The sequence below is a fragment of the Ictidomys tridecemlineatus genome, chromosome 2 (genome assembly GCF_052094955.1).
Source record: "Ictidomys tridecemlineatus isolate mIctTri1 chromosome 2, mIctTri1.hap1, whole genome shotgun sequence".
In the NCBI taxonomy this organism is placed as follows: Eukaryota; Metazoa; Chordata; class Mammalia; order Rodentia; family Sciuridae; genus Ictidomys; species Ictidomys tridecemlineatus.
The window spans coordinates 219979907-220051995 of record NC_135478.1 but is presented as its reverse complement, the minus strand read 5'-3'; the positions used below and the strand labels follow the sequence as shown (position 1 = coordinate 220051995).

At 39.1% G+C, this 72089-nt stretch overlaps 1 long non-coding RNA gene and 1 pseudogene across 1 annotated transcript; one reads left to right on the top strand and one right to left on the bottom strand.

Moving 5' to 3' along the window:
• Window positions 1–22510: 22510 nt before the first annotated feature.
• LOC120891808 (uncharacterized) lies at window positions 22511–68255 on the bottom strand. The gene is made up of 4 exons (XR_013435468.1): window positions 67121–68255; window positions 26256–26367; window positions 22974–23088; window positions 22511–22732 (listed from the first exon to the last, which is right to left on the bottom strand). It is a non-coding gene; the product is annotated as an uncharacterized LOC120891808 (long non-coding RNA).
• Window positions 33353–35692, top strand: LOC101962681 (aspartate aminotransferase, mitochondrial pseudogene; annotated as a pseudogene).
• Window positions 68256–72089: the final 3834 nt, after the last annotated feature.

Here is a 72089-nt window from a genome sequence, read left to right as displayed (position 1 = left end):
AAGATTTGTTCCCAGGATGTAGGCTCCCTATTTACCTCTCTTATTGTTTCACTTGCTGAGAAAGTTTGAGTAAGTCCCATTTGTTGATTCTTGTTTTTAACTCTTGTGCTATGGGTGTCCTATTAAGGAATTTGGAGCCCGACCCCACAATATGTAGATTAGAGCCCACTTTTTCTTCTATCAGACGCAGAGTCTCTGTTTTGATATCAAGCTCCTTGATCCATTTTGAGTTAACTTTTGTGCATGGCAAGAGAAAGGGATTCAGATTCATTTTGTTGCATATGGATTTCCAGTTTTCCCAGCACCATTTGTTGAAGATGCTATCCTTCCTCCATTGCATGCTTTTAGCCCCTTTGTCAAATATAAGATAGTTGTAGTTTTGTGGATTGGTTACTGTGTCCTCTATTCTGTACCATTGGTCCACCCGCCTGTTTTGGTACCAATACAATGCATTGAACTTATAGAGAACTTTTGGTAATATCGCCATTTTGATGATGTTAGTTCTGCCTATCCATGAGTGGGGTGTATTTTTCCATCTTCTAAGGTCTTCTTCTATACCTTTCTTTAGGATTCTGTAATTTTCATTATATAAATCTTTCACCTCTTTTGTTAGGTGGATTCCCAAGTATTTTATTTTTTGGGGGGATATTATGAATGGAGTAGTTGTCCTCATTTCCGTTTCAGAGGATTTGTCGCTGATATACAGGAATGCCTTTGATTTATGCGTGTTGATTTTATATCCTGCCACTTTGCTGAATTCATTTATTAGCTCTAATAGCTTCTTTGTAGACCCTTTTGGGTCTTCTAGGTATAGGATCATATCATCTGCAAATAGTGATAATTTAAGTTCTTCTTTTCCTATTTTTATGCCTTTAATTTCTTTCGTCTGTCTAATTGCTCTGGCCAGTGTTTCAAGGACTATGTTGAACAGAAGTTGTGAGAGAGGGCATCCCTGTCTTGTACCAGATCTTAGAGGGAATGCCTTCAATTTTTCTCCATTCAGAATGATGCTGGCCTGTGGCTTATCATAGATTGCTTTTACAATGTTGAGGTATGTTCCGGTTATCCCTAATTTTTCTAGAGTTTTGAACATAAAGGGATGCTGAACTTTGTCGAATGCTTTTTCTGCATCTATCGAGATGATCATATGGTTCTTATTTTTAAGTCTATTGATGTGGTGAATAACATTTATTGATTTCCGTATATTGAACCAGCCTTGCATCCCAGGGATGAATCCTACTTGATCATGGTGTATAATTTTTTTGATATGTATTTGAATCCGATTCGCCAGAATTTTATTGAGGATTTTTGCGTCAAGGTTCATTAGAGATATTGGTCTGTAGTTTTCTTTCTTTGAAGTGTCTTTGTCTGGTTTCGGAATCAGGGTGATGTTGGCCTCGTAGAATGAATTTGGAAGTTCTCCCTCTTTTTCTATTTCCTGAAATAGCTTGAAAAGTATTGGTGTTAGTTCCTCTTTAAAGGTTTTGTAAAACTATGCTGTATACCCATCCGGTCCTGGGCTTTTCTTAGTTGGTAATCTTTTGATGGTTTCTTCTATTTCCTCTATTGTTATTGGTCTGTTTAGGTTGTCTATATCCTCCTGACTCAATCTGGGCAGATCATAAGACTTAAGGAATTTATCTATGCCTTCACTATCTTCTATTTTATTGGAGTATAAGGATTCAAAATAATTTCTGATTATCTTCTGTATTTCTGAAGTGTCTGTTGTGATATTGCCTTTTTCATCCCATATGTTAGTAATTTGAGTTCTCTCTCTTCTTCTCTTTGTTAGCATGGCTAAGTGTCTGTCAATTTTATTTATTTTTTCAAAGAACCAACTTTTAGTTTTGTTAATTTTTTCAATTGTTTCTTTTGTTTCAATTTCATTAATTTCAGCTCTGATTTTAATTATTTCTTGCCTTCTACTTCTTTTGCTATTGTTTTGCTCTTCTTTTTCTAGGATTTTGAGATGAAGTATGAGATCATTTATTTGTTGGTTTTTCCTTTTTTTGAGGAATGAACTCCAAGCAATGAATTTTCCTCTTAGAACTGCTTTCAATGTGTCCCATAGATTCCGATATGTTGTGTCTGTGTTTTCATTTAACTCTAGGAAGTTTTTAATTTCCTCCTTGATGTCTTCTAAAACCCATTGATCATTCAGCAACCTATTGTTCATTCTCCAAGTGATGCTTGATTTTTCCTTCCTTCTTTTATCATTGATTTTCAGTTTTATTCCATTATGATCAGATAAGATGCATGGTATTATCTCTACCTTTTTATATTGTCTAAGAGTTGCCCTGTGACATAATATATGGTCTATTTTTGAGAAGGTTCCATGTGCTGCTGAGAAAAAGGTGTAACTACTTGATGTTGGGTGGTATAGTCTATATATGTCAATTAAGTCTAGGTTGTTAATTGTGTTATTGAGTTCTATAGTTTCCTTATTTAATTTTTGTTTGTAAGATCTGTCCAGTGGTGAGAGAGGTGTGTTGAAGTCTCCCATGATTATTGTATGGTGATCTATTAGACTCTTGAACTTGAGAAGAGTTTGCTTGATGAACACAGCTGCACCATAATTTGGGGCATATATATTTATGATTGTTATGTCTTGTTGGTGTATGGTTCCCTTGAGCAGTATGAAGTGTCCTTCTTTATCCCTTTTGATTAACTTTGGCTTGAAATCTATTTTATTAGATATGAGTATGGACACTCCTGCTTGTTTCTGCAGTCCATATGAGTGGTATGATTTTTCCCAACCTTTCACCTTCAGTCTATGAATATCTTTTCCTATCAGATGTGTCTCCTGTAGGCAGCATATTGTTGGGTCTTGTTTTGTGATCCATTCTACTAGCCTGTGTCTCTTAATTGGTGAGTTTAAGCCATTAACATTTAGGGTTATTATTGAGATATGGTTTGTTCTTCTAGCCATATTTGTTTATTGATGTTACTAAACCTGATTTGTTATCCTCTTTGACTACTTTCCCCCCTTTCCTGTCCTACCTCCCATTGTTGGTTTTCAATGTTATTGTCCATTTCCTCTTCCTGTAATGTTTTGCCAAGGATTTTTTGAAGAGATGGTTTTCTAGTTGCGAATTCTTTTAACTTTTGTTTATCGTGGAAGGTTTTAATTTCATCTTCTATCCTGAAGCTTAATTTCGCCGGGTACACGATTCTTGGTTGGAACCCATTTTCTTTCAGTGTTTGAAATATGTTATTCCAGGATCTTCTAGCTTTCAGAGTCTGTGTTGAGAGATCAGCTGTTATCCTGATTGGTTTGCCCCTAAATGTAATCTGCTTTCTTTCTCTTGCAGCTTTTAAAATTCTCTCCTTATTCTGTATGTTGGACATCTTCATTATAATGTGTCTAGGTGTAGATCTCTTATGATTTTGCACATTCGGCATCCTGTAGGCTTCTAGGATTTGTGATTCTGTCTCATTCTTCAAGTCTGGGAAGTTTTCTCATATTATTTCACTGAATAGACTGTTTATTCCTTTGGTATGGAGCTCTGTGCCTTCCTGTATCCCAATGACTCTTAAATTTGGTCTTTTGATATTGTCCCATAATTCTTGGATGTTCTGCTCATGGTTTCTTAGCAGACTTGTTGAGCTGTCTATGTTCTTTTCCAGTTGAAATACTTTGTCTTCATTGTCTGATGTTCTCTCTTCTAAGTGATCTACTCTGCTGGTAGTATTCTCAATTGAGTTTTTAAGTTGGTTTATTGTTTCCTGCATTTCTAGGATTTCTATTTTTTTGTTTTTTATTACCTCTATCTCCCTGTGAAATTGATCTTTTACTTCCTGGATTTGTTTGTCAATGTGATCTTTCATTGTCTGATTTTGCTGTCTCATGTCTCCCTTGAGACTCCAGGTCATCTGAAGCATATATATCCTGAACTCTTTATCTGACATTCCATCTGTTGTAGCTATTACCTCTTCTAAAGTTGAGTTGACCTGCATTGCTTGTGGTCCTTTCTTTCCTTGTCTTTACATGCTGCTCATGTTTCTTTCTACTTGGTGAAACTGTTGTGTTTATGAGATTTTCCCCCTAATTATTTATATTGCTCTTGTATAGTTGAAAAATCTCCCTTGCAGGGCGGGTAGTGGCTGTGCTCCTCCTCTAGTTGGGGTGATCTCACTACCGTGCTGGCGGGCCGCTAGGCCTGCTCTGCCGGTTGTTTGCAGGTCTGCCCACCCTGCGGGTGCAGGTGGCGGCTCTGCTCTGCCCCCCCTCCAATTGTGGCGATATGACTATCACCCCCTCGGGTCGTTGGGCCTGATCCGGATGCGGGCGGCTGCTCTGCTCTGCCCCTACTCCAATTGGAGTGGCGTGTCTACCATGCTGGCAGGCCTCTAGGCCTGTTCCGCTGGTGGGTCTCAGGTCTGCCTGACTCTGGCAGTAGGGGGAGTTGGGGGTCGAGAATCCTTTGGTCCTTGCAGTCTACACCCGAGGAGAGATTTTGAAGTTTCCCGGTTGTTCGCCAGGTGGGCGGGGCTATTAGCAGAGCCCGGAGGGCATGGCCATGTGCTGGGCCATGCGGGGACCCTTCTAGCTGAGTCGGGCCACCGGGAGCGACCTGAAGAGCGGGGCAGCTGTGTCTGCGTGGTTAAGATCCGGGCGGGTGGTTTGGCTGTTCACCATGTGAGAGCAGGGCCTCCCAGGAGAGCCGGTATGGCAGGGGCGTCTGCCGGTTTGGGCTGCCACTCTGCTCCGGGCCGCCACCGCTTTCAGAAGCTGCTGGTGGCTGCGGGATTGGACCTCTGCGCCCGCCGGGGGGGGGGCCACCTGTAGAGCCAGGTAGCTGCGAACCGGGTAGGTGAGGCGGCTGCTCCCAGAGCGAGCACTAGGCCTCTCAGGGGAGCCCAGATGGCGGAGGCCAACTGCCGGTTCGAGCGGGGCGGGCCAAGTCGCTCCGGATGTCTGCCGCTTGCAAAAGCGGCTGCTGGCTGCAGGACTTGACTTTTGCACCCCCCATGGGGCCTCCTGTCAAGCCGGGTAGCTGTGGCCGTGTGGTTAGGGACCGGGTGGGTGAGGCGGCTGCTCCCAGAGCGAGCACTCGGCCTCCCAGGGGAGCCCGGATGGCGGAGGCCGAATTCCGGTTCGGGTGGGGCGGGCCAAGTAGCTCCGGGTGTCTGCCGCTTGCAAAAGCGGCTGCTGATTGCAGGACTTGACTTCTGCACCCGCCGCGGGGCTACCTGTAGAGCCGGGTAGCTGTGGCCGCGTGGTTAGGAACCGGGCGGGTGAGGCGGCTGCTCCCAGATCGAGCACTAGGCCTCCCAGGGGAGCCCAGATGGCGGAGGCCGACTTCTGGTTCGGGCGGGGCGGACCAAGTCGCTCCGGGTGTCCGTCGCTTGCAAAAGCGGCTGCTGGTTGCAGGACTTGACTTCTGCACCCGCTGCGGGGCCTCCTGTCTAGCCAGGTAGCTGTGGCCACGTGGTTAGGGACCAGGTGGGTAAGGCGGCTGCTCCCAGAGCGAGCACTCGGCCTCCCAGGGGAGCCCGGATGGCGGAGGCCGAATTCTGGTTCGGGTGGGGCGGGCCAAGTCGCTCCGGGTATCCGCTGCTTGCAAAAGCGGCTGCTGATTGCAGGACTTGACTTCTGCACCCGCCGCGAGGCTACCTGTAGAGCCGAGTAGCTGTGGCCGCGTGGTTAGGAACCGGGCAGGTGAGGCGGCTGCTCCCAGAGCGAGAGCTAAGCCTCCCGGGGGAGCCGCTTGCCGGAGCGGCTGATGGCCGCGGGACTAGACCTCTGTGCCCGCGTGGCCGTCCAAGATCCACTTCTCTGGGACAAACTGTCACTTCCAATAAACCTACCAGTTCACGGCAGCTCTCCTCTTAAGGGAATTATGCTAGAAGTTCCTCCGTAGGTAGGCTGCTGCTGTTCCGATGGGTCTTTCTTATCCCGTTAAAGTGGAGATGTTGGAATCGCTGCTTCCTCGCCGGCCGCCATGTTGGATCTCTGCTCTTCCTTTTCTAGGGTTTATTTATTTGTTGTTTTTTTTCTTTTTTTGAGGAATGAACTCCAGGCAATGAATTTCCCTCTTAAAACTGCTTTCATTGTGTCCCATAGATGCTGATATGTTGTGTCTGTATTTTCATTTATCTCTAAGAATTTTTTGATTTCCTCCTTTATGTCTTCTGTAACCCATTGATCCTTCAGGAACATAGTGTTCATTTTCCAAGTGATGTAGGATTTTTCCTTCCTTCTTTTATCATTGATTTCCAGTTTCATTCCATTATGATCAGATAAGATGCACGGTATTATCTCGACACCTTTATATTTACTAAGGATTGCCCTATGGCATAATATATGGTCTATTTTTGAGAAGGATCCGTGTGCTGCTGAGAAACAAGTATATCCACTTGTTGATGGTTGATATATTCTATATATGTCAGTTAAGTCTAGGTTATTGATTGTGTTATTGAGTTCTATAGTTTCTTTATTCAACTTTTATTTGGAGGATCTGTCCAATGGTGAGAGAGGTGTGTTGAAGTTACCGATAATTATTGTGTTGTGGTATATTTGATTCTTGAACATGAGGAGAGTTTGTTTTATGAACATCGCAGCACCATTATTTGGTGCATAAATATTAATAATTGTTATGTTTTGTTGGTGAATGGTTCCTTTTAACAGTATATAATGTCCTTCTTTATCCCTTTTGATTAACTTAGTCTTGAATCCGATTTTATTCGATATAAGGATAGCCACCCCTGCTTGCTTCCAAGGATCGTGTTCGTGATATGATTTTTCCCAACCTTTCACCTTCAGCCTGTGTATGTCTTTTCCAATCAGATGTGTCTCCTGAAGGCGGCATATTGTTGGATCTGTTTTTTCTTAATCCAGGTTACAAGCCTATGTTGCTTTATTGGTGAGTTTAAGCCATTAATGTTTAGGGTTACTATTGATATATGGTCTGTACTTCCAGTCATGTTTGATTATTTATCTTTTTTTTTTAAATTTGGTTCTGTTCTTCCATGATTAGCTTTTTTTTTTTCTCTCCCACTCTTGCTTTACTGAGGTACTTCCCACTGTTGGTTTTGGTTGTTGTTTTTCATTTCTTCCTTGTGTAGTGTTTTGCTCAAGATGCTTTGCAATGCTGGTTTTCTGGCTGCGAATTCGTTTAAGTTTTGTTTATCATGAAAGATTTTTATATCATTGTCATACCTGAAGCTTAATTTTGCTGGATACAAAATTCTTGGTTGGCATCCATTGTGTTTCAGTGTTTGAAATACGTTGTTCCAGGATCTTCTCTCCTTCAGCATCTGTGATAAAAAATCAGCCATTAACATTATTGGTTTACCCCTGAATGTAATCTGCCTCCTTTCTCTTGTAGCTTTTAATATTTTCTCTTTGTTCTGTATATTGGATATCTTCATAACAATGTGTCTTGGCATTGGTCTACTGTGATTTTGTATGCTCGGTATCCTGTATGCATCTAGAATTTTTACATCTGTTTCCTTTTTTATATCTGGAAAGTTTTCTAAAATTATTTCATTCAACAGATTGCTCATTCCCTTGGTTTGGACCTCTATACCTTCCTTTATCCCGATGACTCTTAAGTTTGTTTTTTTATGTTATCCCATATCTCTTGGATATTTTTCTCGTGGTTTCTTACCAGCCTTTCTGAGTTGGCTAGACTCTTTTCAAGATTATATATTTTGTCTTCATTATCTGAAGTTCTGACTTCTACTTGCTCCTCTCTGCTAGTGATACTCTCATTTGAGTTTTTAATTTGGTTTATAGTTTCCTTCATTTCTAGGATTATTATTTGATTTTTTAAAATAATCTCTATCTCCTGCTAAAGTTGCTTATTTGCTTCTTTTATCTGTTTATGTAATTCATTTTCAATGTGTTCTTTCATTGTTTGAATTTGCTGTCTCATGTCCTCTTTAAGATTCCATTCCATCTGTATAAAGTATTCCTTGAGTTCTTTATTTGACCATTTTTCTGATGCCTCTAGGTTCTCCTGTAGATTTAGGCTGTCCCGCATTGTTTGTACTCCTTTTCTTCCTTGGTTTTTCATGCTGCTCATGTTACTTCTGGTTCTGTTTGACTGCTGATTTACTGTTTACTCCTACAAATTTATTTTGGTTTTGTGTATCTCGGAGTCTCTCCTTTGTGATGGGAGACTATGACTAGAGATGATGAATTATATTGCACTTTAAAGCAGATTCATTCATTTCATAAACATGTACAGATTCTGATGGCATATAGCGATCTGCAGTTTGGTCTTGGGACTTATGTTTAGGTTAAGTGATGTGAAGGTATAGAGGTTGGTATATCTTGGCAACCTTGGAAGATTGCTCTACTGATGAGGGATATTAACCGGAGAGTGCTCCAGAGTATTTGGGGGTAGCTAGGGAATTGGTAGCACTATATAATGCCTTGGAACATTTACCTATACATATTTAGTAAATTACACATAAACAGTGTTGTAATGCTTGGGAGGAAAGGTATTAGAAGAGGAGGGAAGAAATCGCTAAAGAGAATGAGAGTAAACAGGTAGAATTAAAGAAAAGGGAAATAAGGAAATTGAAAAGAAATGAAAAGACAAAAAGTAAAAGTAAAAAAATAATAAAAAATAAAAATAAAGAAATAAAATTTAAAAAAATTAAAAAAATAAAAATAAAAAAAATTTTAAAATGCCGTCTTAGAGTTCGATTAACTTCTCTTCCAGTAGGTGGAGCTGTGCCCACCAGGCCAAGCTTCTCCTCTCAATACGCAGGAACCAATCCCTGTACGGCGGCTCCTCCTCCCCCACTTGGTGGCTCTCCAATCCTGGGCTCCGAGGGCCTTTCCTGGTATCCAGTCACTTCCCTGCTTTTCCTCCAGCCAGGCCCCACTCACGGGTGATGTTCACCACAAAACTGGCTACACCTGGTCTGCTGCTCCCAGGAACCGTATTTTCTTGAACAACTGGGCACACTCTCTCTGTTTTCCATTCTCCCAGACCCCAAGGTTGTGGAGCGGGGGGCTGGGAACTGTCAGCTTATTCTGCCTGCCCTTTGGTAGCCATGCCAGCAGGAGCTGGCACAAGAGATATTGGTTGTCAGTGCTGGTGGGGCGGTAGCTGGGGGTCATGTGCCGCTCCTGACTCCTTGGTTTGACAATCGCACTCACAGGAGAGCTGAGGGGGCCCTTGAGATTTTCCCACTGTGTGGAGAAGAGGTGTCTGGGGGGTCACACACCTGTAGATGCTGGTTTCAATGAAGCTATCCCCTGGTGATGTCAGTTCTCTGCCCTGGTGGTGTCCCCCAATTTCTTTTTTAAATTTTTTTTTCTATTGTACATAACACTGCCGCAGTCTGGCTGGGCAAAGTAGCCAGGGGGTTACAAGCAACTTGTGAAAGTTGAAACAGTGGGAGCCGCTTTATTGTAGGATAGCAGAGGTCTATATACATAACTGAATACAAGCTTGAATCAATTTAGCATCATCCAGTTACAGCAATCAGTCATTAAGGAATCCTTATCATAATAATTATACACAGCTTAACTTAATTAACATCATCTAGATACAGCAGTCAGTCATTAAGGAATCCTCATCATCTCAATGGCTCACTAGTGTTACTTCTCAAACCACTCCTCCTGGCAAAGTGCCAGGCGCCATCTTGACTTGGCTTGTGGCCCTCAACATAACACAATAGCATTTATTTATTTATTTATTCATTTGGTGCTAAGGGTCAAACCCAGTGTCTCACATATGCAAAGCAAGAGATCTACTGCTGAGCCACAACCCCAGACCCCCTTTTACCCATTTCTAAATCTTAATTAATCCACTGTGATCTAAGTCTTGATTAACTCATATAATTAAGCACAACATTCATTGGGTGACTATTATGTTTCAGGAACATTTAAGGCCTTCAATTTTATTCTAAAAGAATGACAAACTATTGACCTACTAACAATGACTGGGAAAGTTCATGAAATTTTGAACAGCTAGGAGAAAATTCAATATACTGCCTCGATATTGTTTTTAGAAAGCAGACACAAATTCTCAATGGGGACAAGGAGGAGTCAAAGTGCCAGAGTTACTGAGGTTGGTTAAGTGTGAGGCACTGCTAGAGCTGAAGCAAGCTCTGCAGAGCAGCTTGGGATGGCCCAAATAAGAGCATCTGCTGTACCAAGAAAGCTTCCTCTGTGGAAACGTCATAGCTGTGCATTTTCTCATTGTAGTTATTTAAAACAAGGACAACGTTTCTGATAATGGAAGCAAAGATATAGTTACCTGCATAACAGTGAAGACCAAAAGCAAAGCAAGACTGGGTAATGGTTTAGTCAGCTTTTCAATGTTGTGATCAAAATACCAGACAAGCACAACTGAGAGGAGTTGTAAGGAGTCATAGAGAAAGGCTTACTTTGGGTCATGGTTTCAGAGGTCTCAGTCCATGGTTGGTCAACTGCACTGAAATAACATCAAGGCAAAAGAGCATGGCAGAGGAAAGCTGCTCAGCTCCTGGACACCAGAAACCAGAGAGAAAGAGGCAGGGACCAGGGACAAGACATGGTCCTAGCCATGACCCTGTGACCTGCCTTCCCCAGCCATATTCCACCTGTCTACAGTAACCACTAATAATCCATTCAAACTATTAATCATTGAATGGGTTAATCTACTAATGAAGCCAGAGCCCTCGTAATCCAATATTTTCACCTTTAAGCATTGCTGCATTGTCTAACATGTGAGCTTTGGGGAGGACATTTCAGATCCAGACCATAACAAATAGTTCATGTAAACACACTGATAATCCTATCACAAATAAGGAAAGCATTGCTTCAGGGGTTATTTTCTCTGTATGAGAACAGAAGTTAGAGTAATAATGGTATAGAAAAATGTTTGGATCAAATCATATGATCTGACTTCTTGTTAGTGTGGTATTCTGCTACTGATTTGAGATAAAAAGAATAATGGTTCTCTCAGATATCCATGCCATAATCATGAATCTGTTGTTTTACAAAGAAAAGGGGACTTTTCAGATGTGATTAAGGTTATGGAACTTTATGTGGGAAATCTATTACACATTATTAAACATAGAAACTTTAATTAGAGTGAGTTCATGTGGGGGAGAGAGAAAGAAAGAGAGATGGAGATGACACCATAAAAAAGATTTAATACCCCCAATTCAAGTTCTTTTGGCAATTATCATGTCTTCAGGTTCCAGAACATAGAGAGGGCTATATGACAGAGTACTACGAATTTTCCTAAAATCTGAATGAAGATGGACCTAGAATGTCTAGAAAGAAATGCAGCCCTGCTGATGCCTTGATTGTAGTCCATTGAAACCATGTTGGACTTCTGATCTGAATAACAATAAGACAATAAATTTTTGTTGTTTTAAGCCATGACATTTTTGAGAATTTGTGATGGCCACAACAGAAAAAAAAGACACACTCTAAATCCAGAAATTTACTGATAAACTCAATTTTCTTAGTAAATATATCAATGTAGGCTTGAAAAATGTATCTAGTGACAGATAGCATTGACCCAATGATGTATTACCTTTTGAACCACTGTCTAACTATTCCTTCATTAATATACTGACTTGTTTGTTCATTCAGACTGACATTCACTTAAAATTGGGTATCCTCAAACAGTGGATTCACTGTCGGCAGCCACACCCAAGCCCTCCACATTCCAGAAAAGAAGAATTAAAGAAAAGCTGACCAGAGAGGGGTTCTGATACTGGGAACAGTAGAGGGTACACATTGAGTGAAAGGATCAACAGCTGGATATTCACCCAGTCTAGGACTATTAAGAGAAAAAACCCACTAAGTAGTCCCTTGCATAAAAGGAGAAGTGATAATCATCCCAACAGATGGGGTAAACATACAAATGGCATGAAAAATAAAGAGAACAAACCACCTCAAACAGCCCACAACACTTCAACAACTGATCACATTGACATCGCAGTGCAGGAAACATCAAAGAATTTATAAAGTTGATAGATCAAATGTTTAATGGTCTAGAAGAAGATGTGAAGAATGATCTTAGAAAATGCAGCAAGTTAAAGATGGTTTTAATAAAGAATGATTCTGAAAAAGAACCAAAATGGAAATCCTAGAAATGAAAGACTTAATAAATCAAATTAAAAATTCAGTGAGAAGTATCGCCAATAGATTAGACCTTTTGAAGAAAAATTCTCAGTTCTTGAAGACAAAGTATATAATATTGAAAATAAAATAAACAGTAAAGAAGAGATGTAAAGAGACTATTATCAGAATATTGAAGAAATCTGGGATAAAATAAAGAGACAAAACTTAAGAATCATTGGCATAGATGAAGACTTTGCAACAGAAAGTAAAGGAATGCCCAAACTTTTCAATGATATCAGAAAAATTTCCAAATCTTGGGAATGAGCTGGAAATCAGTACATGAAGCATAGAGAAATCCAAATAGGCAAGATCAAAAAATATCCTCTTAATACACATTACAATTAAAATGTGTGATATACAGAATAAAGATAAAAAATTAAAAGTAGTAAGAGAAAAATGGCACATGACATTTAGAGATAAGGCATTTCAGATTTCAACTGATTTCTTAATTCAGACCCTAAAAAACAAGAAAGCTTGAAATAATATATACCAATCCCTGAAATAAAACAATTTACCAATTTACTACATATGACAAAACTATCCTTCAGAAATGAAGATGAAATAAAAACCTTTCATGATAAGTAGAGAGGAATAGAATTCACAACCAGCATGCCTGTACTATTAAACATTCACTGAAATATTACATGCAGAAGAAATAAAAATAAAAATGAAAACTCACATGCAGACGAATCACACTATAAGAAGATCCAATTAAAGAAGAATTAAATCTGAATTAAGCATTAGAAAAAAGTCAAAGTGTGAGGAAATAAAAATCATCTGTCTATATGGTCTGAACTCTTCAATCAAATGACAGAGACTGGGGCAGGGGTTTCATCAGTGGTAGAGTGATTGCCTAGCATGCAGAAGGCACTGGGTTCTATTCTCAGTACCACATACAAATAAATAAATAAAGGTCCATCAACAACTAAAAAAATTGACAAAAAAGAAAGATATTGGCAAATTGAACTTAAAAATAAGACTAACCATTTGTTGCTTACAAGAGATTAACCTTATAAGCAAAGATATCCAAGGATTAAATGATGGGAATGGTATATCGTGCAAATACAAACTGAAAGCAAGCAGATATTCTCCTATCAGATAAAGTAGACTTCAAGCAAAAATTAATAGGAGAGACAAAAAAGGTCACTTCATGCTAGTTAGGTAAATCATCCAACATTAAGATTTATTGATTATAAATACTTATGCTCCAAAAAAGTGTGCACGTATCTAGAAAAAAAAAAAGACATTTCATATAAAGAACCAACTAGACTAAAATACAATAATACTGGGTAATTTCAACACACTTTTTTTTGCCATGGTTCATCCAGACATAAACTAAATGAAGACTCTTCAGAACTAAAAAGTACTATCTGACAGATAGTGTGGACCTAACAGACATCGATAGAGTATTCATCCATTGGCAACTGAATTCACTTTTTTCTCAGCAGTACATGGAAGTTTCTCTAAAGTAGAAAATAATTTAGGGCTCAAAAAAATCTTAGCAAATACAAAAGGAGAGAGAGAGAGAGAGAGAGAGAGAGAGAGAGAGAGAGAGAGAGAGAGAGAGAGAGAAAGAAAGAGAGAGATTCCTTGCATCCTCTCTAATTGTAATAGAAGGAAATTAGAAATCAGACAAGATAAAAGTCAGAAACCATTTGAACACCTGGAAATTAAATAATACAGTTAGATTGAAGAATGGATTACAGAGAAAATCAGGGGGAGAAATAAAAGACAGATTTTAAAAACAAATGAGATTAAAAATACAACATATCAAAAGCTCTGGTATACTATGAATGCTGTTCAAAACGAAAAGTTTTTAGCATTGAGTTCCTATGTTAAAAAACATAAAGATACATGTATTGTTTTACTTAAAGTATCAACAGGATTGGATTAAGAGATGCCAAAGATTGAGAGGCCTCTGGGTGTGTCAATGAGTGTGATGCTAGGAATTACTGGCATGTGGGATAATGAGTCCAATTGAAGATCCTCTCACAGCATGCACAGCACCATCCAATAGGTTGGAGATTTGGAGAGAATAATAAAAGTTGAAAGAACAAGGAAGCTGCAGTAGTTGCAAGCTTGATTCTTCTTGCATGGGTTCTTGAAAGCTGCTGCAATTGCTTGATGGCAGGCACACTACAATTGTCAATTAAAATCCACTTTCAAAGTGAACTCTGTCAGTGATTCTCCAGATAGTTTCCAGACTGGGTTCCCGATGTTGATCCATGTTGTTGATCCATGTTGTTCTGAAGCTTTAGCATCTTGGATTGCATAGCTACTGGTTCCCCTAGTTCTCCAGCTTGCAGATAATGATTGTGGACTGTCCAGCTTCTGGTGGTGTAAGCTGATCTACTAAGCTTCCTTTTTATAATCATCTCTCCTATTGGTTTTGTACCTCTAGAAAACCCTGAATAATAAAATACCAAATAAATATTACTATTATACTTCAAGGTCCCGGAATAAGAACAAACTAATAACCAAGTCAGCAGAAGACAGAAAAAAATTAAGATCAGAACTGAAATTAATAAAATTGAGAATAAAAAATTCAACAGATAAATGAAACAAAGAGTTAGTTCTTTGAAAAAATAAACAAGATTGACAAACCTTTAGCTAAACTAACCAAAAAATAGAGAAGACCCAAATCAACAAAATTAGACATGAAAAAGGAGATATAACTACAGATGCTTCTAAAACACAAAAGATTATTAGCAACTATTTTGAAAATTTATACTTCAATAAACTAGAAGATCTTAAAGACACTGAGAAATCCCTAGTGACATGTGACTTACTCAAAGTGAACTATGCGGATATAAAATATTTAAACCAACTGATGTGAAGCAATAACTTTGAAGCAGCTGTTAAAAGTCTTCCAACAAAGGAAAACCAAGACACAGATGTACTATCCGCTGAGTTTTACCAGACCTTTAAAGAAGTACTAATGCCAACCTTCCTCAAATTATTCCATAAAATAGAAAAGAAGGGAACATTGAATTCATTCTATGAGGCCAGTATAACTCTGATAACAAAACCAAAGCCATATGTCTCCCTCCAAAAAGAAATTTTCAAGCCAGTATCCCTGATGAATGTGGATGTAAAATTCCTTAATAAAATATTAGCAAGCTGTACAAAAACTATAAAATGGGATTCATCCCAGGGATGCAAGTTTTGTTCAACGTATGCAAATCAATGGATATTCACACATAAATCACAAGAATTGCATGATTATCTCAAAAGATGCAAAAGCAACATTTGACAAAGTCTAGCATCCATTCATGTTTAAAATGCTTGAGAAACTAGGGATAAGAGGAACTTACCTCAACATTGTAAAAACTTCATATGACAAACCCAAGGTTAGTATCATATCAAAGGAATGAAAACCAAAAACATTTTTTTTTCCAAAATAAGGAACAAGACAAAGGCATCCACTCTCAACGTTCCTATTCAAAATAATATTTGACATTCTAAACAGTGCAATCTGCCAAGAGAAGAAAATTAAAGAGGTACACAAAGAAGAAGTCAAATTATCTGTTTGCTGATGACAAGATCATATAGAGAACACTCAAAAAATTCCACCATATGGCTTCTAGAGTTGAAAAACAAATATAGCATAGTAACAGGATACAAGATCAACATACACAAATCAATACTTTTCCTCTACACCATTAATGGAACTTCTGAGAAAGAAATTAAGGAGATTATTACATTCACAATAACTTTATAAAATAAAATAAAATACTTTGGAATAAATGTAACCAAGACAGTAAACAACTTCTATAATGAAAACTAGAGAACACTTAAGAAAGAAATTGAAGAAGATCTGAGAAGATAAAAAGAGCTCCCACATTCATGGCTAAGCAGATTTAATATTATCAAAATGGCCATACTACCAAAAACATTGTACAGATTCAACGCAGTTCCCAATAAAATACCAATGACACTCTTTACAGAATTAGGAAAAATATTTTGGAAAAATAAGGGACCCCAAATAGCCAAAGCAATCTTGAACAAGAAGGGTAACACTAGAGTCATCACAAAACTACAACACAAATTATACTACAGAGAGACAGTTACCAAAACAGAATGGTATTTGCCCTAAAATAGACATGAAGACAAATAGAATATAATAGAAGACACAGAGACACATCAACATAGGTACAGTTATCTGATAGTTGACAAAGGTGACAAAAACATATACTGGAGAAAAGATAGTTCTTTTAATAAAAAGTTCTGGGAAAACTGGGTATCCATGTGTAGACAAATGAAACTAGATCCTTACCTCTCAGCCTGCATAAGTCCTTTGAAAGTGGATCAAAGACCTAGCAATTAGACCCAAATTTTGCAACTCCTAGAAGGAAACATGGGCTCTCTACAAAGAAATCATGCCAACTGGCACAGGCACCAACCTCTTTAATTAGACTCCTAAGATTTAAGCAATAAAACTGAGAATCAGTAAGGAGGCTGATATCAAATTAAAAATCATCTTCACAACAAAGGAAACAAGAATGTGGAGAGAGAGAGCCTATGGAGTGGAGAATATCTTTGCCACCTGCTCCTCAGACAAAGAATTAATAGCCAGAATATATTAAAAAACTAAAAAAAGCTTAATACCCCCTCAAATAATCCAATCAATAAATGGGCAAAAAAGACACTTCTCAAAAGAAGAAATACAAATGACCAAACAATGGGTATAAGTAAATGCTCAATATCTCTTCCAATCAGGGAAATGCAAATCAAACTACATTGAAATTTTGTGTCACTCCAGTCAGAATGACAATTTTTAAGAATACAAAGGATTGTAAGGTTTCCTGCTATGGAAATGTACAAGACAGCAAATTTCCTCTGGTGAGCAAACTCCCAGGGGAGAATAGGCGTTTTGTTTTCCACAGTTAGAATATTCTGCAGTTTCTCCCAGGAACTAGTAAGATACCTAACACATGTGCAATGCCTAGCTGCTATGGTAGTGTCCTTCATGAGGAGGCTCAGTATTAGCATCTTATCAGCCTTGACCTTGATCTCAGGCACATAGCTACTGGGAATAAAGAAATTTACTGGCTGGATAACTACAATATTTCACCAAGCTCCTGTGCTCCTGGACCTGCCTGCCTAACAGTAACTTCAAACAGTGGACTTTCTTGAGAGCTACACAAAGCTCCTAAGATTGCATATTGTAACTGCAGAATAAGCAACTTTAGTGATACAATAAACAATAATGTAGTTATGGCACTAATGACCTAATTTACCTATTGGTATAGATAAACAGGGCCGCTTAGATGGGTTGGCATTTTCTGCCTCTGCATCTTGTCCCTCTGTTTCCTTTTATTTCTTTACAAAGAATAATAAGTAATGACAAGGATGTATGTGTGTGAGTGGGGGGAGGACAATTAGTAGCATCACTCTGGAAAGCAGCATGGAGATTCCTCAAAAAACTAGGAATGGATCCGTCACGGGATTCAGCTATCCCAGTCCTCAGATTATATCCAGAACAAAAATCAGCATGCTTTAGTGACACATGCAAACCAATGTTTATAGCAGCACAATTCACTATAGCCAAATTATGGAACCAGACCAGGTGCCCACCTACATATGAATGGATACACATATGGTATATATACACTATAGAGTTTTTAAGACATTTTATTTTATTAGTTCCTTTTAGCTATACATTAAAGTAGAATCCATTTTGATATAATTATAGAAGAGTGAAATATATCTTATTCTAATTAGGACCCCATTCTTGAAGATGTACATGATGGTGGGATTCACTGTGGTATTTTCATATGTGTACATAAGAATATTATATTGTTTCATTTCATTCTCATTACTTTTCCTATTCCCACTCCCTTACCTTTATTCTCCTTTGACTCATCTACTGAATTTCTATTCACTGCCTCCCTTTATTTGAATTAGCCTTCACATATCTCAATGTTTGGCTTTTTAAAAATTTTTTTATTTATTTATTTTTGCATTACAATTCTTAATATATATTTATTACGTTTGGCTTTTTGCAATTAACTTATTTCACTTAGCATGATAGTGTCTGAGTCCATCCATTTACTGGCAAATGGACATAAAGTTATTCTTCATGGCTGTGTAATAATCCATTATGTATATATACACCACTTTTTCTTTATCCATTAATCCAATCAGGGTCACCTAGGCTGGCTCCACAGCTTAGCTATTGTGAATTGTGCTGCTTAAAACTTTGATGTCCCTGCATCACTGCAGTATAATTATTTTTAATCCTATGGATACATACCAAGGAATTGGATAGCTGGGTCAAATATGGTTTCAATCCTTAGTTTTTTGAGTAATCTATATACCACTTTCCAGAGTGGTTGCATCAGTTTGCAGTCACACCAACAATGAATAAGAATATCTTTTCCCCCCATTCTCACCAACATTTATTGTTACTTGTATTTTTTATAATTGCCATTTGGACTGGAATGAGATGAACCCAGGGTAGTTTTAATTTTCATTTCTCTAACTGCTAGAGATGTCAAAATTTTTTTCACTTATATATTCTTTTGAGAAGTGTCTGTTAAGTTCTTTTGCCCATTTATTGATTGGGTTATTTAACTCTTTTGCTGTTAAGCTTTATTGAGTTCTTTGTATATCCTGGATATTAATACTCTATCTAAGGTGAAGGTGGCAAAGATTTTCTCCCATTCTGTAGGCTGTTTCTTCATTCTTATTGTTTACCTTGCTGTGAAGAAACTTTTTCTTTTGATTCCATCCCATTTATTGATTCTTGATTTTCTTTATTGTGCTTTACGAGTCTTATTAAAAATGTTGGTTCCTAAGCCAACATGTTGGAGTGTTGGGCTTACATTTTCTTCTAGCAGGTACAGAGTTTCTGATCTAATTCCTAGGTCTTTGATTCATTTTGAGATGAGTTTTGTGCAAGGTATTAAACTTCATATAATAAATAGGGGTTAAATTGGAAGAAATGGAGTTTTATTCAGCCATAAAAAAGAAATAAAATATTTCAATTTCTGGTAAATGGATGGAACTCAAAAGTAACATGCTAAATAAAATAAACCAGACTCAGGAAGTCAAGGGTTTTCTCTTATATATGGAAACTAGAAGAAAACAAGAGGGAAAAAGTGTGTATGGGGGTAATCCCATGAAAATAGAAGAGAGATCAGTGGATTAGAGGAAGGGGTTAGAGAGGGAAGAAGGAGGGAGTGGGACAAGGAGGAATGGTGAAATAAAATGAACCAAACGATCCTATGTACATATATGAATATATCATAGGGTATTTCACCTTTATGTATATCTATGAGGCATTAATTAAAGACCCCTAGTGTAGAGAAATGAAAACAGGGGAAAGGAGGAGGAAAGGTAAAGAGATGTACTGAAGACTGAATTTGAGCAAATTTTATTTCATATATGTATGATTATGTAAAATGAACTCCAATATTATGTATAACTTTAAGGCACTAATAACAAAATCAGTATGATCTAAATATAATGCAGAGTTGCCTGAACCATGTGACTTTGCTCAAAAGCATGCATTCTTTGGCCATATTTAGGATCCTGAATATAGAATTAATTAGTCCAATTAATTCATGATATATGGTAATCACTGCTTGCAGAACAAGCAATAAGACTAGAGAAATGGCTACATCTTCAAGATTATATATATTTACAGAAAAACTAAAGAGTCAGAAATCTGTCATTATTTTCAAAGATGATTAATGGAAATTATATTAACATGTAGGACTGGCTGAAAGGGTCAACCACCAAATTATTTTAAAATGACTCACATTAAGAATTTACCTTTGTTCCCTATGAATGAAGAGCCTCAGAATATTGCAATTGTTGAAAAACATATGAATGGATTAGCATTATTTTCCAATACCTCCATAGTATTATGGTTAATGTTGGTCTGGATATAGCCTAATATCTTATGTATGTAGATTTTGTGATCTGCTTGGAAAATGACAGGACATAGACACTGAACAAGCAAATATATATATATATATATATATAAACAATACACACACACACACACACACACACACACACACACTTTTTTCACCTGGATCATTATTTGGAATATATCTGGTATTCAGAGACTTTTCCTGAATAGAATGTTGACTTAGGAACAGGTGAATTGTGTTGTTAAGGTCAAAGAGGAAAACTCTGACATTGACCCAGATACATGAAGCATGAAATCTTCTAGGGATCTTCCTACTTTTAGTCATGAGCTTGGGTGTCACTTACATGCCACATGAAGGACTTTAAAACGCCTGTCTAAGCAAAACTCTGTTTAGCTTCATCTGAACATTTACATTTCACAGGAACCTTAAAATTCCTTACAGCCTTTTTCTTTGAGCTGCTTAGGCTTTAGGCTGCTTACAACCTCTCTGACTTTCTGAAGACCAACCACCAAGGTTTTACTCTCTACCTCACCCAACAGACTTTTGCCAGCTCAACCTAATGGCCTTAGGGAGAGGGGTTAGCAAGCTAACTCAATAAAAAATATTAAGTTCCAAGACAGTCAGTGTTCTAGAAGCTGTAGAAGGTACAATAGCAACAAGTATAGTTTTCACAGTTCACAAAACTACAATTTTCTTTTAAAATAACTCAGTTTGTTTCCTAGCTCCAAAAACTCATCCTACTTAATACATATATCATAGGAAGTTAACTGCTAATAAATTCAGTCCTATATAAGAAATTTTCAATTGTTTAGGTTTAAAATCCAGTTCCTTTGGAGTGGCAGCCTGGGTCTTTTCTCTATTTTAAAGAAGTCTTGCTATCAGGACAGGAGCGGTGTTCAGCCTGTGATTATCCTCTCCTGGCATCTGTTGCCAGGTAAGTGGCTCGTTTCTTCTTTACTGGAAAATGTGTCACCCACCTGAATGGTAACAATGTAATAGAATGTTTGAGGTCCCCAGGCCTTATGAGACTGTCCTTGCACAGAAAAATAAAATGGAGAGAAGATTGGGGTGGGGAAGAATAAAAGAGTGAGTTAAGTTTTCTGTATGTGAACTCTGTGCTATTCCTTGAACTTGGACCAATGATCAGTCCACAAGTGAAAGGCCATGTGTGTCTGAGGAAGGAGAAATCATGGCAACTCCCATAATTTTTTGGTGTGTGTTTGTTTTGTTTGTTTGATTTTGCCTTATTCCCTGGTTTAGGCTCCAGGTATTCAATTTGGAGAGGAAAAAACATGTGTTCCCTGGTCTAATTGTGAGTGAGCTCCTCAAGGGGTGACTTGCACTGAGTACAGTGCCATCAATTGCTGAATCCCCATATTTGTGAAGACAGGGGGAGATAGACTTGTGCTTGTGATAGTACTGTAGACAAAACAGTCCAGTGTGTCTAGGGTGGCCTCAGGCAGCTTCTGGAAGGAGCTGCCAAGTTGTAATGGAAAGTCTTTTTCTGGAATGCTCAGAGATCAGAGAAGAAAACTTCCCTATTCTGACTCTACAAAACTTTTCTGTTTCCCTTTGTGGTTATGCATCCTCATGCGTCTGCAGTCATGTGAAAAAATCGAGAAGTTTTCTAGGTTCTTTCCTGACTCTTGACTCCCAACTCCCAGTGAAAGGATCAGGATTCCACTTGGTTGGGTCAAGATTCTTCCCTTATTTTTGCCTGGCAGACCATGATGAGGCTACCTTTCCATATACATCTACTTTCATTCTTTTAGAACTCCTGTCTTGGATTCTGATACCTGTTTGGGAGCCCTGGCCTGGAGGATGAGGTCCCACATTCTTGCTCAGACACATTCAGTCTCTACTCATTCTTCCTCAGCACAATCCACTCTATCCCTCTTGCTCCCACTCAATTCTGCCTGATTTCAAAGTGCTACCTGCCCAGAACATACCACCATTTTATACTTTGGGGTCTTGGTGACTTGCTGTTCCGTCTGCCAGAGTGCCCTCTGCCCACTGTGTGCCCCAGAACTTGCTCACATTCCTCTTCTTCTCTCAGGAAGCACTTGGTGGCCCTCTCTGATGAAGCCGCTTGGGACTTCCTTTGTTCTGTTCCAGCCTCCTGTATTATGTCTCAGCTCCTCAGGCGGGCCGCACAGGAACCCAGTGTCCCTGAGTGTCATAGTTCTTTGTCACTGGATGAAAAGAACCCTGGCTTCATAGCATACAGCATAAGTCCCATCCCCTGGATCTCAGGGCAGATCTAGAGGCCATGGGGTGAGGAAGACCAAGAAGCAGGGAGACCTGGCTACCCATCATGACTCTGTGTCTCATTGGTTCTGATTTGGGGTTACTACCTTTCTTCTCTGTGAGAATGGCTCTTTTCTTCTCTATTTTTTTTCCTTCTTTATTTTAATGGATATGGGGTGGTAAGAGCAATAAATTTCCTTAATAAAGTTTCTTTGAATGATTAAGGTTCTAGAAATTTTGGGTATTCTGGGATTTTCAGGATAGATTTTGGAGGAAAGACACAACAAAACATGGAGAAGCTTGAACAGTTTATTTTACAGACCTCAATAGGAACCCCAGCCAATTTTACTTGGAGAAAACCACATGGGTGCTGATGGACACAGAAGCGGTTTCCATTAATGTATGAACAGGGTACGCACAATATATTGTTGGTTTCCTTCGTTGGGAACCACTGAAATATCATCACAGATATCTTTCTCATTAATTACGTCAATCAATATTGCAATTTTTGCAGTGTCTGGAAGAGATGAGGACAAAGATCATATTCCCTAAATCATTTGCAATTGATTTCCATTCTTAGTTTTTCTCATGTAGTGTTTCCCTTTTAAAGCCTGGGCTTTGTCCTCATAGACTCCTCCTGAGGTCTTCCTTTCCAGTCACCCCTCCGTTCCTCCCCCAGAGCTTGTGCTGAACATTTGTTTCTGGTCTTCCTCACTGGTGGGTGGATAACTCCTTCATTGGACAAAGCTTGTACTTACTTCTACTGTGAAAGTCCCAGAAGAAGGTAAATGGATTATCTTCACACAGACAGCCAGTGAATTTTTGGTTGAAGTGACCCTTCATTCGGACATTGCTTCTGAGTTGAGCTCTAACCTGGTGGGGAAAGAGGACTCAATGTTAGTCTAGGGAACAGGCCGGGGATGGAAAGACGAGAAGAAGAAAGTGGAGATGGGCTAGAGACATGCAGGAGCCCACTTATGTGGTGTCCATTCATGGGTCAGTCAGTGTTCTCCAGTTTTCTCTCCTCAAGTCTTCAATCTCCTGCCTGAGAAGTGTGGGTGTGAGACTCAGGAGGGAAGAGGAAGATGCTATGACTCCCAAGGCAAGGAGAGCTCATCCCAGGGCTGCCATTCATCAGAGAGCAGCTTGCTTAGATTAATAGCTGGAGCTTAGGGAATTGACCTGCATGAAGTTTTGATCTGTGACCCAGTGAGACAGTATCCTGGCTGCTCAGGTATACATGTCAAGGTCAGACCTTGTTGTCATCTCGTGACAGGGCCCTGCTGATCCTGCGACCTGGGATGACAGAAGTTAGACCTTTCCCTTTGATGGTCAGGTAGAAACAGCCATGGAATCCCAAGCCTGGCTTTTAGATAAGCAAGTAGAACCATGATGGTTCTTTTTTTCCTCTTTCAGCTTGAGATTGCTTTAGTATCTGCAATTATTGCTTCTGTCCATTTCAGTTGTCTAGTTAGCATTTGTATCCCAAGACCCATCCACCCAGAGGGATCTGTGGATGAAGTATACTATGTCTGTGAACTCAGATGGAAAAAAATTGTATCTTTACTTCTCCAAGATTTAACTAAACTTTAGCATTCCTCAATGCTATACGTTGCCTCAATAGTATATGCAACTTTTTTACCAGGAGCAACAAAATATCAGTTCAAAGATTCAAATACCTTGAACATGACCTGTACTCATCACCACCCTGAACAAAAGGTGGCAATTAAAATGGCTGCATCAGTATGACTGAAACAGCCTACACATCCCCGAAGCTTGGTCAGGTACCTGGCAACTCCACCTGGAATAACCCTTCACATTCTTCCCATTGGAATGCTGCTCAGAACCCCTGAGGTGGGTATCTTGATGTTTAGAGAAGACTATACTTGTATTGCTTAGTTTTTTAAAAATCACATTTGCAATAAAATATTGTCATGAATGGAAATTTTATCACTGTATAATTGCAGCAGAAGTATCAGAATCCAGTGGAATAGCATGAATGAATGACATGTGTCAAAGACCAGCACAGTTTCACTATACTAAACTTCTTTATTCAAGCTGAGCAACAACAACCATCATAGACAATGTCTTCATAAAATGAAATGTATCTTAATATTCTAAATATTTGAAATGTATCTAAATATTCTGAATGGAGAAATCCAGCTAATGTATCATGTAAACACATATGTCACTGTATCAGAACTTTTATTGTGGTCATTCAATATGATAACTATCCTATGTAATCCAATGCACTTTATGTATTTAAAAGCAATTTTCTGATAACTATTTCATATATTTTATAAGACCAGTAAAATGGTCCATAATACAAAAATGCTTAAGTCTTTTGGTTAACCACAAGTGTTCTTTATCCTTAAAGCCTTATATGATCTTTATCTTCAAATACAAAATTATAGGAACAATCTATTCTACTTTGATTTGAAAATAGACAAATGTGAGCCTAAGATCCCAATTTATCAAAAATTTAGTTGTAGAATTATTATAATTGATAGAAAATTAGGGGGTGTAAATTTCAAATTTATATAAACAAATTATATTTTCCTAAAAGTATAAATTATAATATAAAGATGTTTTTGTAGTTATATTCTTTTGTTGATTGAAATCTACAAATAAAATTGGTTGACTAAAACTAATATAATTTCCTTTGACCTGAGATATTTCCTGTCTGCACAATTACTCATTCTAAGGAGTTTCTTATTCTTTTTATTTGCACTTGGGTGGGTTTTTAAAGTCACTCTCTCTTATTGTACTAACAAGATACTTAAAAACATAATTTTATTGATCATAACATTACATGTCATTTTATTGATTTAAACACTTTATTACACCTATCACTTCTTTAGGGGTAGAAACAGACTTTCATTATCTATCACCACCAGAAATTATCATTATCACAAAAATTTTATGCATGTATTTTCTACACATTTTCCTCATTCTCATTTTCAGTTATGCTTAAACAAATAACAAAATTAAAAACTATCACTCAGACTCCCTTTCACTCAATTTAGAATAAATGGCTCAGATTTTTGGACTTCAAATAGAAAAATTTGACTAAATAGCTAGAATGTTCTGCACTTTCTGATCAAGACTCTTTTACAAGAATAAAGATATTCCCAGAATATATTTACATGAATAGCTAACCTCATGCTAGCAATTTTTGGTCCCTTAGATCTCACTCAAACCAGGAAACTCATGTTGTAGGGAAATACAGAGTGATATAGTGCTCTAACTCCTGGTTGCTCAAAGTACTGTCCTTGGAATACAGCTTCTGCATGCTCTGGAGTTCCTTAGAAATCTAGAAGTTCCGGCTTCTCTCTACACCTTGGAATCAGGATCTGTCCTTTGACAGGATGGCCAGGTGAGTTTTAGGCTCATCATGATTCGAGAATTCTGTTCTACTGCAGTCTAATCTACAAATTAGACTTCTCTCCAAGAAATGCTGAACTGGGAAAAAGAGGACAATCTGTGGAGTGGAGGGTGGGGCCAGAACAAGAGCCAACTTTTGGTGACTTGAAGCAAAAGAGCAGAGGAAGGGGGAGCGAAAGGCAGACTTGGCTCAGGGCTCACTGGAGATGAGGCACCATGCTCTGCAAGTCCTTCTGTTCCATGCCTCAACCTACTGCATGGGGTTGCAATCAGTCCTACCAAGAACCCTCTGTCCAGGCTTCCATCCCAGACCAGGAATGCTCAGGGCCTTGGAGGAACTGTGACCGGTTCTCTAACAGCTCTTAGACTTTGTTTTCCTTTTACTATCCCTCTTTCTCACTTCTTTTTTCTTTTTCTTTCTCCCTCCTTACCCTCCTTTCTCATCTTTCCTAAACCTCTTGGGATCAGAGTTTCCTTATCTCCAAAATAAGAATGATCATCTGCCCCATGCTCGGACAATTGTTCTGAGTCTAATAGCAAAACTTATGAGGAGGTTAAGTATATCGTGCAACACAAAAGAGAGAGAGAGCAATTCAATTTTGTTTCTAATAAGAAGTAAGATTTGTCTGGAGGTCCCTCCTCAAGCCTGTACTTACCACCATGCATTCTCTCAGTTCTGTTCGAAGTTCAAGTTTCACATTGACTTCTTCATTTGGCCTTGCTCTCTGTGGCATATCCAAATGAAATTGCAACACCTTCCGTCTAGGTCTGAGAAGAGGAAAAAAAAAAAAAAAGCACAGAACTCAGTGACTAGTTCATGAGACTGGCAGGGGGACTGGAACCACCAGAGAGTTGGGGGTAGATGGTGAGATTGGATGGACTGTTTAGCATTAGAGCCCCAGGAATTTTTGCCTGTGGGTGGCTTTGGATATTGTGTATGGACTTAGTTTCATTTTAAGAAGCAACTGAATTCTACTTAAAATAGATCATTTTCCATTTTATTTCCATTGACAAAAAAGAACAAGTTTACAAAAAGGAAAAAAAATGAAGATTCAAGTACAATACCACATGTCATTTACTAATAACATCCTACAGGTTCTGCTGCTTATCTGCTGTGGGATGGGAGAGGGGAGTCACCCATAGGAGAAGACAGCATAGTCACAGAATCACATCACTCCAGCAAACATCTCCATGCACTGGCTTTTTATGACTGTCCTGAAAGATCCTCCTTCTTTGTTCTGGATAGGGTCCAGCAATTAGAATTTACTTAGTTCTTTGGGACTTCCCAGGAAGTTTTAAAAATCTATAGGAAGGGATGTAAAGATTTCCTGATTAGGAAAGAAGCCCTCCCTAAGGTTTCTCTGTGGAAGGAAGGGCTTGGCTCACGGGTTTTCCAGAGCTTTGTTGAGTCCCAGTTGCAGGCATAGGACCAGGAGCAGGGCTGCAGGGCCAGCCCTGAGTGGCAGCTGGAGAGAGCTCATGCTGAAGGAGGCAGAAAGTGACTTCCCAGAGGAGTGGTGATCCTGGTGTCCAGCATACTTCTTATATGTAAATCAAGGAAGAGGAGGAGCTGCCAGGTAGGTCCTTGAAGTGAATCACCCAATCTTGCTCCCAACTCATGAACTTTCCTTGTTGAGCTGTACTTTGTTTCTTCCTTATTTCCTCAGTATCAGAGCTTCTCAGAATGGCCCTTGCCTGGCTTAAGGACATGGTTCTGTCCCTTCAGTGTCTGCAGTAAGGTGTAGTCCTACCTCCTGATACTGCCAGTTACCAGTTACCTTGACAAGTCCAGCTTCCTCAAATGTTGAAGTCCAACACCAAAGAAGCACACTGAGGCAAGCATAGAATAGAAAGTAAGAAGTTTTATTTAAAGATAGGAGAACAGAATTTTCCCCAGAGAAAGAAGAGGATCTGAAAGGCAGAATCCCTGCAATGAGGAAGTCCTATCTCTTTGATACATCTAAAGTTTTCTTTGTTGTTGTTGTTCTTCCCCCTTAACTTGTTTATTTCCCCTCATGGCCATATATCTGATAGGGAGATGCTAGTGGGAAACCCCAAAGGTGGGAAACAGGTGGGCTGGAGGGGCCAGGGTGGAGTGATCATTGCAGGAAGAGGTTCCCAGAGTGAATTTAATTAGCAGTTCCCTGTGTGCTCAGGAGTGGGTTCATTAACAATTGTTTAGGAAAGTGTATAGACTGGGCTTCTTGGGGACATTAACATTTCAATCTGTCTTGGCTGCAATCTCCAACCTTTCAGACCCAAACTGGTTTGGTCTGTTTTTCAATCTGGCCCAATTTATCTATCTTTGCTAAATACCTTTTTTTCAGTTTGGCTTCATTTTCCCCCTGCAAATCTAGGAACTCCTTACTACTGTAAGGAAAGTGGACAATGACTGCCCTGGCTGCCTGGAGCTGGAAGTGGGTGGTGTGGGGGCAAGCAGTTTGGAGGTCCCTTTTTAAAATTGAGCTAGCCAATGGAGAGGTCTGTGGTAAAAGTCTGGTTCAGAAACAATAGGCTGGAGGGCCTTTTGAGAGATGGGTGGTCTACAAGAGATACAAGAAGTTATCAGTACTAGAAGAAGATTAATACAATAATAAATGTCACAGCATAGGAACATGCCAACAAGTATGATTATGACAACAGAAACGAACAATGTTTTCCACCAGGAGGTACCAGAGAACCAGGAATTAAGACTTTGTTCCCATGATAAGGCTGGTGAGGACATGGCCTATATTTGAGTATGTAAATCTTTAAGGATATCAGTCACATTGCCAGAGTTGTCGGGTATGTGAACACAGCATTCAGTTCTTTTTTTTTTTTTTTTAATTAGTTGTTCAAAACATTACAAAGCTCTTGACATATCATATTTCATACATTTGATTCAAGTGTGTTATGAACTCCCATTTTTCCCCCGTATACAGATCACAGAATCACATCAGTTACACATCCACATTTTTACATACTGCCATACTAGTGTCTGTTGTATTCTGCTGCCTTTCCTATCCTCTACTATTCCCCCTCCCCTCAGCATTCAGTTCTAATAATGGCTCAAGTACCTCTTTGGGCTGTGAGGACATCTCAAGCCATGAGGTTTTTAAATTTATTTTTATTTTATTTTTATTAGTTACACATGACAGTACAATGATCTTGACATATCATACATTTGAATCAAATGGGGTATAATTTCTCATTTATTGCTGTATATATATACGTGACTGTTTGACCAATGTGATTCTGCAACCTGCCATGTGGTTTTGTAAGATGGCTTTCCTCATGTATGTTACTTCTGTGTTAAGGAGAGAAACACCTCAATGTCATGGAGAGCAATTTAAGTATAATTGCTTAGGGTCTCCACATGTCACATTACATCTTCTAAATCAATTTGTGGAATAAGAAACAGTGAAGTTAGGTGATCATACCAACAAAAAGCAGATCATCCCCATCTATATCTGAGATTGGAGAGATTTGCTGGCTGTTCTATACTTGGGGTCCATCTCCCTTGCATCCAGGGGTTCCCCATAGTACAACTTCCTATCCAGCCTGGAAGAAACCAGGGCCATAAGTTAGTTCCACATAGACATTGAATCCCTTTGGGTGCTGGCCAAATAATTTTAGGTCTAGAGAGTCAATTAGTCCCAAAACAATCAGTGGCTTATAAAATCACAATTTATTGGCATAGTGACTCTGGGGTCCATCCTAATTCTCTAGTAATGTTCGGCCATTTGTCATAGGTGTGGTTACATTGTTCCCAACAGACTGAGGTTTCTTGGTTAGATGTCCAATGGTGGGTGTAAGCCATAAATATCTCTCCCGAATCAGATAAATAACCAACACTGTGACAAATTGTTGGTGATGATGATGGTGGAAGGTGAGAATTGCATGGGCCTATATGTGACTTACCAGTGGCAGAAGTCTGAAGATTGGTCTGTTCTAAGGTGAAAAATCTTTTCATGACCTAGTTGTGGTAAAGTTTGACTTATAGGCCATAAATTAATATCGGCATGAAAAGCAGTTTATGAAGAGGATCTTTCTTCCTTTTTTCTAACATTAAGGATTGTAAATTTATGCAGTCATTTTATTGTAAGGGGATACCCACCAAGGCAGTCCAGAGGTGCTTGAGAAGGGTAATATTTCACATATCCAGCAATTATCTTTCTGTGACCTAGTGGCATATTGTTGGGCCAAATATAGAAAAGAGTTAGTCTCAGTGGATCTGTCTATACTAAAGAGAGAAAGAAAAGTTTACATATCACCATTGTCTCTGAGGAAGAGATATTCCAGGTCTTCTACTAGTGTGCAGAAGTGTCATTCCTCAGATCCTTGGGAAGGAAAAGTCTCTTTGGGAGTCGACTCAGGATGGCAGGTTTGAACCTGAGAGTAGAGAATCCAGTTCCTCTGACCCAGAACTTTTACTGCAGAGGGGGCAGATAAGATTATAGGGAAAGGTCCTTTCCAAATAGGGTCTAAATTTGGGGAATTTGAAGGTATGGTGTTGGACATAACTACATCTCCAGGCTCATATAGAGAAGTGATTGACTCAGATATATGATATTTACAGATTTTAGTTTGGAATTTGGTTAGGTGGGCCACTAGATCTGCAGTTTCCTGATCTTTAAGGATATCATTGTTAGAAATGGCCTCCCATATAAGAGCTCAAATGGGCTGAGCCCTAACATTTTGTGGGTGTTCCTGATCCTGAATAGGGCCAAGGGACACACCTTAGGCCATGGGTAGTTTAAGAAATCTCCTGTGTGAGTTTTCTTAAATGACTCTTTAGGATGTCATTAGTCTTTTTTACTCTTCCTGAGGATTGAGGTCTCCATGCTCAATGGAGGTGTTATTTTATGCCTAGGGCTTTGGACATTCCTTGAGTGACAGCTACCTTGAAAGTTGCTCCAGTGTCGCTCTGGAGGCTGTGGGACAGCCCAGATTGGAGAATTATTTCTGTAATAAGGCTTTGACTACTTCTCCTGCCTGTTCAATTTGGGAGGGATAGGACTTTTGTCCATCCCATAAAAGTATCTACCTTAACCAATAACCAATTGGAACCCATTGCTCTTGGGCATGTGAGTGAAATCAAGTTGCCAGTCTTCCCCAGGGAACTATTCTGTCTTCTGTAATTCTGGGGGCATCTTGGCAGAGTTAAGGGGGTTATTTCTCTGACATGTCTCTCAGACTTTGATAATTTGGTGGATGGTCTTTAAAATATTGTTTCCTTTAAGTATGTCTTGAGTTAATTTGAGAGGATTTATTTTACCAAGATGGAAAGATTGATGTGGGATGATGTAAGAAGCATCTGCCATAAACGTACTGGCACATGCTGAGACTCACTAAGTTGTTCGTCATAAGGAATAGCAGCCATAGGCATGCTTAGTCAGGCCTAATTATAATTAATAGAAAGCAATTAGAGGCACTGGCTAAAGGCATGCTTAGCAATAACTGGTTACAATTGATAAGTAGCACAGCTCCATGGACATGCACAAAGAACATGTCCTGTTGCAATTACATAATCTCACTGGACATGACCAATGGACATTGACTCTCACTGGTGTAACCAATCACCAACAAACACCACCATCTTCAAACTATATTTAAAACACTGTTCATCATCGAGGTTGCTCTGAGGATATCAGTAAGAATGGGTGCTTTGCTCTCTGTCCCTGAATTGACTCCATCATTCACTGAAGTCCAACCATCGGCAGGAGAGAACCACTAGACAATAACAACTTTGCTCTTTGGCTAAAGTTGCTTGGCATCAGAGATATTTTGGGGCTTATGGTTGCCCAAGTAGTGTGTGAAATGCTTGTAGTGCTTAATTAGTGTGCCTTAATTGCTAGTTGGGGTGCTTCAGCACACCCAACACTCTGTGCATTAATTGTTTGTGTGTCGAAGATATGCTTGCATTTGAGGACAATCTGCCTCTGAGTAATAGCATCGCTCGGGACAATTGGTGTAGTTGGCATGGATGCTTATGATTGCTTAAGGCCTATACATAAGTGATACCTTGGGGTACCAACCTTGAACCAAGAGAGTAGTGATCAATTCCAAAAGATACCTGTGTGTAACTGTGGTAAGACTGGCTCTGGTAGGGGTCCAACCTTGGTGAAAGGACCATACACCAAGTTATGATTGCTATTAGCCACCTCCAAAAGGCACCCCAGGGAAAACTGTGGTGAGACTGTCTTCTGGGAGGGGTGAAAGCAACTTCCTGACAGGGTAAGGCTGGATGCGGGAATGGTTAGTGAAACGGTTATATAGACAGGCAGAATTATTAATTGAATGATGTATGTCAAGCATATATATACCAATAGCACTATATTATGGTATTGTAGAAAGCATGTGGTTTAGGTAATACTGCATATAGCTGTTAAGTTACAGAAATGATGTGGATTAAGGAAAAACTAGACCAATTGAAATTCTGGTCAAAAGTAAATTAAACCCCCCAAATCAATGGTGAGACATAGATAGGGCCACACAGGAAAAGTTCCCAAACTTCCAGAAAGGGACAACTGTAGAAGTAGTGTTAACAAACCCTGATGGAATGCAACCCATAATTGCTCAAGCAGATTCTAAAGAAATACCTGAAATATTGTGTAAAACAATCAGACATAGATGAAGATAGATAAAGGGGAAAAAGGCTAGCCAAAAGAATTATTGAAAGAAGTAAAACTAACCCATTCCTACAGAACATGATGGAAATCCAGGAAGTTAAGGAATGCATATGGTCATTACAAATAAAATAATTACTCCAGTGAACTCTGAAAATGCAGAACAATCTGTTGAAATTAGGGACTTAACCAGGACTGAGATACAGGTATATAGAAGTGAATTTGCACAGAAAGACACCAGGAATGTCAAATACTTACTAAAACTTTAGAACAGGAAAGCAAACAGAGTGATGGTTTCTGGACAAGAAATGTCAGCCCTAGTAGGTATCACAGACAACCCACAAATCCATGATGCACTATTAAAAGTAGTCAATGATCAACCCCTTGAGTCATATGCCATATTTAGCTGGGTAGCCCAAGCTTGGATCAATGGTGGCCCTGTTGTCAATGATGGATCTGTCATCCTTTGGTATGCAGTTATACTGGGCCAGTACGACCAATATATTAAACTGTCATAAGATTGGGATTATTGTAATGATATACTCTGAGGAGTCTACTACACTATTAGCTATTCCTATAAAACAGGAGATAAAACATTTAGTGATCAAGGGAGGCACAAGTCATCTAAAGCTAACATTAACAGCAGCACTAGCTAATGCCACACATAAATGACATAATAGAATACCTAAGACAGGCCAGGAACCTTGAGACAGACAAGGACATTTTCATTTATTACTCAAGTGAAAATGTCCTTCCCAATACAATCGAATTGGGTGTCAACATACTTTATATATAAACAGAGATATGAAAAATTGTGGTATATATATATATATATATATATATATATATATATTAAGAATTGTGATGCAAAAAATAAACAAAATACATGTATAAAGGTATGAATTGGTGTGAACATACTCTGTATACAAAGATATGAAAAATTGCACACTATATGTGTAATAAGAATTGTAATGCATTCCACTGTTATGTATTTAAAAAAAATAAAATCAATAAAACTAATAAATAAATAAATAAATAAATAATTGGACCATTAATAAAGTTCAAGGACCTGCAGCTTAATTAAAATTTTGGGGACTTGCCCTCCTCTCTGTCTTGCACTACCTACTGCCCTCTTGCCATCCACCATGGCCCTGAAGCACTCCTGCTGCATCCTCTCTGGGGCCGCTGGCGCCTTCCACCCTGGCCTTGCCCCCGCAGCCTTTGCCAGAGCCAGCTCTTGGTTGGCCCATGTAGAAATGGGACCCCCAGATCCCATCCTGGGAGTCACTGAAGTCTACAAGAGAGACACCAACAGCAAAAAGATGAACCTGGGAGTTGGTGCCTACCGAGATGATAATGGAAAGCCTTATGTGCTCCCTAGCGTCCGGAAGGCCGAGGCCCAGATTGCTGCAAAAAATTTGGACAAGGAATACCTGCCCATTGGTGGACTGGCTGAATTTTGTAAGGCATCTGCAGAACTAGCCCTGGGTGAGAACAGTGAGGTGTTGAAAAGTGGCCGGTTTGTCACCGGGCAGACCATTTCTGGAACTGGTGCCTTAAGGGTCAGAGCACATTTTATGGAAAGATTTTTTAAGTTCAGCCGAGATGTCTTCCTACCGAAACCGTCCTGGGGAAATCATACACCCATTTTCAGGGATGCTGGCATGAAGCTACAGGTTTATCGGTACTATGACCCCAAGACTTGTGGTTTTGACTTCACAGGCGCCATGGAAGACATTTTGAAAATGCCAGAGCAGAGTGTTCTTCTCCTGCATGCCTGCGCCCACAATCCCACAGGAGTGGACCCTCGTCCTGAGCAGTGGAAGGAAATAGCGTCTGTGGTAAAGAAAAAGAATCTCTTTGTATTCTTTGACATGGCCTACCAAGGCTTTGCCAGTGGTGATGGTAACAAGGATGCCTGGGCTGTGCGCCACTTCATCGAACAGGGCATTAATGTTTGTCTCTGCCAATCATATGCCAAGAACATGGGAGCGGGTGGGAGCCTTCACCGTAGTCTGCAAAGACGCTGATGAAGCCAAAAGGGTGGAGTCACAGCTGAAGATTGTGATTCGCCCCTTGTATTCCAACCCTCCTCTCAACGGGCCGAGATGGCCTCTACCATCCTGACTTCCCCGGATTTGCGAAAGCAGTGGTTGCAGGAAGTGAAAGGCATGGCCGACCGCATCATTAGCATGCGGACCCAGCTGGTCTCTAACCTCAAGAAGGAGGGCTCCTCCCACAACTGGCAGCACATCACCGACCAGATCCGCATGTTTTGTTTCACAGGCCTAAAGCCTGAACAGGTAGAGCGACTGACCAAGGAGTTCTCCATCTACATGACAAAGGATGGCCGCATCTCTGTGGCAGGGGTCACCTCCAACAAAGTCGCCTATCTTGCACATGCCATCCACCAGGTCACCAAGTAATTTCCTGGTGCGAGAACAGAGACAACCTTTTTGTCGTCAGTCCCTGCCGTTGTGTGATTCACATGTAGGATGAGGGAGGGTGGATGGTGGAGAGGTCATTTCTTTCAACCACAGTGCATAACACTTAGTGATTGGATGTATTTCTCAGAAAAGAACATGTAGTGAGATAGCGCAGAGGCATCCATGGCTGGTGTCTGGAACTCTGTGGCTTTAAACCAAACTCCTCCATCATCCTTTTATCTGACTTTTTTGAAAGAGTTTACATGTATAAGAAAGTCACAGCACCAAAAACCTGTCATGATGTTGCAATATTTCAGAAGCTTTAATGAAGCACTGTGTGGTGGAAGGGGTTCCTCTGCGGATCCAGCTTGAGACATAGCTCATGCTATAAGCTGAGTTGTGTCATTAGCAGTCCACCTCACATTTGTCCCCCCATGGTGGAGCATCCTATCAACAGACCATATTGCACAAATTGTGCTTTACAAAAACCAATGGGTCTGTTGCCACTGCAGCAAGGAAAATAATAGATGCTGTTTCCTGTCTTATTTAAGAAAATAAGGAAAATGTCTGTCTCTTCTTACCATTGCTGTTCTTTTCTTTAACACAAAGACCTATAACTAGCCTAGATTTCCATCCCCTTCTATTGCTTGATTAATCATGAACCCCATCATATCAGGATCTATTTAAGATTGGAGAACATAATTTTCTGCTCATGCCATACCCTCTGTTTCTTGGCAAAGAATAGTCGAGGGTAGGTGACCGCACTTTATGCCAGCATCCTCATCATTGACTCTGTAATTGTCTCCTCCTGGGGTGCTGCTTCTGCCCGCTGGACCTCTACTTTCATTCCTTGTGGTTGTGCAGCCACTAACCTCACATCACGAGTCAGGCAACACAGGTTAGGATCAGAAAAGAGATAGTCTGGGGTTTGTGTGCTGCCAGCCAGGCTTAGGCTTCACCCTTGGAACGATAACCACCATCTGCTCCAATCATGTAGACTTACTGCACCTTGGTTTCTCTGTTACAATAAAATTACTGTAGATCCAAAAAAAAAAAAAATTGGGGGGAGTAATTTGTAACTCCACTGGACAATCAATTCTATCCACCACCACTGATAAAATACGTCTCTAACCAAGCCCACAGAAAGATGCAAGCCCAACACCTAATTGGCTTATTTGATTATTGGACGAACCACATCCCCTACTTACAAATCATCTTAAAACCTATATATGAGGTGACAGGACAGGAAGGCAGGACATTTTGTTTGAGAAGAACCACAATTTTCTGCCTTTAAAACACTAAAAGAATACTTTAAACAATACCAACACCTACATGTACCTGAAAAGGGATGATTTACAGTAGATATAATATTTTTAAAAGATTATGGTAACTGGGGACTTTATACCACCATTAATGGAAAGACATTCTCCATGACATTCTTTTGCAAGAAATTCTCATGGATATCCTCAAAATAATACCTTTTTGAGAAAACCATGTGGACACTCTATGAGGCTTTGCATACTGTTTCCCCACAATGTCAGAATCAACCCATAAAAATCCGATCAACTATACCAATATTACCATGGGCCCTTGTGCCTGGAGAAGCACTGCCCGGGGTACAGATGGAGCCTAAGGTGCTAACAAGGAAATGATATATACAGGAGTTCCACAAGGAACACCCAATCACAACAGGAAAGACAGTAGCCAAATTGACTGAGCACATAGCGTCCCAGCCAATTGCATCTGTCCTAAAACATACTCCCGTTGTACCCCAGCAGACCAATCAGGCACTGGGGGGTCTGAACAATGATCAATAAAGCTACTAAATGCCTGGTTCACTGATGGCTCCACTATGGTAATAAAAAGGAGGCATCGGTGGAATGCCACAGCCTACAGACCCTCAGATGGAGTAATTCTGACTGATGAAGGGACAGAATACTCAGCCCAACATGCAGAACTCCATGTGGTGAAATTGGCTCTAGCACACTCTAAATCTGAGGAACTAAAAATTATATACATATTCATAGATTCTTGGTGCATAGCAAATGGCATCGCCATTTGGTCAGGAAAATGGAAATCCTCTAATTGGACTATTAATGGTAGGCCTAATTGGTCTTGTGATATTTGGGATTATCTTGAAAAATGCAGTATGATAATATATGTTTCCCTTGTAGATGCATACACTAAACATACAGATAAAACATCTGTACATAACCGGAAGATAGACAAACTCTCTAAATTACAAAATTGCTTAAAATTGCAAAATACAAATCAATGGACATCCAAATAAACTTCAATAATTATCTGAGAACTTGATGGCAATTTTTAAACCACATAACATAACCTCACTTACACAATCTAATAAATGGGCCAAAATCCCACTCAAAACCATGCCACCAAATCTAATGAAGAAATTTTAGACATACATATATGGATTGGATATATAAGTGGGCTTCCAAAGAACCTTCATAGCAGCACTGTAAATCTGTTGTTCAACATTGCACCAATTGTTCTAAGGCTCACTTAAGATTTAGACATACCTCACCATCAGATAGATACAAACCCAACATTTTTAATTTCATGCTTCAATTTGACTTTATAGGACCTTTACAACACTTTCAGAACAAATGCGCATGTACAATTAGAGATGTCTTCTCTAGATTGAGACTAGCAAACCCTTGCTCATCACCCAATCAGGAGGCCCCCATCACAATAAAGGCAATTGTTGCCAACATTATGGCAATGGATTAGTCATTATGGATTACCAAACATCATTGAAAGTGATCAGGGGACACATTTTGCAGGGGCCCAGATTAAGAAGTTATACAATACTCTAAGCATACAATGGAATTACTACCTTGCCTATAATCCTACTGCCAGTGATTTTATCAAACAATGGAACAGAGTACTTAAAACTAAACTTATGGCCTTTACTGAATTGTGTCTAGCTAAGGCCATTCCAATCACAGTCTTCAAATTAAATAACAGGCCTCATTTAAATAGAAATTCTCCTTTTCAGACAGCTTTTCCTTTTACCCACTTGTTACACTATCTATTATACAACCTATAAGTAATGCTCTGATCTCACCCAGAGCATTCGTTAAAAATTCAAGAGAATTCCCTTTCTCTACAGGATATTGTCACATCTGTGGATGGAAATTGCTTTTGGATGACTGGTCCCAAAGATCATCTCCAGTTGACCAAACAACATCTCTTTTTCCGCATGAAGATCAACTGTGACCCTCTGTTTTGGCCTTGGTGAGCAATGTGGAAACTCATCTACTTGATCAGTTTCCTTTGCATTTTATTTTCTGCCCTCATTTTAATTGGACATTTCACCTTTTGCCAGCATTGCACCTACACAAACTGTACTGAGTACTCCGAGGTCTGGTAACACACCTTAGTTAATTATATGCTGTGCTTCATAGAAACTTGACAGTGAGTTTAAATGTCTCTCCTCAGGCTTCCTTTCATTATTTCTTGACTTTGCTCAGGAATGAATTGGTCAAACTGTCTTCAATAGACCTTCACCAACTCTCTCCTACTCAGATATTGGATCTTATTGGAGACTTCTGGTTTTAAAGAGCCTTTACTGACCTGACCCCTCCTCAACTCTCTTCCTTCTCCTCCTGGCTTCTACACCTAATGTTTGGTCCCATACACACTTATTGTCAAACCTGGCATTGATTATTTCCCTTATCCCTGAATATGACTTGACCATTTTCCTGGCCTTGGTCCCTTCCACAACTCCCCCTATTCACCTACGAATTCATTGCCTCTTTCACACATATTGATTTTTCCCATTTTGATCATGTTTATTGTTTTTTTCTTTTATATTATTTATCACTTTTTTAGCCCCTGGATAAAACCTCAGGATATCACACCAGAGGTTATTGTCAAAGCTAATTCAGATATTGGTGTTAGCTTTGACAATAATTCAGATATGGGTGTTGTAATATTGTGAGACCAACACAACAATGTTCGTTTATATCATACTTCCTAATTTCTGATTTTGCTCCAACCCAACACCTCAGACATACCATACATAATCTCTGACCTTCTACAGAAACTGCTCCCAAAAGTCTCCCATGATCAATCACCCTCCACATTTATCTCCATAGTATCTTTAATGCAAATACATTTGCAAAATTTGGCTTCTCAACATGAGGTCACCATTCCAATGGATACTGACCCTGTATATTCTTTTCCTTTTCTGTCATGTGATCTGGCCACACAATGCCAGTTTGACTGACTCTACACCTGCTAATGAAGAGAACATCTCTTTAGACTCACAGGCCCCACATACCTGGAATTTCATGCATGTTTCTTGAATACCATGGAGATATGTGAATTTATCCAAGGTGCTCCATTTTTGAAAAAGCACACATGGTCATTATCGTATCCAATACAATCTGAAATCTTTTTGGCTAAGTATGCATTCTATAGACACATAGATTCAATATACTGCACTCAATATTATGCAGCCACCAAAAGATATAGCTCATGGCATCAAAACTTCTTAGACAATACACTAGAACTTACTAACTGGGTTGTCCCCAATCCCCATCATTGTTCTTCTCTTGAGGTGTGGAGACAAAAACAGCAGCCTCAGTATATCACCCACACTTCTTTTGCACATTATCTTCATCTTCCTATGAATTGGCTTCCTTCAACTACACCAGTGATACCACCCTATATACATACACAGAAATAACAATTAGCAGCCCATCATTCTATTGTAACCTGGCTACCAAAGTAAAATTTTTCTCCTTATGGAATTCAATTTTTTATTTTCCCTGCCTTAATTGTGAAAAGGTTCTATTATGACAATTATACAGACATAATTGCCTTGAATGACATAATAGGAGAACCCACAGAACCTACAGAAGAAAAGGATGACAACTTGAATGCCCCATACTTTCCAGATGTCTCTGTCTGGACTATTTGGCTTGAATTCCCCTGAACCTTGGTGTATTGTCGTTAACTTTCCAAATGCTGCTCCCCACCTGCCCTGGCAGCTGAACTTAAGGTCGCTCTTGTGAATTTCCTGGGACACCAAATAAAACACAGACACACACTTTACCTTTAAATCAAGCTTCAGGATAGCTCCTTGGCTCTCAGCCTCAAGCTCCCCAAATGGGAAGTGAGGAAAGTCACAAGAGGCTAGTGAGCACGTTTGAAAGTGAGCTTTTATTGGGGGAACCCTCATTCTTAGAAAGTTCCATCCAAAAAAGGCCAGGAGGGGCAGGGTTACAAGGACAGGTGAGTGTAATTTGACCCAAGGGGCTGCAGGAAGGCACGCTTATGCCTGAAGATATATCCTCTACCTGCAGGACTGGGGCAATGTTCAGGTCACTACGAAAGTGGAAAATGACCAACAGAGCCTCTCTAATCACAGGAAGGAGAATGCAAATCATTCAGCGAGACCTACCATTTTCCTCTTAATTAGAAATACCATCATAATACTTTATGAGATGCACAGATTTATAGTATTTCCCAACAGCCCATGAATGTACAATATTGGTACATAACACTTGGTACTCAATATTTTCATTTTCTGTTGGCCCTAACAGATGTATTTCCATTACCCATCAACATGGTACCATTTAAGCCTCCACCAAAACCACCTTGTGCCCACCTTTCACACTTTTGTACATTAGTACTCTCTATACCAGATATTCCAGACATGATCTTCATCTTAACTGTTCTACCACATTCAACATTACCCCATCTTTTGTTTGTTTTCCAACTCAAAGCTCATGTAAACCAATTCTCATTACCTCCTGGACTTTTTCCTTTCTGAATACTGCTGCCAATTTCTCTTCTGATGCTTTAAATCCATACTTCATCAGGACTTACCAAGGTACCACAACTAAGGTAAAAATCAACATTCAGAACACCCAAGTTAACAACACCATGCTTTATTTCAGTGCATCTGGGATCTTCTTTAATGGGAGCACATATATTCCCTAATATACATAATCTAGGTTCTATGCCCATGTATTGGATTCCTAGTCCTTTTGAAACTGCCCTTTTCAACCTTTCCTACACAATTTTACCTAAAAAGGATTAATTCTTACCTACACACCTTACTATTATTTGACCCTCTCATAAATACATCTAAGTTCTACTAAGGTATGTTTACCCCACATTGCTACTTTACCTTAAATATTTATCAAGTGTTTGTCAACATGTTTTATTCCCATAACTCCTCTTTTGATACATTCATCCCCTTAGATGTTTCTGAAGAACCCATTTATAAGTCTTCCAGTTATTATCCTGCCTGCTATTCCCTTGCCCACTATAATATCTCCTCCTTGGACTATTTCCCTCCTTCAGGCTATGTTTCTTCTGTTTTTTTCTCTCATTGCCCCACCAGCTTTCTTAATGGCACTGTATACTCCCACATCAAGGAAGCAGACAACTGTTCATTAACATTTTGGACCACCCCGACCAGGTTTCCAAAATCTATATCCTCATCAACTTTCACTTTTGCCACATACATCCCAGATGCTACTTTTATTCAACAATGAATGGTACCTTTCTGATATGGTAGCTCACAATCCAGTACTAAATGCCACCACCACCATGAATTTAAATTTGTTTGAACAAAAATCTAAAGTTATGTACATTTTCCCTATTTCTTTGTCTAGATGCTATGTGGCACAGGATTCCCCTGGGCCATGCATCCTTTTGTGTGGTGGTTATAATACCACCCATTGCTTCACTATGGCTCATTATAAACCTGCCTTTGCTTTTTGCTGAAGGATGAAACACCCTCCTCTTATATCTCAAGCTCCACTTTACGTCCCCGATGTGTGCACTCCACTTTCAGTTAGGGTTCAACTGACATACGCAGGCTCAACATCCATCTTGACCTTTGTGCCTATGCTTCCCCTGTTTTGCACCATACTCACATCTGACATGACTATTTACCTGCCACAACTCTCTCACCTTTAATTTATAGGGCCCAGAAAACTATTCCAAATAGAATGGATCACCATAGCAGGACCTGCTGAAGGTGAGTTAAGTAATGCCCACAAGATAGGAAAATTACACATGGTTGCTGATAAAATAATCTAACTTACAAGAAAAACAAGTGAAAACCATTACTGCCCTATATAACTCACTCTCTTCCTTATCTTCATTAATATTACTATTAATATTAATCATAATATTAGTATGAATAGTAATATTAATATTACTATTCAAACTAATATTCTTAGAGACTTCTACAAGGCAATGTGTGAAATTGATAAGTGCCGGGTTGCTCGTGACTAAAATACTCAGGGGTCACTCCAGGGGAACTTGGGCTGCACAAAATAACCACACAAAAGACAGAAATACCTTTTTCTTTGAGGGTGCAGTGACAGCTCCTCTGAACTTAAGGGTCTGCAGAAAGAGAGAGAGCACATGCTGACCCCTTTTATTGAGGAGAAGCCATTCAAATGAGGCAAGGGGTCAGGTTTTAGGGGGCTAAGTCTAGCTTCATGATGTCTGCTGTCAGCAGGTTGACTACATCTAGGAAGACCACACCCAAGGGCAGAGTAAGAGAAGGGGACACACAAAAGGCGTTTCCATGGAACATTCTATCCCAAACAGGGCAAGGGGTAATGTTACAAAGGAACAGGTGAGTGTAGCTCCACCCATGGGGATGTAGGATGGCACACCCATGCAGGAAGACACAGTTGCTCACACCCTAAAAGATGGGCAATTGTCTCGGTTACCTAGGCAACCAGATCACAGAGTGACCAACAATGCCTCGACAGTCAGCAGGGGAGACAGATACAGTCGTGTGCTAGTAGGCTTCCCACAGATAAGGCCACTAAAAAGGCATTAGAGGCTCTAGCTGAGAAACTACATAAGGTAAATACTTGTGCTACTATGTGCCGCAGTCTGGCTGGGCACAAATCATGAGCCACTCAACTAGGAACAAACTTTATTTCCGAACTCCCCTGAACGCCACCCATGCAGCCCTTCCAGGAACACCACACACCAACTGGAACTCCCTCCACCGGAACTTCACCAACCAACGGGAACTTCCCAGGGAACTCCCCAGGAATCCCCGCGAGAGAACTCCAAAGTAGCAGGCGCCTGAGGCAGACAGCAGGGGTCTATAAACAATTGAATACACAGCCTGTTTCAATCCAGTATCATCTTAATGGCTCGCCTCTCAACCATTACTTCTGGCAAAATGCCAGGGGCTATTCTGACTGGCTGTGGCTCTCAACATCTTCCCCCTTCTGTTTAATTAAACAACAAGCATGTGGCTTAGGGACTGTGCCTGTCTTAGGTTGTCCAATACTACAACTATGAGACAGTTGCTTGTTCAAACCTCTACAGAATTACAAGAAATGTTTAGAACAAGCATTGCTGCACACACTGCCACATTCAAATCTTTCTTAGATCCTGCAAACACTTTTGGATGTGATCAAGATTTTTGCTTGATAGATCTTTTGCAAATCTCTACATTTAAAAGGCCACAGGTTACAAGACACATAAATATCTCAGGAGAGTTGGTGAACTTACAGTATTGCCAGTGGAAGATACTATCTAGATCTATGATAATCTGTATAGTATTGATTCTTTTGACACAACTGTCTCCATTTCAATATATGGTCTTACACAACCCACAGCCAGAGCTTTCCTTTATGCAAGTACAAACTACATTCATTTCATTTAGACTACATGATCTAGGTAGCTACCATAGCAACCATAGCATGTTAGTGATGCCTGATTACAATTGATAGAAAGCTATAAAGGGCACTAGCCATCGGCATTCTTAACAATAAGTGGATACAATTGATAAGTAGCTCCATGGACATGCGCAAAGAACATGCCCTGTTGCTGTTACATTATCTCACTGGACATGATCAATGGACATTGACTCTCACTGGGTGTAACCAATTACCAACAAACACCACCAATTTGGAACTATATTTAAACTGCTTGTTCTGCCACATCAGTGAGGCTGCTCCAAGGACATCAGTGAGACTGGCTGCCTTGCTTCCCCTGATCAACTCCACCATTTCCTTACATCCAACAGCCAGCTCAAACCTCCAGACAAGGACAATATCTGTTCTTCTGCTAAGAGAAGTCATGTGGCATCAGAGGTATTTTGGGGCTTGTGATTGCCCTAGGATTGTGTGATTTGCTTGCAGTGTTTAATAGTGTGTATTAAATGCTAGTTGGGGTGCTTAAGCACACCCAACACTGTTTGCATTAATTGTTTGTGTTTGATGATTGGTGTGATCGAATACACACTTGCATTTAAATACAATTGGCCTCTGAGTAATTATTAATAGCGCCTCTGCCAGCAGGTGTGTAAAATCTTCCATTGAGAAACAGCAGGTAATTAAAGTATGTTATCTTCCATTTGAATCCACCCAGTCACATGAGTACCAGAAAATATCATAGGATTATTGACTGTGGATTATATTAATTAGTGTGTGTGTGTGTATTAGATAAAGACTGTAAGCATTATGTCTATGGTGTAATGTAAACTGCAAAACTTAGATACCCTGCAGAACTTAGATAAACTGAAGTTAGTGATGTAAGAGTCTACACCCAGGCATAGACCCCAGAGCTCATCCAGTTATAACTGTAAGCACAACTGAACTAAGGCTTAAAAACCCAGCCTTTTGGGGGCCAGTAGAACTAACAGGACCTGGATAGAGAGCCTGAGACCTTTGTTGCTGTTGTGCCCCCCTCCACCATTGTCCTCTGGCCTGGATCAATTTCCAGTGATCTGGACTTAAGACACATCATAGGTGAGTGCCTGGGACCCTTGGGTGTAGACTTAGTCAGCACTTAGAATTAGGATGTGTGTCTGAAGTGTGATGAGCATCAATAAAATAGATATGATTGAATCTTACTGCACTTCAGACTGAGTCAGTAGTAACCACTAGTGATACCCAGAAGGAAGAGAACACCTCCTTTACATAAGGCCTGCTGTGTTTCTTCCTGGATGTATTGAGGCTTAATCTCTGGGGGAGGATCTGTCCATATTAGAGGGGCTAATGTCCTTTGTTATAAAGTGCCCTTAGCTGCCTCTCTGGCCTGCTGATCTGCTTGTCTATTGTCTTCTGCCATTTCATCTATTTTTTTAATGTCCTTGGCAGAATAACAATGCAAATCACACAATCCTAGGGCAATCACGAGCCCCCAAATACCTCTGATGCTAGGCGACTTCTCTTAGCCAAAGAGCATATATTGTCCTTGTCTGGAGGTTTTTTCAGCTGACAGTTGGATGTCAGGAAATGGTGGAGTTGATCTGAGGATAGACAGCAAGGCAGCCAGTCTCACTGATGTCCTTGGAGCAGCGTCATTGATGTCCTGCTACCTATTTGGGTAAATAAACAGTTTCTAATAGTTTTAATATTGTTATGGGGAGCTGCCTCAGAAGACATTCTGAGTCCTAATTCAAACAAAAGGGAGCTTTATTTACCTGGCCAGGAACTGTCTTCCGCCCATATAGACTGATGCCCTATGGGAGAATAGCAATTTCCTGGCCTGTGTCTTGGGAATTTAAGGACAACAACCCTTAAATTTTCAGGGCTTTTCTCAGCATCATGCAAGCAAGTATGTTATAGAGGCTAAAAAAAGCAGTTAGCTTAATTGCATCTTGGGTCCGAACAAGTGTTAGACAACCATATCCTGATTTTCAGCTGAGCGGGGGTGATAATCTATTTTAAAATCATGTAGACCCATAAATGTACTCAAACCCATGATGTAGCTCACCATGACCACCACTATATCCTGAGTTGATTGCATTCTGTGGGGTACAAAGTACATTTCAGTTTCTCAGAACAGCTCAGAACAGTTTTTATAGAAGGCAGCCAAATAGAGTCTTAGGTTTATCTATGATAGTTCTTGCTTTATAATTGTCTTATCTCACTTATCAAAATATTACATCTATAATCTATATTTTTATACCAATCTATAACCTATAACTTAAACTCTTACTGATTTTATTGATTAGTTTACACCACAATAATATCTGCTCATAGTTTTTATGGATGTTCCCCCAGATGTTTGAAATCCTCCCTCTGTCCAAATTGCTGCATGTGCATGCAGGATTAGGTAGGTGTATTTAGAATCATTGTAAATATTAACTCTCAGTTGTTTAGGCCTATCAATTCTGTGAGATGTGAATTTGTGCTTGGGGCAAATGTTGTACCTCTGGGTATCATGTAAAGTTACCACAGCATATCCAGCTTTGTGTTCTCCTTGTTTCATAAAGGAACTCTCATCTGCGAACATGGTGTGGTCTGGATTGGACAGGGAAAGGATTTGAAGGTCTTTTGGGGCTGAGTAATTTATAGCTAGGACCTGTTGGCAGTCATGTTTAGGATTTCTCTCTAATGTCTTCAGGATAAAAGTGGCTGGGTTTAAATTAGAGGAAGTCTTTATTTGAGTTAGGGGTCCTTCTAGAAGCAAAGCCTGATATTTTAGAAGGCAAACTGTCTGAGAGCAAGAGTCCTTCTTTTATATTTCAAATTCCTGAGAGATCACGGGAGATGTATACAATAAGGTCTCTTTCCAGGGTGGTTTTAATTACCTCAGGGACTAGTAGGGCTACTACTCACAAACAGTGGGGCCATCCCAGAGATATTATACCAAGTTCCTTACTGGGATAATCTACTGGCTGTTGAGCCGGTCTATTCTTTTGTGTGATCACTCCAAGGGCTATTCCTCCTCTCTCAGTGACAAACAGGTTAAATTCTTATTCAGTAGGTAAACTGTGGGCAGGAAATTGCAGTAGAGACCTCATTAATGCCTTAAACACCTTAATATGTCCTGGCTCCCATATCAGGGAAGTGGTTCCTTGGTGTAAAGTTTTTTTTAAGGCGGCTATAAAAAGACTTTGCTAATTCTCCATACACAGGAATCCAAAGTCTGCTGTATCCAGTTAACCCTAGGAAGCCTCTGAGTTGCCATATAGTCTGGGATATAGAATATTATCCTATGGGGGTTATTCTTTCCTATTCTAGCTTGTGGATTCCTTGAGATAATTAAAATCCTAAATATTGAACTTGTTTTTGGCATCATTGAGCCTTCTTCTTTGAGACTTTGTAACCTCTATCAGCTAAGAAGTTTAGGAATTCTGTATTGGACTTTTGGGATTCTTTCTGGTGGAGGCACATAAAAGGATTTCATCTACATATTGGAGAGCAATTATGGATGTTATATCTCGGTATTCTGCTGTCTTTATCTAGGGTTTGTTCAATCAGGTGAGAGCTATCTCTAAATCCTTGGGGCAGCACTGTCCAAGTTAATTGAGATCCACTATCCAGTTCCTCAAAAGCAAACAGATATTTCAATTGAGAGTCTAGGGATATATGGAAAAAGGCATCTTTTAAATCTAACACTATAAACAAAGCAGCAACTGCTGGAGTATCAGATAACAGAGTATATGGGTGAGGAACTACAAGTGGAGGGGAATGATTGCTTCATTAATTATTCTAAGGTTCTGCACTAGGCGACATTCCCCATTTGGTTTTTGGACTCCTAAAATGACTGTGTTACATGGGCTGTTTCAGGACACTAAGTTTCTGCCATTTGAGGTTCTGAATGATCATTTAATAAGCGCCCTCCAGTTTTTTGTTTGTTTGTTTGTTTTTTGCCTTTGCACATGGGGGTTGCTATCTCTGATGTGGAAAGATAGAGGGATCCTTTAAGACTTTTGTAATTGGGACTGCATTTTTTTACCCATCCAATTTTGCCTTCAGTGGCCCATACTTCAGGATTTATATCACAACTTAATAGAGGACAACATAATGCTCCTAGTGGTCCCAAATTTATTGTAATGGCAGCCTGAAGTTTTGAAACTAAGTCCCTTCCCAATAAAGGGGTAGGACATTCTGGAACTATTAGGAATGCATGCAAAATATTCTGTCCCACTCACAACTCAGTGGGGGAGTAAACTTTTTGATAATAAGCCATCCAGACACTCCTTGTGCCATTATACTATTAGAGGAAAGAGGTCCAGAGTAAGAGGTGAGCACAGGAAAACTGGTGCCAATTTCTAAGAGGAAGTTTACCTGTTGTCTTCCTACAGAGAAGTGTACCCAATCTCATGTGTAGTGATAGAAGTTATGGAAGCCATTAGAATTGACCCCAGGCTCTTTCAGGCCTGTGGGGAGGAGTCTGGCCTCCAGGACCTATGTCTCTGGGGACAATTACTACTCCAATGATCGTGTTGACATTTAGGGCAGGGCTTTGGAGGCCTGGCTTGTGGAAAATCCCATTTGAAATGTTCCTCTTTGTGAGGGAAGGGGAGGGGGGATAGTAGAGGATAGGAAAGGTAGCAGAATACAACAATTACTAATAGGGCATTATGTAAAATTGTGGATGTGTAACCGACATGATTCTGCAATCTGCATTTGGGGTAAAATTGGGAGTCATAACCCACTTCAATCTAATGTATGAAATATGATATGTCAAGAGCTTTGTAATGTTGTGAACAACCAATAAAAAAAATAAGAAAAAAATGAAATGTTCCTCCTTTGCATAATAGAAAAAATTCTCTTTTTTGGTTTGAGGTGCATTCCATTTTCCTCCTCTTTTACCTGGGAAGCTTATTTCATTGCAGGTCAAGTCTAGCACATCAGCCTTTTTCTTGTCTCTCTGTTCTCTCTCCTTTTTTCCCTCTTGATCTCTATTATAAAAAAATGGAGGTAGCAAGTTGGAGGATATCATATAAGGATTGATTAGGGCCATATGCCAATTTTTGTATGCCAATTTTTCTTAGCTGATAGAGGTTACTTCAAATGTCTGGGGTTGACTGAAGGATAAAATTTTTTTTTAAAGTATGCAGCCCTCTGTGGATTCAGGATCCATGATGATGTGTTTTTTCATTGCCTCCCTGAGTTTCTCCATGAAAATAGTAGGACTTTCTTGGGAGTCCTGTGTAATTTCAGAGACCTTAGAACATTTAATGTTTTTTTTTTGTTGTTGTTTGATTCCGTGAAGGGCCTAAAGGATTAATGTCTGGAGGTGTTTAATTCTCTAGGCATCCTTCGCATCTCAGTCAGGATTATTTTTGGGAACTCCCTTTGCTCCTGATGGATAGTTGGGTTTGCTTCTAGTTTGTGCTTGGGGCATGAGTAAGATGTAGGTCATCTCCAAATTGCTCAGCTGCTTTTAGAGTGGCTTCCTTCTCTAGAGGTTAAAGTCTGGTTAAGTAATAGCATAATATCTTTCCAGGTGATGTCAAATACCTGGCATAAGTTCTGAAATGCTTCAGCATATTTATGTGGATCCTCTGAAAATCTCCCTAAGCTCATTTTTATCTGCTTTAAGTCTGGAAGGGAGAAAGGGGTATATACTTTAATTTGTCTAAATTCTCTTCCTAGCATTGTAAAGGTAAAATTTCCAAGCTGATTCTAAGCCGCAGAGCCTGAGTTAAAGTGTAAAAGACCAGGCATCCTAAAGTTTCCAAAGTGCAGGGATTGGGTTAAAAAGTAAAAGACAATTGTTACAATTCCTCTGCTATCCCCGGAACTTGTAATCCCTGTAAAGTTGTTAGAACAATGAGGGAACTGCCTAGTAAATGTCTCCATTGATTCCCTGGTTGTTTAATAGCTAAGGGCTCTAGGTAGCATGGCACGTACGCATCTAGGCCCCAGAACCAATCAGTTTAAATGTGTACCCCACTTAGAAATGACCAATCATCTCTGCCTAAATTGTTCCCGCCAATGTATGTACTAATCATGTTTCAGAATTGTTGTTCAATTTTCCCGCGCCTTATGATGATTTGTTCTGATGTATGCAAAGCCCCCCACCCTCTCCAAAAAGTATACTTAAGCTCCACCTGACCTCCACTCTGGGCTCTGAGCCGCTCTCCCTTCTTGAGTGGGCACAGAGTCCCAGTGCGCTGGAACAGGATCCTCAATAAACTTCCCCCCTGCGATTGCATGAAGTGAGTCTCTTGTGTGGTTTCTCCCCTCCGTCGCTCCGCTGCACCCCAACAGCATCTCCTGGAAGGGTAGTATATTTGATCTGTCTGTTGGGACAGACGGAGAAGGGTCAGGATATGCAAGATAGGAGGGCTGATGATGGACATCCAACAGGGGATGGAGGTTTTGGGAGTTCTCCTGATTACTCTTCCTCAGTAGGTGATTTCTTAAGATTTTCTCCCCTCATGGCAGTGATCATAGCTGAGTCTAAATTACACTGTTGGCATAGTTAGGGGTTTTTACATAAAGAAAGTCTAACCATAAGGAATTTCAGACCATTTCCCTTCCTTTTTGCAAAATCTATCAAGTTGATAGTTCCCTCTGGCAGCCAGGATTCTCCAGCAGGGAGTTTGTATTGAGGCCAGCCTGGTAACAGAAGAAAATGAGGTGCTCTTCCTTGAGTGTCTGTGAGTCAAACTTATCCCAGTTTTTCAGTATGCGGGTTAGTGGTAGACCTGGCATAGTAGACAGAGAAGAACTTATCTGAGTTGGGGGGGAAGGTGGGAGGACAAGCATTTAGGTGCCTGTGCTGGAGAAAATTGTTCATTTTTCTTGGGACTTCTCCTTAAATTTGAGCTTCAATGTGGTCCAGAAAACCTGCCTCTCATTGCCCTTCTTTGCCAAAGTTATTTCTGGTCTCCTTTGGCAAAGTGCTAGGGATTCTAGCTCTGCCAGAGGTAGAGACCCCTGCACCTGGAGAATTCAGCTTTAAGGGCATTGCTGATTTTTGGTTACCACTATACACCTTGATTGTGGAAAAACCACTGTACATTTCCTTGTTTATTTTCCTGCTTTGTGGACTAGAGGAATCTCTGGAGGTTCGGGGGGACATCTATTGGTCATTATGCACATAACACCGTTTTCCTGGAGAAGTCTACAGGAGAGGCTGGTTTAAAATAGAATCTCTCCAATGATCCAAGATGGTGGACTAGAGGGAGGCTTCACTCTGTGTTGCTCATGACCTGGGATTGTAGTAGTGGAAATACTGTTTTTCTGCGTATTATTAGAGGACCCCCAACAGCTCCTCCCATGCAAGAATTCAGGCCACCATACCTGCACAGGTCTCCAGACCTCAGTGTCAGCACAAGACTCCTGCATGCTCACCCATGCAGGACCACCAGTCACGTGCCCAGGCAGTACCACCAGCATCAACACCTGTGCGGGATCTGCACAGGAATCCTTGTCACTGTTCCCACACAGGATACCTGACCATTTCCCAGATGCAGGACCTGTGGCCACCACTCCCATGTGGGCCCCTAACTACCAACGTGGGGGTCTCCTGGTCACCTCCATCTTGGGAAACTGCATCCACTGCCATAGTCCCCTACATGTGGTAGCCTGAACCTGGGGACACAGGACAGGGTCTGGAGAAAGTCACCAGCCATACCACTGCATGCCATACAGCTGCATCTCTGAACACACTGCCATTACCACCACCCAGCCCAACCTGACCCAACACCCCATCTCTGAAAGCAGCTGCCTCCATCTTAGGACACCTTTGTCACCATCTTTAGTTGGTGTAACTCCCAGCTTGGGACACTTGCTGGGGTATAGAAGCAATATTAAGGTACCTATAGTCCCCAACTCCCGCCTCTGCCCTGCAGCCTTTGACTCAGCACAGTTCTTGAGGCTATGTGGCCAGTCCATAGTTTGCAAAGCCTGGTCCTGAACTGCTCCATACAAAACAGCTCTCTGCGGCAGGTGTGCGGCCCTCAAAATGCAGCTCACAAGAACTCTGGAGAAAGAGGTTTCTGATTTGGAAGTAGAAAGAAGGGGGGGGTAGTGATATACAGTTTAGAGACTAAGTTAGAGATCAGGAATTGTGAGGCCTGCAGGTGATATAAGGAGATAAGACCAGGCACCCATATCACATAAGCGGGCCCCAAAGGAGATCCTTGGGGGTGCAGTCTCTCATTGGGGACCAGGAAGTACTATACCCCACCTTGAGAAGCTCTGCCCCCAAGACAACGCTCCCACCTTAATAACCTTCACCATCCTGAGGGTGGAAATACCAGCAAACAACAGACAACCCCACCTATTGGATGAGAAGGGAAGCAGGAAAGATATTGAGCTCCAACAAAAACAATCCTTGTATTTTCCTTTGAGTTTTTTTTCTCATTTTTTTCTTCTTTTCTCTCTTTCTTCTCCCACTGTCACATCCCCGACATTTGTGAAACCAAGTACTTTCCATGAATGAGGCTAATGAGGACTGGGATGTCTGAGTAGTGAATAATAGTTGTGTTGTATATTCTTTTATCTCCTATTTTTACTTTTTAACAATTTTTCTTAATTTTTATGTTTGTTTGTTGTACTCTCTCTATTGTCTTCCCATTTACTTGTCTTCACCAAATCACTTTCTTTTTTCTTCTACTTTCAACCAATTTCTTTAGATTCCTCTTTCAAGCTTCATAAGATCTAATAACTCCATGTCCTCACCTCCTACCTCCTTAACATCTCTTCCTACACCCCACATCCAGTTCTCTCTTTGCCCACCATTAGAAAGTGTAGACTCTTTTGCAAGCCTATTCTTAATATTGTAGATAATAATTGAACTAACATTTCTATATATTGTGACAAAACTGTAAATGTCTTATTAGCAGCTATTTGGTTTAAGGCTGTATATTGTTTGCATTGCGATCTGTTAATATTCTTCTCCCACTCAAAAGAGAGGTATTGGAACTGTGCAGGGACACTATAAGCCTTTAGGGTAAAAAGAGTAATACCTCAGATCCACAGTGATAGAAGGGAAGATACACAAACAACATGAAAAAAACAAGGGAAGAAAATGCCCCAAATAAACCAAGATGTTACATTATTAGAATACATGACCAGCACAGCAGAAAAACTGCCAGAAAAGGAGTTCAGGATGTCCATAATTAAAGTGTTCTGTGAATTAAAGGATGATATAAGAGAGAAAATACAGGGAGTAAAAGATTATTTTGATAAAGAACTACATAAGCAAATACAGAAAGCAAAATATTACTTCAATAAGGAGATAGAGTTTCTGAAAACAAAAACAAAAACAAAAACAAAAAAACAAAACCCAACAAGAAACCCTTGAAATGAAGGAAACAATAAACCAAATTAAAAACTCAGTAGAAAGCATCACCACAGATCAGATTACTTGGAAGACAGAATCTCAGATAATGAAGACAAAATATATAATCTTGAAAATATAGTTGACCACACAGTGAAGATGGTAAATCTCACAATTTCCTGACAAACTCAAGTTTCTCAGTAAGTATATCAGTGTGGGTTTGAAAAAATGTATCTAGTGATAGATAGCATTGACCCAAAGATATATCACCCTTCAAAACACAGCCTAATCATTCCTTCATAATATCTTGCCTTGTATTTTTATTCAGATTGATATTCATTTAAAATCAGATATGATTAAGATCGTGGAGTGGTTATTCAGCCATACCCAAGCCCCCCCACATTCCAGAAAGGAAGAAGCAAAAGAAAAGCTGACCAGAGAGGAGTGGTGATCCTGAGAACAGGAGAAGAAACACATTGAGTGAAAGGATCAACAGCTGGATAGTCACCCAGTCCAGGCCTCTTAGGAGAAAGAAGCTCAACAAGTAATCCCTTGCATAAAAGTAGAAGTGATAATTATCTAAACATATGGGTAAACATACAAGTAGTATGAAAAATAAAGCAGCATGAACAAACCACCCCTAACACTTCAACAATTGATCACCAACTGACCCCATTGACATCATAGTATAGGAAATATCAGAGAAAGAATTTATAAAATTGATAATTAAAATGCTTAGTGGTCTAAAAGAATATATAAGGAATGAATTTAGAAAATACAGAACGTGAAAGTTTATTTCAATAAAAAGAGATTCTGAAAAATAACCAAATGGAAATCCTGCAAATAAAAAACTCAATGAATCAAATTTAAAATTCAATGAAAAGCATCACCAATAGATAAGAACACTTTGAAGACAGATTCCCAGGTCTTGAAGACTAAGTATAGAGTATTGAAAATAAAATGAACAGTTAGAAAAGATGTTAAGAGACTCTGATCAGATATTGAAGAAATTCGGAATAACATAAAGAGACTAAATTTAAAAATCGTTGTCATAGGTGAAGATTCTGAAACAGATAGTAAAGGAATGCACAAACTTTTAATGAAATAATATTTATATCTTGGGAATGAGATGGAAATCAAATAAAAATGCATATAGAAACCAAAATAGGCAAGATCAAAGAAGATCCTATTTAATACACATTGTAATTAAAATATCTATTATACAGTATAAGGATAGAAATTTAAAAGTAGCAAGAGAAAAATGGCATATTCATAGAGGTAAGTGATTTCAAATTTCAACTGATTTCTCTATCCAGATCCTAAAAACCAGGAAGTCTTGGAATAATACATAACAACCCCTGAAAGAAAACAGGTACCAACTAAGTTAGTGTATCTAACAAAACTATCCTTCAGTTAAATTTTGTGCATGGTGAGAGATAGGAGTTTAATTTCATTTTGTTGCATATGGATTTCCAGTTTTCCCAGCATCATTTGTTGAAGATGCTATCTTTTCTTAATTCAAAATGGACCAAGGACCTAGGAATTAAATCAGAGACTCTGCATCTAATAGAAGAAAAAATAGGCCCTAATCTTCATCAGGTGGGATTAGGTGCCATCTTCCTTAATAAGACTTCATTAGCACAAGAATTAAAACCAAGAATCAATAAATAGGATGGAATCAAACTAAAAAGTTTCTTCTCAGCAAAAGAAACAATCTGTAAGATGAACAGAGAGCCTACATCCTGGGAGCAAATTTTTACTCCTCACACATCAAATAGAGCACTAATCTCTAGGGTATATAAAGAACTAAAAAAGCTAAGTACTGAAAAAACAACCCAATCAACAAATGGGCTAAGGACCTGAACAGACACTTCTCAGAAGAGAATATACAATAAATCAACAAATATATAAAAAAATGCTCATCATCTCTAGCAATCAGAGAAATGCAAATCAAAACTACTCTAAGATATCATCTCAATCCAGTCAGAATGGCAGCTATTATGCATACAAACAATAATAAGTGTTGGAGAGGATGTGGGGAAAAAGACACTCATACATTGCTGATGGGACTGCAAATTGGTATAGCCAATATGGAAAGCAGTATGAAGATTCCTTTGAAATCTGGGAATGGAACCACCAATTGATCCAGCTATCCTTCTCCTCGGACTATATCCAAAGTACTTAAAAACAGCATACTACAGGGATACAGCCACATCAATGTTTATAGCAGCACTATTCACAATAGCTAAACTGTGGAGCCAACATAGTTGCCTTTCAGTGGATGAATGGATAAAAAATGTGGCATATATACACAATAGAATTTTATTCGGCATTAAAAGAGAATAAAATCATGGCATTTGCAGGTAAATGGATGGCATTGGAGAAGATAACGCTAAGTGAAGTTAGCCAATCCCCCCAAAACAAATGCTGAATGTTTTCTCTGATATAAGGAGGCTGCCTCATAGTGGGGTAGGGAGGGGGAGCATAGGAGGATTAGATGAATTCTAGATAGGGAAGAGGGGTGGGAGGGAAAAGGAGGAGGCAAGGGAATAGCAAGGTTGGCGGAATGTGATGGACATCATTATCCAAAGTACATGTATGAAGACTCGAATTAGGTCTTTATACATGTACTTTGGATAATGATGTACATCACATACTTTTTTTTAAACCCCAAAGTACATGTATAAAGGCATGAATTGACATGAACATACTCTATATACAAAGATGTGAAAATTGTACTCTATATGTGCAATAAGAATTGTAATGCATTCTGCTGTCATGTATTTAAAAAAATAAAATCAATAAAGCTAATAAAAAACTATCCTTCAGAAATGAAGATGAAATAAAAACCTTTTATGGTTAGTAGAGAGTAATAGAATTCATAACATGCAAGCCTGAACTATAAAATAGTCACTGAAATATTTTTTGCAGAAGAGATAAAAAATAAAAATGAAAACCCACATGGGGAAAAAATTACACTAGAAGAATAGCCAAATAAAGAAAAATCAGATCTGAATTTAGTTTTACAAATAAGGCAAAATGGCATCCTGCCCATGTCCTAGATTTCAGTCAAATCCAACAAGGACCGGAGAAGAACTTTTCAGACTTCATGGCGCATCTGTAACAAGATGTAAGTTTCATGATAGGAGATGCAAATGCCTCTCAGGTATTAAACAGCTAGCTTTTGAAAATGCTAATAAAGTGTGCCAAGAAACAATTCGACCAAATTGCCATAAAGGGTCTGTCTGATTATATTGCCTTTGCGCCAATGTGGGTCAAACGCATACAAGGTCTAACTATTGCTGCCACATTAAATCAGGCTTTGAAAACTTCGTTATAGGAGAACCATTACCAAAGGCAGCATTTTAATTGTGGAAAGGTAGGACACATGGCGAAGGACCACAGACTACCACAAAGACAAAGGGGCCCACTTGGTTTCTGGCTGTGCCACGAAGAGGCAACCATGAGGCACAAGGAAGCCTAGCATGTTGTAGGGTTGCCTCCATTTACACAGCAGGAAAACTGATGGTGGGGCCAGCCTGAACCTCACCAAGTAGTAGGGGTGTTACAATTTGCTCTAGAGGAGCGGCCATTGGCTCCAGGTCATCTATCATTCAGTCTAGCCCAGGCTACTTGCACACAGGCCCAACCTTAAGATTCATCCAGGATATTTTCAGTTCAGGAACCAGGAGCTCCATCCAACATCAGAATTCATGCTACCTCCAGAGATAGGCACACAATTAGCCTGTTTGCTAGGTCTAAGGCTTTTAACTTTATCTCTAAGGCCCATAAGTAAGTCTCCTGAAGACCATCAACTAATATCTTGATCTGAATATGAACACATCTCTATTGTAGTCCGATTTTTTAATACATTTTTGATTGTACTTCTGGGCAGGTCAACTGAAATGCTCCCATAATTAACTTGGTAGAACATAAATTCTACCAAGTTTATCCCAATTATGCTAATCAAATGATTTCTCCTCACAAAACCACAGATTTCCCTAATCATTTCTAAGAACTGAGTTAGCGGATCTCTTTTAATATCTTTTTGTTTGATTATCATCCTCAGAATTTCAAAATAAATTTCTTTCTCTGAAGACAAAGAGTCCCCTATGATTAATGTCCCAAGATTAAAAACAACAACAACAACAACAAAAAACAACCCTTTCCTCTCTCTTCTTTCTCTCACTATATCAACCCACAATACACTAATCCACAATGTATCAGTCCACAGTATGCTAATTTGTAAGTGCACTTTTCCTGCAAGAGAAGTCCAAACACCCAATAGTTACTTATTAATACCACGGGATGAGGATCCTTGTTCTAGGCGCCAGTTCCCACCACATCTCAGGCTGGCGGTGGAAATAGGGTTCCCCTCGGTGAAATGGGCTGGCTGTTAAATAAAACCTAAGAAAAATAGAATGGTGAAAAAAATCACAGGACTCAGGAAATATTTTCAGAAAGCGGAAGCAGGATGGGCTAGTCGATCATACGCATCAAGCTTCCACACTAAAAAGAGCAAAATGGAGCCTGTGCTTGCTTTATTTATATCTGGGGAAAATCAAAGGTTTTCCATGGAATGTTCTTTGCCAAAAATGATAGTAGGTGGACTGTTCATTTCCCAATGGGTTGCACCCATCTCCAAAGCTACTGTGAGGGAATCTATTGCATGAGAGAAGCCACAAATAGTTCACAATGCCAAACCTAAATCTCCCTAGCTTCCATCCTGAGAGAAGACCCTCAAGTGATTGATTCATGGGTGGCTTCCCACAATGGCAGGAAGTAAAAATCATCTGTCCATAATAAAATTGATGTAAATAGTTTAAACTCTTCAATCAAAAGACAGAGATTGTCAAATTGGATTGAAAAAATAAGATACAACTATTGTTGCTTACAAGGGACTAACCATACAGGCAAAGATATCCACAGACTGAAGAATGAGGAAAAGTATACCATGCATTTAGAAACTGAAAGCAAGCAGAGGTAGTTATTCTCATATCAGATAAAGTAGACTTCGGACCAAAATAAATCAGGAGAGACAGAAAAGGTCACTTCATGCTAATTAAGTAAATAATCCAACAATAAGATTCAGTGATAATAAATACTTTAAAAATGGTGCACCTACATACATAAAAATAGACCCTTCATATAAAGAATCGTATAGAACACAATAAAGTAATACTGAGTGATTTCAATACACCTCTCTTATCATGGATAATCCAGACATAAAAAATTTAAGACTCTTCAGAACTAAAAAATACTATCTGATAGTGTGGACCTAACAGACATCTATAGAGTATTTCATCCACTGACAACTGAATTCACTTTTTTTCTCAGAAGTACATGGAAGTTTAACTAAAATAGATATAAATTTAAGGCTCAAATAAAATCTTAGCAAATACAAAAGAAAAAAAGGAGAGAGAAATTCCTTACATCCTCTCAGATTGTAAAAGAAGGAAATTAGAAATCAGACAAGATGAAAAACAGAAACCATTTGAACACCTGGAAATTAAATAATACAGTTAGAATGAGGAATGGATCATAGATAAATTCAGGGTGAGAAAGAAAAACCAGTTTTTAGAAACAAATGAGATAAAAAAATACAACATATCAAAAGCTCTGGTACACTATAAAAGCTGTTCTAAAGGAAACTTTTTTAGCATTGAGTTCCTATGTTAAAAACATAAAGATACATAGAATATTTGTATCTGGATTGGATTAAGAGATGGCAAAGATTAAGAGGGTTCTGGGTGTGTCAACGAGCATGATTTTAGGAATGAGTAGCATGTGGGATAATGAATTGAATTGAAGATCCTCCCTTGGCATGGGCAGCACCATCCAATAGGTTGGAGGCTTGGAGAGAATAATAAAAGTTGAAAGAACAAGGAAGATGCAGCAGATGCAAGCTTGATTCTTCTTACATGGGTTCTTGATGGCTGCTGCAATTGCCTGATGGCAGGCACACAAGAAGAATTATCAATTAAAGTTCACCATCAAAGTAGATTCTGCCAGTGATTCTTCAGGTAGTTTCCAGATGCCTTGAGTCTCAGACTGGGTTCCCATTGTTGATACATGTTGTTCTGAAGCTTTAGCATCTTGGACTGCACAGCTACTTGTTCTCCTAATTCTCCAGCTTGCAGATAATGATTGTGGACTGTCCAGCTTCTGGTTGTGTAAGCTGATCTACTAAGCTTCCTTTATATAATCATATCCTGTTGGATCTGTTCCTCTAGAGAACCCAGACTAAGAAATTACCAAATAAACAATCTACCATTATATTTCAAGGTCCTAGCAAAAGAACAAATGAATAACCAAGTCAGCAGAAGACAGAAAACAATTAAGATCAGAACTAAAATTAATAAAATTGAGAATAGAAAAGTACAACAGATAAATGAAACAAAGAGTTGGTTCTTTGAAAAAATAAACAAGATGATAAACCATTAGCTAAACCAACCAAAAGATAGAGAAGACCCAAATCAACAAAATTAGACATGAAAAAGGAGAAGTAACTACAGATGCTTCTAAAATACAGAGGATCATTAGAAACTATTTTGAAAATTTATATTCCAATAAACTAGAAGATCTTAAAGACATTGAGAAATTCCTAGTGACGTATGACTTACTTAAAGTGAACCATGCAGATATAAAAAATTTAAACCAACTAATGTGAAGCAATAACTTTGAAGCAGCTGTTAAAAGTCTTCCAACAAAGGAAAGCCCAGACACAGAGGTATTCTCCACTGAGTTTTACCAGATCTTTAAAGAAGAACTAGTGCCAACTCTCCTCAAATTATTCCCTGAAATAGACAAGAAGGGAACATTGGCAAATTCATTCTATGAGGCCAGTATAACTCTGATAATAAAACCAAAGACACTCGTCCCACCCAAAAAAGAAATCTTCAAACCAGTATCCCCGATGAACATGGATGTAAAAATCCTTAGTAAAATATTAGCAAGCTGCCCAAAAACCATAAAGTGGGTTTCATCCCAGGGATACAAGTTTTGTTCAACGTATGCAAATCAATGGATATTCACACATAAATCACAAGAGTTGCATGATTATCTCAACAGATGCAAAAGCAACATTTGACAAAGTCTAGCACCCATTCATGTTTAAAATGCTTGAGAAACTAGGGATAAGGCCAGTATCATATTTTTCCAAAATCAGGAACAAGACAAAGGCATCCAGTCTCAACATTCCTATTCAAAATAATCTTTGACATTCTAGATAGTGCAATCTGTCAAGAGAAGAAAATTAAAGAGATTCACAAAGAGGAAGTCAAATTATCTGTTTGCTGATGACAAGATCCAATATTTAGAAGATTCAAAAAATTCCACCAGATGGCTTCTAGAGTTGAAACACAAATATAGCATAGTAACAGGATACAAGAGCAATATACACAAATAAATAGTTTTCCTGTATTCCATTAATGGAACTTCTGAGAAAGAAATTAAGCAATTTATTCCATTCACAGTAACTTTAATAAAATAAAATATTTTGGAATAAATGTAACCAAGAGGGTAAACAACCTCTATAATAAAAACAAGAGAACAGTTCAGAAAGAAATTGAAGAAGATCTGAGAAGATGAAAAGAGCTCCCATGTTCATGGCTAAGCAGAATTAATATTATCAAAATGGCCATAAAACAAAAACATTTTACAGATTCAATGCAGTTCCCATTAAAATACTAATGACATTCTTTACAAAATTAGGAAAAACATTTATAAAATTCATTTGGAAAAATAAAGGACCCCAAATGGCCAAGGCAAATCTTGAACAAGAAGGGTAACACTAGAGTCATCACAAAACTACAACACAAATTATACTACAGAGAGACAGTTACCAAAACAGAATGGTATTTGCCCTAAAATAGACATGAAGACAAATGGAATATAATAGAAGACATACAGACACATCAACATAGGTACAGTTATCTGATATTTGACAAAGGTGACAAAAACATATACTGGAGAAAAGATAGTTCTTTTAATAAAAAGTTCTGGAAAAACTGGATATCCATGTGTAGACAAATGAAACTAGATCCTTATAAGTCCTTTGAAAGTGGATCAAAGACCTTGCAATTAGACCCAAATTTTGAAACTCCTAGAAGGAAACAGGCTCTCTACAAAGAAATCATGCCAATTGGCACAGGCACCAACCTCTTTAATTAGACTCCTAAGGTTTAAGCAATAAAACTGAGAAACAGTAAGAAGGCTGACATCAAATTAAAAATCATCTTCACAACAAAGGAAACAAGAATGTGGAGAGAGAGAGCCTATGGAGTGGAGAATATCTTTGCCACCTGCTCCTCAGATAAGGAATTAATAGCCAGAATATATTAAAAAACTAAAAAAAGCTTAATACCCCCTCAAATAATCCAATCAATAAATGGGCAAAAAAGACACTTCTCAAAAGAAGAAATACAAATGACCAAACAATGGGTATAAGTAAATGCTCAATATCTCTTCCAATCAGGGAAATGCAAATCAAACTACATTGAAATTTTGTGTCACTCCAGTCAGAATGACAATTTTTAAGAATACAAAGGATTGTAAGGTTTCCTGCTATGGAAATGTACAAGACAGCAAATTTCCTCTGGTAAGCAAACTCCCAGGGGAGAATAGGCGTTTTGTTTTCCACAGTTAGAATATTCTGCAGTTTCTCCCAGGAACTAGTAAGATACCTAACACATGTGCAATGCCTAGCTGCTATGGTAGTGTCCTTCATGAGGAGGCTCAGTATTAGCATCTTATCAGCCTTGACCTTGATCTCAGGCACATAGCTACTGGGAATAAAGAAACTTACTGGCTGGATAACTACAATATTTCACCAAGCTCCTGTGCTCCTGGACCTGCCTGCCTAACAGTAACTTCAAACAGTGGACTTTCTTGAGAGCTACACAAAGCTCCTAAGATTGCATATTGTAACTGCAGAATAAGCAACTTTAGTGATACAATAAACAATAATGTAGTTATGGCACTAATGACCTAATTTACCTATTGGTATAGATAAACAGGGCCGCTTAGATGGGTTGGCATTTTCTGCCTCTGCATCTTGTCTCTGTGTTTCCTTTTATTTCTTTACAAAGAATAATAAGTAATGACAAGGATGTGTGTGTGTGTGTGTGTGTGTGTGTGTGTGTGTGTGTGTGTGTGTTAGGAAAGGACAATTAGTAGCATCACTCTGGAAAGCAGCATGGAGATTCCTCAAAAAAAAAAAAAAACTAGGAATGGAGATTCCTCAAAAAAAAACTAGGAATGGAACCATCATGGGATTCAGCTATCCCAGTCCTCAGATTATATCCAGAACAAAAATCAGCATGCTTTAGTGACACATGCAAACTAATGTTTATAGCAGCACAATTCACAATAACCAAATTATGGAACCAGACCAGGTGCCTACTTACATATGAATGGATAAACATTATGGTATATATACACAATAGAGTTTTTAAAGACATTTTATTTTAGTGGTTCATTTTAGCTATACATTAAAGTAGAATACATTTTGATATAATTATACAAGAATGAAATATATCTTATTCTAATTAGGACCCCATTCTTGTTGATGTACATGATGGTGGGATTCACTGTGATATTTTTATACGTGTACATAGGAATATTATATCAATTCATTTCACTGTCATTACTTTTCCTATTCCCACTCCCATCCCTTAATTCCCCTTTGACTTATCTACTGAATTTCTATTCTCTGCCTCCGTTTATTTGAGTTAGCCTCCACATATCTCAACATTTGACTTTTTGCAATTGACTTATTTCACTTAGCATGATAGTCTCTGGTTCCATCCATTTACTGGAAAATGGACTTAAAGTCAGTATTCATAATAGCTGAGTAATAATCCATTGTGTATATACACACCACTTTTTCTTTATCCATCTACCCAATCAGGGTCACCTAGGTTGCCTCCACAGCTTAGCTAATGTGAATTGTGCTGCTTAAAACATTGATGTCCCTGCATCACTGCCATATGCTGATTTTTAATCTTTTGGATGTATACCAAGGAGTGGGGTAGCTGGGTCAAATGTGGTTCCAATCCTTAGTTTTTTAAGTAATCACCATACTGCTTTCCAGTGTTTGCATCAGTTTGCAGTCACACCACCAATGAATAAGAATATCTTTTCCCCCACATCCTTACCATCATTTATTGTTACTTGTATTTTTTATAATTGCCTTTTGGAATAGAGTGAGATGACATCTCAGTGTAGTTTTAATTTGCATTTTTCTAATTGCTAGAGATGTCAGACTTTTTTTTCATTTATGCATTCCTTTGAGTAATGTCTGTTTGGTTCTTTTTCTCATTTATTAATTGGGTTATTTACTCTTTTGCTGTTAAGCTTTTTTGAGTTCTCTGTATATCCTGGAAAATTAATACTCTATATAAGGTGCAGATGGCAAAGATTTTCTCCCATTCTGTAGGCTGTTTCTTCATTCTTATTGTTTATCTTGCTGTGAAGAAATTTTTTCATTTGACTCCATCCCATTTGTTGATTTTGATTTTACTTATTGTGCTTTAGGTTAATAAAGGTGGTTCCTAAGCCAACATGTTGGAGTGTTAGGCTTACATTTTCTTCTAGCAGGTACAGAGTTTCTGGTATAAATCCTAGGTCTTTGATTCATTCTGAGATGAGTTTTGCGTAAGGTAATAAACTTCATATGATAAATAGGGGTTAAATTGGAAGGAATGGAGTTTTATTCACCCATAAAGAAGAAAGAAAGTATTTCAATTTCTGGTAAATGGAAGGAACTGAAAAGTAACATGCTAAATAAAATAAACCAGACTCAGGAAGTGAGTGGAAACAAGAAGAAAACAAGAGGGAAAAAGTGTGTGTGTGGGGGTAATCCCATGATAAATAAAAGAGAGATCAGTGAAATTAGAGGAAGGGGTTAGAGAGGGAGGAAGGACAGAATGGAACAAGGAGGAATGGTGAAATAAAATGGACCAAACTGTCTTATATACATAAATGAATATATCACAGTGAATTTCATCTATATGCATATCTATGATGCACTCATTAAGAAAAACTATGAATAAATTGAAGGAAGACCCCTAGTGTAGAGGAATGAAAACAGGAGAAAGAAGGAGGGAAGGTAAAGAGATGTACTAAAGACTGAATTTAAGCAAATTTTATTTCATATATATATGATTATGTAAAATTAACTTTGATATTATGTATAACTTTAAGCCACTAATAACAAAATCAGTATGATCTTGATATAGTGCAGAGTGGACTAAAACATGTTACTTTGCTAAAAAGCATGCATTCTCTAGCCATATTTAGGATTCTGAGTCTAGAATTAATTACTCCAATTAATTGATGATATATAATAATCACTGCTTTTAAAAAAAGCAATAAGACTAGAGGAATGGCTTCACATCCAAGATTATATATACTTACCAAAAAACTAAAGAAAAGTGTCAGAAATCTGTCATTTTAACAGATGGTTAATGAAAATTATATTAACATGTAGGACTGGCTGAAGGGGTCAACCTCAAATTATGTAAAATTACTGGTATTCTGAATTTATCTTAATTCTCTATGAATGAAGAATCTCAGAATACTGCAATTGTTGAAAAACATATGAATGGATTATCATTATTTTCCAATACCTCCATATATTATGGTTAATATTGGGCTGGACATAGTCTAATATCTTATATATGTAGATTTTGTGATCTGCTTGGAAAATCATAGGACACAGACTGAGTATATATATATATCTGGTATTCAGAGACTATTTGGTAAATAAAATGTTGACTTAGGAACAGGTGAATTTTGTGTTCAAGTCAAACAGGAAAACTGACATTGACTTAGATCCATGAAGCATGAAATATCTTATGGATCTTCGTAGCTTTGGGGTGTCACTTACACGCCACATGCAGGACTTTAGTATCTGCAATTATTGCTTCTGTCTATTTCAGTTGTCTAGTTAGCATTTATATCCCAAGATCCATCCAAACAGAGGGATCTGTGGATGGAGTACACTGAGTTTGTGAACTCAGATGGAAAAACATTGTATCTTCACCAAGATTTAACTGAACTTTAGCATTCCTTCAGTTATGAAAATCATTAATGATACATGGTTGCTTCAGTGCATATGCAGCTTTTCCACCAGGAACAACAAAATGCTGTTTATATATTCAAATACCTTGAACATGGCCTGCACTCCCTTGAATAAATGGTGTCCATCAAAATGGCTGCACCAGCATGGCTGAAGTACCTGTAGCCTGCCCAGCCCTGAAGCTTGCTCAGATACCTGGAAACTCTACCTTGAATAATCCTCCATATTCTCCTCATTTGAATGCTGCTGAGAACACCAACGAGGGAAGGATGTTCTGGTGTTCAGAAAATCCTATACTTGTCTTGTTTACTTTTTTCATCACATTGGCAATAAAATATCTTCATAAATGAAAATTTCAACACTTGATTAACTGTAGCAAAAAAAAATCAGAATCCAGTGGAGTTCCAGCATAGTATGAATAAATGACATGTTGTAAAAGAGCAGCACAGTTTAGTGGACTTCCTTTTTCAATCTGAGCAACCACAACCATCATAGACAATGACTTCATAAAATGAAATCTGATATTATTTATATTCTAAATGTATTTTTTCCAGCTAATGTATTGGTAAACACATAAATCCCTGTATCAGAACTTCTATTGTTGTAATTCTATATTTTAAATGCACTTTATGCATTTAAAAGCAATTTTCTGAAATATTTTATACATTTTATGAGACCAGTAAAATGGTCCATAACACAAAAATGCTTAAGTACCTTTGTTAACCACAAGTGCTCTTTAGCCTTAAAGTCTTATATGGTCTTTATATTCACATATATAATTATAAGAACAATCTTTTCTGCTTTGATTTTAAAATAAACAAAAGTTAGACTAACACCTCAATTTATCAAAAATTCAGTTGTAGAAGTATTATAATTGATTGAAAATTAGGTGGTATTTCAAATGTATAAAAACAAATTATATTTTTCTAAGAGAATAAAAATATAGAGATGTTTTTGTTGTTATATTCTTTTTTGATAGAAAGCTACAAATAAAATTGGTTCACTAAAACTAATACCATTTCCTTTGACTTGAGATATTTCCTCTTTGCACAATTACTCATTCTCAGGAGTTCTTTGTTCTTTGCACTTGGGTGGGTTTTTAAAACTCGATCTCTTATTGTACTAACAAGATGATTAAAACCAGAATTTTACTGATCATAACATTATATGTCATTTTATTAATTTAAACACATATTATTACACCTATCACTTCTTTAGGGGTAGAAACAGACTATCACCACCAGAAACTACCATTATCACAAAAATTTTATGCATATATTTTGTATGCATTTTACCCTTTCTCATTGTCAGTTTTTATTAAACAAATCACAAAACTGAAAACTATGATTCGGCCTCCCTCCCACCCAATTTAGCATAGAGAGCTCAGATTCTCGGAATTCAAATAGAAAAATTTGACACAGCAGTTGGAACGTTCTGCACCTTCTGATCAAGACTCTTTTACTAGAATAGAGATATTTCCAGAATATATTTAAATGAATAGCTATCCTCATGCTCCCAATTTTGTGTCCTATTTAATCACTGTCCTGAAATCTCACTCAAATCAGGAAACTCATGTTGTAGGGAAATACAGAGTGATATAGTGCTCTAACCCCAGGTTGCTCAAAGTACTGTCCTTGGAATACAGCTTCTGCGTGCTCTGGAGTTCCTGAGACATCTAGAAGTTCCGGCTTCTCTCTACACCTTGGAATCAGGATCTGTCCTTTGACAGGATGGCCAGGTGAGTTTTAGGCTCATCATGATTCGAGAATTCTGTTCTACTGCAGTCTATCTACAAATTAGACTTCTCAACAAGAAATACTGAACTGGGAAAAAGAGGACAATCTGTGGAGTGGAGGGTGGGGCCAGAACAAGAGCCAACTTTTGGTGACTTGAAGCAAAAGAGCAGAGGAAGGGGGAGCGAAAGGCAGACTTGGCCCAGGGCTCACAGGAGATGAGGCACCATGCTCTGCAAGTCCTTCTGTTCCATGCCTCAACCTACTGCAGGGGGTTGCAATCAGTCCTACCAAGAACCCTCTGTCCAGGCTTCCATCCCAGACCAGGAATGCTCAGGGCCTTGGAGGAACTGTGACTGGTTCTCCAGCAGCTCTTAGGCTTTGTTTATTTATTTATTTTTATTTTCCTAATTTCTCACTTCTTTATTCTTTTTTTCCTTACTCCTTACCCTCCTTTCTCATTGTCTGTAAATCTCTTGGAATCAGAGTTCCTCATGTCTAAAATGAGAATGGTCACCTGCCCCATGCTCCGACAATTGTTCTGAGTCTCAAGTAGCAAAACGTATGAGGAAATTAAGTATATCATGCAACACAAAAGTTAAGAGAGAACAATTCAATTTGTTCCTAATAAGGAGTAAAATTTGTCTGGAGGTCCCTCCTTAGGCCTGTACTTACCACCAAGCATTTTCTCAATTGTGTTTGAAGTTCAAGTCTCATATGACTTCTTCATTTGGCCTTGCTGTCGGTGCTTCCCGCCTAGGTCTGGGAAGAGTAAAACAAAAGAACTCAGAGACTAGTTCATGGGATTGGCAAGAGGACTGGGACCAACCAGAGGGCCAGAACATTGTGGGGTTGGATGAACTGCTTAGCATTAGAGCCCCAGGAATTTTTGCCTGTGGGTGGGTTTGGATATTGTGTATGGACTTAGTTTTATTTTAAGAAGCAACTGAATTCTACTTAAAATAGATCATTTTCCATTTTATTTCCATTGACAAAAAAGAACAAGTTTACAAAAAGGGAAAAAAATGAAGATTCAAGTATAATTCCACACATCATTTACTAATAACACCCTACAAGTTCTGCTGCTTATCTGCTGTGGGATGGGAGAGGGGAGTCACCCTTAGGAGAAGACAGCATAGCCACAGAATCACATCACTCCAGCAAACATCTCCATGCACTGGCTTTTTATGACTGTCCTGAAAGATCCTCCTTCTTTGTTCTGGATAGGGTCCAGCAATTAGAATTTACTTAGTTCTTTGGAACTTCCCAGGGAGTTTTAAAAATCTATAGGAAGGGATGTAAAGATTTCCTGATTAGGAAAGAAGCCCTCCCAAAGGTGGAAGGAAGGGCTTGGCTCACAGGTTTTCCAGAGCTTTGTTGAGTCCCAGTTGCAGGCACAGGACCAGGAGCAGGGCTGCAGGGCCAGCCCTGAGTGGCAGCTGGAGAGAGCTCATGCTGAAGGAGGCAGAAAGTGACTTCCCAGAGGAGTGGTGATCCTGGTGTCCAGCACACTTCTTATGTGTAAATCAAGGAAGAGGAGGAGCTGCCAGGTAGGTCCTTGAAGTGAATCACTCAATCTTGCTCCCAACTCATGAACTTTCCTTGTTGAGCTGTACTTCATTTTTCTTCCTTATTTTCTCAGTATCAGAGCTTCTCAGAATGGCCCTTGCCTGGGGTAAGGACATGGTTCTGTCCCTTCACTGTCTTCAGTGAGTATAGCCATACCTCCTGACACTGCCAGTTACAGATTTCCTTGAAGAGTCCTGCTTCCTCAAATGTTTAAGTTCAACACCAGAGAAGCACACTGAGGCAATCACAGAGTAGGAAGCAAGAAGTTTTTATTTAAGGGATTGTACAACAGACTTCTCCCTGGAGGAAAAAGGGGAACTGAAAGGCAGAATCTGTGGGATGAGGAAGTCCCATTCCTTTTATACATCTAAAGTTTTGTTGTTGTACATTCTTCCTCCTTAACTTGTTCATTTCCCCTCATGGCTATATATATCTGATAGGGAGATGCTAGTGGGAAACACCAAAAGGTGGGAAACAGGTGGGCTGGAGGGTTCAGGGTGGAGTGATCATTGCAGGAAGAGGTGCCCAGGGTGAATTTAATTAGCAGTTCCCTGTGTGCTCAGGAGTAGGCTCATTAACAATTGTTTAGGAAAGTGTATAGACTGGGCTTCTTGGGGACATTAACATTTCAATTTCTCTTGGCTGCAATCTCCAAGCTTTCAGACCCAAACTGGTTTGATCTGATTCTTAATCTGGCCCAATTTATCTATCTATGCTAAATACCTATTTTCAATTTGGCTTCATTTCCCCCTCCAAATTTAGGAACTCCTTACTACTGTAAGGAAAGTGGACAATGACTGCCCTGGCTGCCTGGAGCTGGAAGTGAGTGGTATGGGGGCAAGCAGTTTGGAGGTCCTTTTTTAAAATTGGGCAGGCCAATGGAGAGGTCTGTGGTAAAAGTCTGGTTGAGAAGCAATAGGCTGGAGAGCCATTTGAGAGATGGGTGGTCTATAAGAGAAACAAGAAATTATGAATACTGGAATAAGATTAATGCAATAATACATGTTGCAGCATAGGAACATGCCAACGAGTATGATGATGACAATGGAGACTAATAATGTTTTCTAACAGGAGGTACCAGAGAACCAGGAACTAAGACTTTGTCCCCCATGACAAGGCTGGCGAGGACATAGCCTGTATCTGGGTATGTAAATCTTTAAGGATTTCAGTCACATTGCCAGAGTTGTCAGGGATGTGAACACAGCATTCATTTCTAATAATGGCCTACGTAATTCCTTTGGCTGCAGTGAGGACATCTAAAGCCATGTGGTTTTGTAAGATGGCTTTCCTCAGGCGTGTTACTTCTGTGTTAAGAAGAGAAATACTTTCTGCAATGTCGTGGAAGGCAATTTGAATATAACAGCTTAGGGTCTCCACGTACCACATTACATCTTTTAAACCAATCTGTGGAATAAGAAACAGTGAAGCTTGATGATCATACCAACAAAACGCAGAACAACCCCATTTATGCCTGAGATTGGGGAGATATGCTGAATATTTCTACACTTGTGGTCCATCTCCCTTGCATCCAGGGCTTCCCCATAGTACAACTTCCTATCCAGCCTGGAGGAAGCCAGGGCCATAAGTTAGTTCCACATAGCCATTGAGTCCTTTTGGGTGCTGGCCAAATAATTTTAGATCTAGAGAGCCAATTAGTTCCAAACTAACCATTTTTAGCTTATAAAATCAGAATTTATTGGCATAGTGACTCTGGGGTCCATCCTAATTCTCGAATAATTTTAGGCCATTTGTCATAGGTGTGGTTACATTGTCCCAAATGGATTGGGGCTTCTTGGGTTAGATATCCAATGGTGGATGTAAGCCATAAATATCCCTCTCAAATAAGATAATAACTATTCTTACACCTGTGACGAATTGGTGGTGATGGTGGAGGGCGAGAATTGCATGAGCCTATATGTGACTTAACAGTGGTAGAAGTCTGAAGGTCGTTCTGTTCTAAAGTGAAAATCTTTCCATGATCTGGTTGTGGTAAAGTTTGACTTATAGGCCATAAATTAACATCAGCATGAGAAGTAGTTTGCAAAGAGGGTCTTTCTTCCTTTTTTCTAACATTAAGGATTGTAAATTTATGCAGTCATTTTATTGTAAGGGGATACCCACCAAGGCAGTCCAGAGGTGCTGGAGAAGGGTAATATTTCACATATTCAGCAATTATCTTTCTGTGACCTAGTGGCATATTGTTGGGCCAAATATAGAAAAGAGTTAGTCTCAGTGGATCTGTCTATACTAAAGAGAGAAAGAAAAGCTTACATATCACCATTGTCTCTGAGGAAGGGATATTCCAGGTCTTCTACTAGTGTGCAGAAGTGTCATTCCTCAGATCCTTGGGAAGGAAAAGTCTCTTTGGGAGTCGACTCAGGATGGCAGGTTTGAACCTGAGAGTAGAGAATCCAGTTCCTCTGACCCAGAACTTTTACTGCAGAGGTGGCAGATAAGATTATAGGGAAAGGTCCTTTCCAAATAGGGTCTAAATTTGGGGAATTTGAAGGTATGGTCTTGGTCATAACTACATCTCCAGGCTCATATAGAGAAGTGATTGACTCAGATATATGATATTTACAGATTTTAGTTTGGAATTTGGTTAGGTAGGCCACTAGATCTGCAGTTTCCTGATCTTTAAGGATATCATTGTTAGAAATGGCCTCCCATATAAGAGCTCAAATGGGCTGAGCCCTAACATTTTGTGGGTGTTCCTGATCCTGAATAGGGCCAAGGGACACACCTTAGGCCATGGGTAGTTTAAGAAATCTCCTGTGTGAGTTTTCTTAAATGACTCTTTAGGATGTCATTAGTCTTTTTTACTCTTCCTGAGGATTGAGGTCTCCATGCTCAATGGAGGTGTTATTTTATGCCTAGGGCTTTGGACATTCCTTGAGTGACAGCTACCTTGAAAGTTGCTCCAGTGTCGCTCTGGAGGCTGTGGGACAGCCCAGATTGGAGAATTATTTCTGTAATAAGGCTTTGACTACTTCTCCTGCCTGTTCAATTTGGGAGGGATAGGACTTTTGTCCATCCCATAAAAGTATCTACCTTAACCAATAACCAATTGGAACCCATTGCTCTTGGGCATGTGAGTGAAATCAAGTTGCCAGTCTCCCCCAGGGAACTATTCTGTCTTCTGTAATTCTGGGGGCATCTTGGCAGAGTTAAGGGGGTTATTTCTCTGACATGTCTTTCAGGCTTTGATGATTTATTGTATGATCTTTGAAATATTGCTTCCTTTAAGTATCTCTTGAGTTAATTTGAGAGGATTTATTTTACCAAGATGGAAAGACTGATGAAGGGTGATGTAAGAAGCATCTGCCATAAATGTACTGGCACATGCTGGGACTCATTAAATTGTTGTCCATGAGGAATAGCAGCCATAGGCATGCTTAGTCATGCCTGATTATAATTAATAGAAAGCTATTAGAGGCACTGGCCAAAGGCATGCTTAGCAATAACTGGTTACAATTGATAAGTAGCACAGCTCCATGGACATGCACAAAGAACATGTCCTGTTGCAATTACATCATCTCACTGGACATGACCAATGGACATTGACTCTCACTGTTGACCAATCACCAATAAACACCATATTTAAATCGCTTGTTCTACCATATCAAGGAGGCTGCTCCAAGGACATCAGTGAGACTGGCTGCTTTGCTGTCCATCTCCAGATCAACTCCATGATTCCCGATGTCCAGCCATCACTGCAGAGAACCACTGGACACAATAATATTGCTCTTTGGCCAAGAGAAGTCACATGGCATGGAAGGTATTTTGGGGATAATGGTTGACCCAGGATTGTACGATTTGCTTGTAGTGTTTAATTAGTGTTCATTAAATGCTATTTGGGTTGCTCCAGCACATTCAACACTTTTTGCATTAACTGTTGAGTGTTATGATTGGTGTAATCAAAGATACACTTTAATCTGAGTAATTACTAATAGTGTCTCTCTGGACAATTGACATAGCTGGCAGGATTGCTTATGATTGCTTAAGGCCTACACATAAGAGATAACTTGGGGTACAAATCCTGAACCAAGAGAATAAAGATCACCTCCAAAAGACA